Source organism: Aythya fuligula, chromosome 2 (genome assembly GCF_009819795.1).
Source record: "Aythya fuligula isolate bAytFul2 chromosome 2, bAytFul2.pri, whole genome shotgun sequence".
In the NCBI taxonomy this organism is placed as follows: Eukaryota; Metazoa; Chordata; class Aves; order Anseriformes; family Anatidae; genus Aythya; species Aythya fuligula.
The window spans coordinates 21,548,624-21,620,712 of NC_045560.1; the positions used below are offsets into that span (position 1 = coordinate 21,548,624).

The 72,089-nt window shown below is 39.2% G+C and overlaps 2 protein-coding genes across 4 annotated transcripts; one reads left to right on the top strand and one right to left on the bottom strand.

Moving 5' to 3' along the window:
- Nucleotides 1-658: 658 nt before the first annotated feature.
- STAM (signal transducing adaptor molecule) lies at nucleotides 659-32,990 on the bottom strand. Of its 2 annotated transcripts, none has more exons than XM_032181368.1 (14): nucleotides 32,897-32,990; nucleotides 22,136-22,220; nucleotides 14,685-14,760; nucleotides 14,495-14,590; nucleotides 13,821-13,967; nucleotides 13,455-13,545; nucleotides 11,405-11,597; nucleotides 11,012-11,106; nucleotides 9,678-9,766; nucleotides 7,949-8,036; nucleotides 6,142-6,196; nucleotides 5,649-5,802; nucleotides 3,534-3,709; nucleotides 659-2,726 (listed from the first exon to the last, which is right to left on the bottom strand). In XM_032181368.1, exons 1-14 carry the CDS (start codon nucleotides 32,934-32,936, stop codon nucleotides 2,477-2,479), a joined length of 1,635 nt encoding a protein of 544 aa, XP_032037259.1. In that variant the 5' UTR covers nucleotides 32,937-32,990; the 3' UTR covers nucleotides 659-2,476. The 2 variants fall into 2 exon arrangements, with proteins under 2 accessions (XP_032037259.1, XP_032037260.1); XM_032181369.1 differs by lacking the exon at nucleotides 32,897-32,990 and adding an exon at nucleotides 22,630-22,828.
- Nucleotides 32,991-42,429: 9,439 nt separating this feature from the next.
- On the top strand, nucleotides 42,430-60,265 carry HACD1 (3-hydroxyacyl-CoA dehydratase 1). 2 transcript variants are annotated; one of them, XM_032181398.1, is made up of 7 exons: nucleotides 42,430-42,748; nucleotides 46,859-46,976; nucleotides 48,068-48,086; nucleotides 48,167-48,255; nucleotides 50,856-50,977; nucleotides 53,241-53,419; nucleotides 54,893-60,265. In XM_032181398.1, exons 1-7 carry the CDS (start codon nucleotides 42,621-42,623, stop codon nucleotides 54,973-54,975), a joined length of 738 nt encoding a protein of 245 aa, XP_032037289.1. In that variant the 5' UTR covers nucleotides 42,430-42,620; the 3' UTR covers nucleotides 54,976-60,265. The 2 variants fall into 2 exon arrangements, with proteins under 2 accessions (XP_032037289.1, XP_032037287.1); XM_032181396.1 differs by having other exon boundaries at nucleotides 42,562-42,748; nucleotides 48,173-48,255.
- Nucleotides 60,266-72,089: the final 11,824 nt, after the last annotated feature.

Genomic DNA, 72,089 nt, shown 5'->3' on the forward strand with positions numbered 1-72,089 from the left:
ATTTAGATGGCATTGCATTTTCAAGTGTTTTTTGGTCATGATGAACACAAATAAAAGTGGGTTTTAATTTCTTTAAGAAATGGATAAATGCCCCAAATCAGTAAGTTGGAAGGCAGAAAAAATGAAGATACATGTAAGTTTTCAGTGTTAAAAGAAAAAAACGGGAACAAGCATTTCTGTATTAAGGTAAAAAGACTTGAAAATTTTTTAAAACAATGACAAATTAGCAATATAAAGAATTTTTGCTGTATATTATACAACATGTGAAAAACTAATACAAGTCATCAAACTCAGCTGGACTATTTTGATGCTTCAAGCTCCTTCTTGCATCAGGATGTAAGAAGTATGGAGCACTTATTTTCATTTTTGTGTAGAAATTATACACTTCTATAGACTGTTTCTCTGCTTTTGGAATACCTAAAGCATATAGAAGACACTAGCTAAATGATACTGTATGTGCTTTCTACAGAAAACCACCTCTGATCACTTTGATCTATTAAAAATCATCTATGACAGAATGGATTGGAATTATTTTTCTTTTGGTAGCATTTTCTTTCAAATTCCACAGACTCTTGTGGTAACACCAAGTACTGATGTACTGACAGTTTGTGAGGGTGCTTAACAATTCCGGAAAAAGGAGAAAAAAAAAAAAAAAAAAAAAAGAAAATACCAATAATAAAAACAACCAGTTGTCCTGGCTAGAACATCACCAACTGGGAAACATCAGGTATGGGCCTGTTTTGTAACCACCCTGGCTACAAAGTTATGCAAATGAAAACATCATCAGGCAGAACACACCACTGTTGATTAAAATAGTGAAACAAAGGCTTGTTAGGTAACTGCTTGTAGGCAGACAAAGCAGGTAACTGAGGTTAACTTACAGTATAATTACAAGGGCAACATTTAATTCCAGAAGCATCACACTAAAATACAGTACACAAAAGCGAACGATTTCTGGCATACACACTAACAAGACTGAGCAAACAGCTTTGATGTTGAAGCCACAAGTTCTTTTGCTCTAACCGGAATTAGAGTCACCAGAAAAGGTAGAGGAAATCAGGATGCATTAGTAGATTGAATACAAATGCAAAGTAACACCAGTCTTTGTACAAGAAACTCTGATCAGGCATATCAGAATTCTGCCTCCCATAACCGTATTCCTTTTGCAGAACCTTGGCTGTAGAAAGAAAATATTATGCCTTGAAGAGCCACCTGGCTCAGTTTCTGAGAAATGCAAGGGTTAAAATAGGCTAATGCATGTTGCTGCAAAAGAAAATTCAAAGTAATCTGAAAGTCAATGAAATCACGAGGCCTCATAAAACTACTTATACTACTAAATAAACTCAAGTGGTAGAACAACTGGAAATTGAAAAATTAACAGATGTTTAAGGCAGAAGTGTTTGTGTTAGAACAGTAAACAGAACAAATTGCTAAGCAAGGCCACAAGAGATAAAGCCCTGATAGTTTGTTCAGCAAAGAGATTTAAAAGTCCATCATTCTCCATTAATTCTCTAATTAAGAAGACTTGAATAAAGTAGTGTTATTCATGTTGTGTGTTCCAGTTTACAGCTCCGTCATTTCTCCTCCAACTCAATTTCTCTGTCTTTGGTGTACTCTCTACCAACACATACAGAATACAGTTCTTGTTCTCATCGTTAAAAAAAAAAAAAAAAAAAAAAAAATTGGAAAAAATAAATTATGTGCTTCTCATGATAAAATGCAAAATCCTGATCTGTTGTGTGGTCCCAAGATATGTTTAGCAGCCTCTGAATAGTAGTTTTAGTTATATGTGAAGCAGAATCATAATTTGCTGTTATCCTCCCAGATCACTTACTAGTTAACTTTGGTAGATAAAGCCATCTAATAGTCATGACACATTTGTGTTCAGTTCAAGAAGTAATGAAACCTAGATCCAGTAAGTTTGGAAATTCATATATAGACCTTAGCTCGTGAGTGTAAGTATGATACGCAGAATTACCATTTTCCCTGCGTTGGAAAAAGACATCACATCTGTCATAAAACTAGATAAAACTATGAAACATGGTTGTCAGTTCATGATTAAAATAAAATAGTAATGTAAATTATTTTTAACATTGTGTTAAATATATTCACATGATCACCATAGCTATACGAAATGACCACTACTGCAATCACACACTATATGTACATAACACGTATGCCACAACAGTTTGCAAGTGTTGAGCTTTCACAGACTAGCCAATTCTACCAGACATAAATAATCTTGTACCAATTTTTAGGCATTTTAAAAGGAATTATATGTCCTAAATATATCTGTTCCTCTGCAAAATTAAAAAAAAATCCTAAAAAGTCAGTGCAAATTGAACTTGTTCACCAAGATAGATTCTTATTAAGCTGGGGATAAACAAAGTTTAAGAGATTAAAGGAAGAAACTCAAAGCATTGTCAACTGCCTTTAGCAGAGGTTAAAGGAGATGAGGAATCCGAAGTCCTGGATCCTATAGCAGAGCCTTCTGTGAATAAGTATGCTGTGGCTGTTGAGGTGGCGGAGGCTGTGGCTGTTGTGGAGGTGCTTGTTGACTGCCTGTTGTCTGTGGCAGAGACGTAGAAGCTAAGTTATAGTTTGGCACCTGGGACATATTAGTTCCAGCATTCTGATAAGCAGCAACATCAACAGTAGCAGGTGGTGGACTGTACACTGAAGCTTGGTTAGAGTAAGTGTTTCCAGCAACAGAGCCAACCATTGCACTGAAAAATAAAATAAAATATTTAAATTAAAAAAAAAAAAATTACCAACAGAACAGCAAGACAACTTTTATTGTTCCTTTAACTGTTCTATATACACACACAGGAAAAGCTACCTCCTGGCTCCGGACACCTTGCATACATAAAGCTGTAGCCAGTGAATATTCCAACTAAAATTTAAACATACTACTCAGATTTAAACACACCTAACACATTTCTAATAGTTTTAAAACTAAAATAAAACAGATTCAGTCTAATGTGCAATACAGAACCCCATCCATTTTCTGTTCTGGTCATGAAAAAAAAAACAAAAACAAGTGTTTCATACGGCAAAACAAGTTTGGTGAAGTGTGCAGAAACTTGGTTTATCTGTTTATTTGGCATGTCTGACCACCCTAAATTTGGAATAATTTGCAATATTTGAAACAAGTGTGACATAATATACACTATCTCAAAAATTACGCAAAGCTAGACAGAGCAGCAGATAACTTTTTTAAAATAAATTTCAATAGACGTTTAATGATGAAAATTATGAATACAGCATTTTCTCTAATTTTACATATACACATGTATGTACATATGCATGTATGTGTATATATATGCACACACAAAGAAATGTTTGAAAATTGTCAGGAATTTTTACCAAATACACAACACCAATAAAAAAGCACCACTGGAAGTAATTGCACTTAAATATATTTCAGTTGTCATTAAAACTATATTTCTAGAAGACAAATTTTCTCCTTCAAATATGTAGTCCTTTATGTTTAAATTGATTTAGGTTTAAATAGGAAAGTAACTTAAAATTACTTTGTGTAAGACGTTTGTGCAGGCTGGCCAGGCAGTACCGAGCTGGCAGATGGAGTAACTGTGCCTTGGCTGAGGGAGGAGAGCTGTTCAGGAGGAAGATTATAGCCTTGAATATGGCCCATCTGTGCACTGCCTGCCACCAAATATGCATTACCTTGAGGTTGCCCCGGATAAACCTAGGAAGTTAAATAAAAGAATATTAAGAATAAAATAAAATAAAATTTTGGTAGTTAATTTTGGTGAAGAACTTAAAGACAGTCTCTCAAAACTTTTATTACAGGTATTTTAAATAAAAAGTGACTGATTGTCTTCTATTGGGTGCTGCAGTACAAAAAAATACTGGATTTGTAAGGACACTATTTGCATTTATAACCTCAGGCTCTAGTACCAAAAAGGTCAGACAGTTCACTGGACAACTTGTATTCCTCATTTTATTTCAATTACTATCATTCATGTTAGTTAGTTTCATTCCTCTTCTGAATGAAAATACTGCTTATGTTGTATAATAAATAGCAGTCTAAAGCAGAGGTTTTTGATGCCCAGAAAACAGCTCTACTTAGTGAAAGTTAAAATGGATGGCGAATCACACATCATTTTCCTACCTTTAGCTAACCTATAATTTCTTGTAACACCTGAGACTGCCATTGTGAAATTGTTTGAGGGGGGCAGAATGAAAAAAGAGGTTTTAAGAAAAGTTTCAATTGAAAATGAAGTTTTACAATTAGCTGGAGGGAAAGCTTGCCAGTAGATGTTTCAACTAGATTCCAAATGAAGACTAAATTTCTAAAACCTATGCTTTTGTTCAGTCTGAATTATCTGGCTTAACAAAAATTAAGAGAAGAAATTATCAGGTCTCATGCATAATTGAGTTCATATAAATTAACATCATACAGCCCTTCTATCTTAAGATCCATGAATCTCTTATAACATTTAAAAAGTGTAGATCAATATCGCAAAATAATTTTAGAGGCCAGAAAAGGCAGGAGACCTTCTAACTTTTCAGGACTTTATAGTGGTTCATGTTCAACCCCAAAAATCCAGTTTTTCCTTTTGAGAATCCCCAGAAACATACCCGTTAATAAAATATTGAGATTACTTTAAAAGAGTTGTGACATGATTGCTTGTATAATATGCATGGTACACAATGTTTTCCTTAATGACACTGGGAAAATATACATTTTTTTTAAGAAGACACTGAAAGCAGGGGCATATTTGTAGGAAGCTAAAAACTAAATCTGCTCCAATGATTTTATAATACTGCATGAGCATTAATAAGCTGAAATTTGTTTTTTTTTTTTTTTACTTACTAAAAAACAAAGTAAACTATTGAAATAACAACCTGAAATACATATTCCTACAAAGAAGAAATAAAGCAAATATACATTAGACTATGGAATTAAAAGCAAAATAAAAGACAATGCTCACTTTAGGGTGGAGTGTAACTTTTAGGTGTAATTGTAATTTAAGAATTACAATTCTTAAACAGGAATTTTACTCCTTTGATTCTGTACTTTCTTTGACCCACTATGCAAAGGCCTAGTGAGTTTCTACTTTCCAGCTGTTTATGTGTGACTCAAAACAGGACACACTTTTTCCTTGATCAAAATAAACTGAGCAGAAAAGAACTAGAATTGTTAAAACTAGCAAATAGAAAATCTCTAAAGCTTGCAGCTGAAAACACAATATTCTGTTTTCATACTGTGCTAAGAAAGATTTGCTAGTTCATTTTAGAATATTTCTGAAGGAGCAAGATGATTTTTAACCAAGTGTTAAGGCAATGAATTTTCCTAAATAGAGGTTTCCAACTTCTAGGGTGGAGGAGTCAGCAGCAGCAGGGCAGAAACACGAAATACATAACTACTTGCCATCAACATGCCCCACACTATAGAACTTGCACTTTCTTACAAAATCAATACTTTATTTCAGTACTGTACAGAAGTACATTGTAAAAAAAAAAAAATAATAATAAATAAATAAATAAAACAGAAGTACATTGTAAAAAAAAATAATAATAATAAATAAATAAATAAAACATTTCAGCCAAATTTGAGCAAATCACCTCTAATCTAGTACATACTTGATAACGTCAATGGCTCTTAAAGCTTACATACGTACCTGAGAGCCAGAAACGCCAGATGACGGCATATAATACTGTTGGTTTTGTAGCTTTGCATACATGGAATACATTGGGTCCTCATTCATCAACTTGTTATACAAAGAAAGAGCCTCCATTGCTTTAACATTGAGCTCTGAGAGTTCTGAGTGCTTCCTAGAAAATACATTATATAGCTTATTCTACAGTCTAGATAACTTCCGTACAGAACAGACAAAAGAGAGGAACTTTCACAAGGGGTGATAATCAAAATTCTCCTACTGCCTGTCAAGCGATGCCCATTAAGTGCCATAATGTCAAATGGTAGAATACTATAAAATGCTATACGACCTTGAAAAAAAATAATCCTTCAAGACCTCCTCCCAGATGAGAAGATACTAATAAATACACCTGTCTTCTTTACCAGTATTGACAGAAATGGCTGCGTATATTTAAGTAGCAACTCTATTATTTCTAAAAACGTGTCTTAATTGAGTCAAAACACCTATGTTTTACCTGTCTATATCTTCCAACTTTTCATCTATGAGGGGTCCCATCTGGTGGCACATTGCTAGAAAAGAACATTAAAATATTATCAGAGTAATAAATATTTCTATATAGCAAGTCAGAAAATAGCTTTAAAATGAGTTATCAGATAGAAATGTGTAGATGCAAAAATAAAGAAAAATGTTTAAAAAGAAAAATTATGATTAGTCCTATAAACTATATGCTAAAGAATTACAGTAAGAGATGCAGTTTCATGAACAATTTAATAATGAGATCCAGTTGAAGTTTTCAATAATAGCACAGAGAAAGAATCCCAGTTTAAATAGAACAAAACAACACATTTAACATCCAGGGAGTGTAAATTAACATCCAGGGAGTGTAAAGCAGTATCAGCTGTAGACACTTGTGGCACATAAAAAAGGTAAATAGAATGATGAAACTATTTTGCATTAAAAAAAGTTCAGGTAATCTGAAAGGTGATCTTTCTTCAAGGAAGAAAATTTGCCACTGGAACCTTGATTGTGTGCTCCATCAACATTACTACCAAAAAAATTGCCTATTAAAACAATGAAGGGGGAAATAGACTGAAATTATTCAAATTATCTGCACAACAAAGACACTAACAACTAACAGCACATTGTGATTTCACTGGAATCCTAACTGTGTGAGGGTGATCCTGTCAGGTAAGGCTTTTTCAAACCACTAAGATATTACATGCAAAAGCCAACACAAAGAAAAACCTAGCAGAAGTAGAATGGAAGAACATTAAAATAAAAGTGCACCTCCTCACCCCAACTTCCAGCATAAGGACATAGGGCTCATGTAACTGCAAAGCAAACAACAATTAACTAACAGAAAGTCTGATTTTGTCACATGTAAAATAAAGAGGAAGGAAAGCTAAAATGGGATACTACAGCTTAACCCTACTTCAGAATGCAAAATGTGCCTACTTCTCCAAGCAATGAATTATTTACCAATTTAAGGTAACCTGCTCTAGGGGACCTGCTTTGGCAGGGGGGTTGGACCCAATGATCTCTTGAGGTTCTTTCTAACCCCTACAATTCTGTGATTCTCTGAAAAGACTGGAGATATCCAACACTTTACAGGCTCAAGCATCTTTTCTTGCTCAACTTCTACATAGATTCAGAATCCCCCATTTTCTTAAAGTCTGATCCTATCTGGATTGTAAATTAAAGCCAATATTCTGTTCCATAACACGTAGTTTCTTTACTTCCTTCTCCAAGGTTCCCTTCTAAAACCTTCGCTGCATCTATTGACCCAGATAGAATGGCCTATAATGCCTCTTTGAAGAGGTATTCTGAATAACTTTGAGTCTAAAGGACAAGTCTTTGTAGTTCTCTGGAAGGTATTCCCTAATTCTAAAATCCTAATAGGAAAATGCATGCAAGTGAAAAGCAAGTGGCTTTAGGATGGGCCCACAGACCCATCCTAAGTCACAGAAATATTTTTATTCTTCTCATGGAATTCTCTTCACATTGCTTTTTCAACTTATGCTGTGCTACTCCGTGAAGGAAAAAAAAATGGAGAAAATTGAATTAAGTATTTCTGGGTCTTGAAAAGTAAATGAAAATGTAATATAAGGTAATTGAGAGAAGAGGATAATTTCTTCAAATTAAAATACTGCATTTTGGTCTCTTAGATATGGGAAACAAGAAGTGAAAAGACAGTTAAGGCTTAAGCACTTTCCTCAGGCATATTTGCAGCATGTGAAACAAGCTGAAGTAGTTTCAATTCGTTTTGACATAAGTAATTACTGGAAAGCAAAACAACAACAACAAAACTGAGATTTTCTTACCCTCAAGATGAAGCAATTCTGGGAGGTCAGGTTGGTCATCGGATGGATCTGCACTTTGTAACATCTGCAGAAGTTGGTCCATTTTATCCTAGAAGAAAAATTGTGTAATTAGTGTGGAAGAAGTGGGGGAAGAATCAGCAGTTTCAGAACAGTAACTTAAAACAGCTATTTACAACATCCATTTGGGTCTCCTGGAACTGGGAAATCATCTAGACTAGCTTTAACAAATGAAGATATTTCAACAAGGAAAAGCCAAATGATAAAAAATTGATTAGTAGCAGCAAGTGGAATATGCAGTATATCCCTTTAATTTTAGAAGTCATTCTAAACAGTATTTCCTGAGCAGTTTCCATTTTTCCATTCTGCTTATTACATATGCAACACTACCACCTAGTGGGATTAGTGCAAATGTTTTGACAGAATACCCTGAGTAAAGAAATAGGTACTTAAAACTAAATTCACTGAAGAACCAACCCACATTTTGTACACACATGATGCCTATCAGCACACTAGCAATGTCATAACTAATACATAGGAAAGAGTTTTTAAGATGATGTTCGGAGGGGTTGTATGGTTTACTTCAGAATCTCACATCCTCGATTAACAAGGTTAAATGTAAACTATTTAAAAAAAATACCAAGGGAAAAAAATGAACATTCATAAGCTCTTCAGAAATTATGCCTTGCTGTAAATTATACTGCTTAACTAAACAATACATGTAAATGATTAAGAATCACTTTTTAGCTGAGTGGCATCAAACAGTCTTAACAGGGCAGAGTTACATAGGCAGTATAAGACATGATTTTTCTTCCTCAACCCCAGGAAAGTGTGGATAGAAGCCAAATGAACTACTTCCTAAAAAAATATTCCATGGGAAGTTTAACAACAAAACAAAATGCTTATATGCAAACTAACATGAACTCATCACAGAAGACAAAGCTGAAAGGCACCTCAACACAGGCCTGAGATAAGTCATTTCTGCAGATTACAAACTAAAAAAAACCTCTCTGGAGGAAGACTACCTGAGAAAGGGACAGATGAGGCAGGAGATATACAGGATTTTAGGAAGGCAGTAACTCATTTTTTTCATTTCACAAAACAATGAAATAACCCTAGTTGAGAAACATATAGAAGCTCATGAGAGAGAAAGGAAAAAAAAAATCTTATGACAATAGCACCCTTGGAAAAAGAAAAGGACAGGGGAAAACAGCTTTGGCTGAGAGCTCCTGGGAACCTTGCAGTATCACCAAGGTGAGATTGTGTGAATCTTAATGGATACGTTTTAGAGCAACAAAAAGCTCACAGTTTTCACAGAAGGAAGTGCGGGAGAAGACAGCACTGGTTATACTAGAGATAAATCTAAGGGAGTATTTATAATTGGTACATCTGAGGGGTCTTGAGGTCTTTAAAGCACAGCTTTAGAACAAACATGACTCCACACCAAGCATCTAGATGGGAGGTAAACAGTCGTGGAGTAGGGCCCTAAATTGAATGCAGCCTCCAAATTCAGTTTCAGAAATTCCTGAGAACTTCAAGGCAAATGAACAAATTAGAGCACTGTAGATGCTCATTTAAAAAAAAAAGTTCAACTTTTCCTTCCCGTTTCTCTTTTGGTTACGCTCTCTTGATATTTCAAACTGATTACTTTGGAGGTAAAGTTTGAAAGGGTTAAACATCGCATGTTTAAGCATACCACTAGTTGAAAAATCAGTGGCTGTATCACACTTACTTCATCAATATAAACTGGTTCGGGCTCAGGTTCTATTGTCTCTACTTGAACTTCATCACTGAACTGCACTGTTTTCTTCTCGGTTTTCACTGTAAGGTAAAGGCAGATCTTTATTTTATAAAATAGAAATAAACAAAGCAATGACAACGTTTCACAGCTAGCATGTTACCTAAGATCTTTGGATCTGAAAAATCTACTGTGAAAATTTTTAAAATTATTTTGTTGACATTATTTTGTCCATTGAAGGACAAAAGCATCTCCACAGACAAGAAATTTTCAGAAATAAATCAATAAATTGCACTAGAAAAAGACATCTGTTCACACAAGGTCAATAGAAACACACGTTTTAACAACTAAATGTCTTTATTATAGTCTCCCTCTACATAACACTGCCTAATAATAAATCATCAGGAAAGCAGACTAAGAGTGATTGGAAGAAACAGGGCTAGTGAGTAAACCTTACAATAAAAATGGTAAAATCATCCATGACAAACTGGAGTCTTCTTTTCCCCAAAGTAAAATACAGAATGGAAAATTGTCAAGTTTTGCTATTCCTTCTCCATCAAATATTGTCTGCAAAAGCATCTCACTCCTCTGTTGCAGAGGACCCACCAAAAAAGCTGCCATATACTACTCTTACCAATTAGCCTTAATACAGAACATACAACCCCAACAGGGTCTAATTCTGCTGACCTGCTCACACCCTTGACACACAGATATTGAGAACACAAGAAATTCATCTTTCAAACCCATCCAGTTTACAGAAATTAGATTTAGCGTCTTAAAACTTTGCCTAATATTATTTTATTACATGCTTAGAGTATGTTAGACTGATAATAAGTTGATACAGAGAGATAAATCAATATGCAGCAAAAAATTCCTTCCACATATATACTGATATAATTTAGATTTCTTACACCATTCGAGCAATGGAAATCTGTTTCTGTCTCCTACCTTCAGTTTTTCCTTGATTAAATATGTACTTTTGCAACCAAGTAAAAAGACAGTTTGGAAAAAAAGCTGCTGTTGCCTACAAAATTTATCTATCTGTCTATGAAATTGTTAAATGAGTCTCAAGGAAGCTAATGACAAAGCCAGCAGCAGGTAGCATCCTATTTTTCAAGAGATGCCAGCTTAGGTAACCTTGGTCTGCCACACAGAGACATGACTGTGAAAGCACAGTAAGGGCTCAGTTTTACTTCAAGCTTTACATTAAATTGCAATTGAACCTTTCCCATTCAGGGATCACAGAGATAATACCTGACTACAGAAGCATCCCTTGAGCCAAGGCAAAGCTTAACTTATAACTTATAAGTAAACATAAAGTTACTTACTCATTTCTGGCTCAGCAGAAAGATCAGCTGTTACAAAATTAGATGGAAACAATCCTATACCCTGTTGAGTTTCACCCTTCCACCAGTTTGGATCACTAAAAGATAAATACATATTTAAAACCCCATACTGACATGAATTTTTTCCAAGAATTGCACTGTACAAGGCATTTTTATTACTTGTACATAAACACAATTTGCATATATGCAGAAATCTTTATATATTAATCTTTATACCATTACATTTCTGTGTCAAAAATCAGAGATAAAATATTTAACGTATAAACGTATTTAACTGCAATGGTATTCCGATATGCTTCTACATACCAGACACCATTATTCCTGATCGATTATTAGAGTCTAAACCACTTCTAGAAAGCATTCTGTACAAGGTACCTGTCATCGAGGATAGTTATAAGTTCTCCAGCTTTAAAGGTTAATTCGTTGTCTTCAGCAGCCTCAAAATCATAGATTGCACGAACCTTTCGGCCCTCATGTTTGTGATTTGTTAAAAGACTTGAGGTGCTTGGATACAAGCTGGAAAGTGTTGTTTGCTGTTGCCTTTGTTCTTTTAGTGACAATTCAATAGCTACAAAAAAAAAAAGTTATTCAGATAGGTTATGAAAAGTTCTTAATCTGAAAAAGTTATCCAGATGAACATTTGCTTTATAAATGCGTTGAATGATTTGAAAATTTATCTCTATGAAAACTTGTAGTATAATTCCATTTTTTTGCATCATAACCAACTTCTGACTTTCATTTATAAATAACAGTAAAAAGATGAAAAGACGTTTTACAACTATGGAGCATAATTCCACTCCTAGTTACTGAGACTTTCAACATGGACAGGAGGAATGAGTAGTACTTAAGCACAATCAGGATAACTCAGTGAAGTGATCCATTTATTATTATTACTATTACTGTTAGCGTCTTAAACAGATATGCAGATCTACATTCTAACTAGCATACACGAGGTTCAACTCTTCCAGACTGCTTAAAATGCTAAAAAGATACAGCTGTTTAGCTGCACACTATTTGTCTTTTAGATCAGTAGGCTTTAGCCTAAATCAGACAATCACACAGATTAATTAAGGTTGAAAATTAAGGTTGGAGGTCATTTGTTCCAAATCCCCATTCAAGCAGGGTCATTTAGGGCCAGCTGTCCAGGACCACGTCCAGATGGCTTTTGAATATTTTCAAGAAAGGAGACTACCACCTCTCTGCAACCTACACCAGTGCTCAATCACCCTAACTGTAAAAAAAGTCTGTCCTTAAATCATAATTTATAGAAAGCCTTTTGCTTGTCTATCCTTTTTTCTCTCCCTATCTCTCCTGGAATAATTTTATAAATTGCTTTATCATTGTCAACTAAACTTCACTAAGCAGAAAGGTTTCGGTCATAATAAACTCCTCCAAATTTGTAAATAGATGACCATGTATAAAATGGGACAGACTGAGACACAAAAGAATTGGACAAACGTTAAAGAACCCATGCAGAATCTGAACCTTGAGACAGAAAACCCTTGAAAACCAGACCTTGGTGGATCAACTACTGAAGAAGCCACAAGTAACATTTACAGATGGGCTAATGGTGATTTAAATAGGTCAAAGTTATATTAGACAATAGCTAAATGAAGAATTTTTCTATCAAAGATGAGAAACTGCAAATATCCACCATCTACTAGCACAAGGTCTTCATTCATATAATGAAGAGTCATTAACTTTAAGCCAAAAGCCATACTACATACAAGGTCTAATTGATGCCTTTATGTTGCTGAAATCTGAACACTCTGTAAGCCATACGGATCAGTCTAGTCTAAGAATAACTCTTTGCACACGGTATAGGATCATTAAATTATCTTTAAATATACCTTGGTACAACAGTAAATAAATAAATAAATAAAACACATCCTAGCTTTGTTTACTGGGACTGCACTGAGACATTTAACAGTCTGCTTACAGCAGTCAAAGGCTTAAAGTCATGTTAAGTACATTAAGGAAGCATTATTCAAAGAAATACAAAGTTTAAAGTAGCACACCCAACCTACTGAATCCAACTTCGCATACCACTTATACTATAATCCTCATGGTCTGCTTCAATCAAATGTTTAAATTGCAAGTGAATATGCTTCATTGGCCCCTGAGAGAGGGAAAATTCAAGTGCAGAACTTGTATCAAACATTTACATTATGGAAAACATTCTTAACACAAGGTTTTACAGATTTTTACGTTGTTTTAGTCTGGCAAGGGTTAAGAAAATCTGGCATTATTCAATTTTGTTTTATACATAGAATAAGTTTTGATCTCTAACCCTCCAGAAAGGAAGGAATAGAAATCATATCTACAATCCATAAATACACTGCACACAGTGAGGAAGGAAGCAAAGTTCCTGCCTCACTAGATACTTACCAACAAATTATTTGGGTCAGCAAGTAAACGTACTCACCTTTAGCTAAATCCTCCTCTTCCTTTTTGTTAGCTACTGCACCAGGATCTTTGGCAACTAGTGCTGGACTTGCTTTTGCCTGTTCAGCAGCCTAACCAAAAAAAATAAAAATGTAAAAGTAAATTAATTGAAAAACTGTGACAATGCAGTAAGTTCACCGTTTTGATTTGTATTCATCTGCAATATAAAAATAAAAGGAAAACAGGGCAGTTCAACTCACATATGAATGTTTTATTTAGAAAAGAAAGATTTTGTTTTGTTTGCTAAATGCATTATAGAATTCAAGATTACAAATTTTAAAATACAGAACTGAGGATAAAAAGAATTTTTCATTCCTTTTAAGAACCACCACAAAACGTATTGTACCTGTGAACCAATAGCTGGGAAGGTAACTCCTTGCTCTTTAAGATTTTTTATCATAGCAGATATTAAACTAAGCTGCGGGTCATTCTTGAATTCATCAGTCCATTCCACCATAAGGGCTTTCAGCTTTTCACAAACTTTTGGATGACCCTGCAGAAAAACAAGCTAGTTAAATAATGTAGGAATCTATTCTTAATTCTTAAATTTCATGTAATTTCATATTGTTGTCAACATAAACTGTATAGACACTTTAAAGTCACATATATTACTAAGTGATGTTCTTATTAGAAAAGGGACACCCTTTAAGCACCCTTTTCAGTACTGTGTTTGATGGCCTTCACGAATATCACTTAAACAATAAGGACTAGCCCCAAAACAGAGTAAAATACGGTTATAGAAGGTCCTGTGTTATGTCCATTTGTATACTTATAAAGTAGTCCCACTACCCACGTGAACAGAATACGTAAGTCTCAGTATTGTGAAGTGATATTCCGGAAGCTTTTTCTCACAGTCTTCACAGTCATCTTGTATCCTTCTGCCCAAATCCCCCCCTTCTCCTTTGTATCCCCTCCCAAAATTTCCAATCTTGCAGAAGTAGATTCCACTCCAATTTCAGGTTACCCCAACTCTCTGATTTAGCTTTTATACGAAACATATAAATCAATGCAATACATTACCTTATTCAATACATTGCTGACTTCACTGGCAAAATCTCTTGAACAGACTTCTAAATGAAAGATTTTACCACAGTTTGATACACATGCTCCTAGAAGCTAAAGAAAGAAGGATCAGATAGAAAAGTCAGATAAGAGTTTTTGCAATATAGCTTTCTAGGAAGGAAAAAGACTACATTAAAAAGTAACCTACTGTTAACGCCTGCATAGCAACATGGGGATCTTTATGGTTCACTCTCTTCATAATAGAACGGAGACAATCCTTAGGCCTAAAGAAACACAAGACAGCTTTAAAATAATGTACTGCAATGAACATTTCCTACTGCACATATGACAACACCAACAGAGTGCAAGCTCTCCTGAATACAAACAGTAAATTATTTAGTAGCTTTAAAGTGCAACATTCAATTAAAAAAAAAAAAAAAAATCAACACCATTAGCTGTTCTAGCCATTTTTATCTGTATGATTGCTAGTCTTAGTTATCAAAACCTCTCAATAAGCTACATATCCTTTTTTTAGTTGGAGAGAATTACAGTAAGTACTGCAGAAATGCATAAAATTCCTGACAATTAGAGTACTGTAGCTCTCTGTAGTCTGTACACCTTCATTAAATACTTCTTTTTCACTCTAAGAAAAACTCTTATCAGAGAAATCATTATATAAAATATTTGTATATGATTGCAATGTATTTCAAAACTCCATAACAGGATTTTAATGAAAATACTTTTTTGCTACATCAAATTCATATTGTTGCTTTAATTTCTTTTTAACACAGATCTCTTAAATAATCTGGTATCAAAACAAAATCTTTCAGCATCTAAGACATGCAAGTGAATTTACAGTCATCACTTCAACCACCACATGATTTCTTGTGCTTCTCTCCTACCTGCTCCCCAGAGTGTCTTTCCCTGTATGGGTTACTCTCTTTTCCCACTCCAACCTTCTCACACAACAAACACATTGAACTCCTTCAGATATCAGAACTCTGTGTTACTTCCCCCTTCTCCAAGTGAGCTCTACAAAGTGCCCAAGGACACTGAACACTTGCTGCAAGGATTCAGAACTCATACCCCATTGATGACAATACAGCTCAAGAAAGGAATGCTTGCATTTCACTTAAGAAGGAGCAGGGCAGAAGTTGTCACTTTTACATGAACATAACCAAGTTTTTGTACTGTAAATCCCTTCCTTTTCTCCCTCATTTAACATCTCTCTAATTCCCATGTGTCCATTCAAATCACAATGAAAAAAATCTGACTTTTTAAAGTTAGGTTACAATCTCTACTTACATCAGTCTTGTAAGCCTAAATCAATGTAAAATCTTCTCTGGAAATACATATACAATATCATAACTGTCAGCGTTAGTCACTAACACGTAAAACTTCATAAGCAAAAAAGCTGAAATTAAGACTTAAGTGCTGTAGAAGCCTCCTCGGATATTCAATGTTTTAATGTCACAATATAATTTTTATTAGTAACTGAAGTTAAGCAGAGAGCAGTTTCCTACATTTAACTTGTGTCATGCTCATCAATCACCTTCAAGAAAAGTGCTCGGTAAGCTTAGCTTCACTTTCAATTCATCCCAGTCCATACTTAAAAATTAGTCTGAATATTCTATCCCTTTTAGTAGATATACAATCACCTTATGCAATTAATATTTATTTAACGAATTAGGGTGATAATTACCTCCACATACGTTCCCTTAAGATCTACTCCTCCTCCATATTCCACACACGTATCTAAGAATATTTGCTTACATACTGATTACCAACACGCCCTTCCTGCATTGTTTTTAATTACCACCGCTATGCTCCTCAGAGTCCGCTTTAATCTACAGGATAACATTTATAAAGAAAATACATAGCAAATAAACAAGTGGGGGGGGGGGGGGGGGGGGGGGGAAGTGTTAGACAAACTGCACAAAAGTTTTAAAGCAGATAAATATAGAATTCATGTTTTACTTTTGTCATCCTAAATAGACATAAAGGGAAAAGGAAATTTAACAATTTGAATGGGATTTTCAGACAGTTTAATGTATTTAAATCCGTGTGTGTCTCAGTTATTTTGTCTCTGGAGATGGTAGAAGGCTGAGCAAGTGTAGGGTATAATTACCATGAGCATACAAGTATTACCTATTGAATAGCCCTAAAAAGATAGCCTTGAAATAGGCAACAGTAGGGAAATAGAAAAAGAGAAGGGTATATTTAAAAGTAAGAGATTTTATGTTTTTCTGAGCATTTATAGCAACTTTGTGTTTTTGTGTTTTTTTTTTTTTTCTTGGAAGCAAAGTCAGTTCTATTGAATTGATATCCAAGAACTAATATGAAACTCAGGTATAAGTTACACCACTGCTTGGCTATACTATATTTGGCAGTGTCTACATTTTACAGAAGTGTCTCTCTCATGTTCAGTAGTACTAATTATAGAAAATGCTGTCACATTGAAAGACTACATATTACTCAGTGTATACCTTCATACAACCAATTATTACTGCAAATGAAGGCTGTAAGATAAGTACTGTCCATTACCTATTAATTATCTGAGACTTCTGCTATGTTCATTTTACCTGAGAAAGAATACATGATAAAACTTTCAGAAATAACTGTGTTTTTAATGTATACATTATTATATAAATAACTGCGTTCATTTATGAGTAGGATAAACAATGTGTTAGAACTGCAAGCAACAAAAATCATGAACAATGGACATTAATTGCTAAGCCAGTATTTATAAAAGTAGGCTACATGTTCAGGAGCTTAGTAGTCCAGGACCAGGACCATTAGTCTACAATGATTTTGTTACGGTAACTCCTTCTGAAAACTAATAAAGTAACAGGAAATCTTCAAAATCAAATGATCTTTCATATATGTCAAATACAACTTCAAAATATATATATATAAAAAAAAAAAACACCTTTCTCATTAATTCATAAAAACTTACAAATACATCCGCAAAGATTTTTGGACTGACCACATTCCCTGTTCCCCTGCGCTGCTCAGGGGAAGGAGGTGGAAGAGGGTGGTTGGGGCGAAGATGTTTTTAGTTTGTATTTAGTTTTTCGCTGCTCTAGCTTGTTAGTAATAGGCAATACATTTCTTTAATGCTGAGTCTGTTCTGCCCACGATGATAACTGTTGAGTGATCTCGCTGTCCTTATCTCAATCCCTGAACCCTTTCCATCAAATTTTCTCCCCCATTCCCTTTGAGGAGTGAGATCAGTTGTGGTGGAGCTCAGCTACTCAGCAAGGTAGAACCACCACACCACGTGTCTCCATTTTCCTCCTTGCTCCATGAGAAACAAGCTAGTCCAAGAGCTTCCTGGTTTCTGTATGACACATACACTGGATGACTAGGGATGACTACGTAAAATGCTACTTACATTGGGTAACTTGAGGGGGTAGGAAAAAAGATAAGAACTGGTTTAGAAGACTATCAAGCATGCAATTTTACTGTTTTCTCTTGTACAAACAGGCATGGAAACAACAAAAGGATAACGAGCTAACCAGAACACAGACTCACAGAGGCAGTGATTAAGCCATAAGGACTCAGGACAAAGTTAAACAAGTAGCAACACAGAGAAGCCATTTCTGAATGACAGGTTTTCAATACCCAAATCCCTCTCGATGAACAGACAGCACTGCAAAATGTTTCTATTTTCTTAACCATTGCTATCTTCACCCAGTCACCAACTTCCTATTTTTTCCATTGCCTCATTGTTATTAACTACCATTCCTAGAGAAAAACTGCAGTAGTTATAGTTTCAAACATAAGTACTGATATGTCTCATTAAGTCAAAACAAAAGGTACAAACTTCTCAAGGCCAAATGCAAACAGATTTGGACTCAAGAACTAGTTAGCAATGAACTAAAACTCACTGAGGAATTAACAGAGAGCAAGCAAGACGGGTGCACCTCAAACTAAAACATATTACATTTTTTAAGTTTCCTTTTCTTTCTGTTTAATGAGTAATTCCAGTGTCATAACATTATTTTACTAGGAGCTGATAAACTATAGATTAAGTTGTGTAAGCACTTTGATTGCAAGCCAACAATATGCAGAATGTATAACTTTCCTGTAGTGAGTTGATTTAAAATGCAAGTCAAACACAATCAACAGTTCTAAAATAAACAATTTTCCAAAAACACTGTGTTTTAATCATCTTTTCATGTTGAAAAGGCAGCTTGCTCACTGAACCATTTTGGATACTACCAATGTTCCTAAAAAACGTAACACAAAAATGCAATATGCAACTGCAGAACTGGACAACTTACTAAAAAAAATAAATATATACATATATATATATATGTATATATTTATTATATATATATATATATTTATTATATATATATATATTTATTTATTTATTATATATATCTCTGATATATATATATATCAGAGATTTAAAAAGCTGTTTTGATTGACTCCAAGTGAGACAAATTCTAGATCACTGTAAGAACCTGATACACAAAACATGCAGAAAGTATCAAGTTAATTCCAATTAAAAAGAGGGAGCTGTGGAGGGGTTCTAACTTGCTAAAGCAGTATTATTTTTTTTTTTGGTTGAATTAAGGGAAGAAAGATAAAAGTGGTTGCTATTTGTGATTTGCTGTACCCAAGGTATGGCAATATAAAAAGTAACAGTAGCACAATTGTATGCATGCAGTTAGCCATTCTGTTACTGGACTGTAACTAATTTATCTTAGGAGAAAATGAAACTTCTTTGCAGCACAACAGGTATCCAGCAACTACCTTGGATGAAAACAAATTGTTAGCATTGTCTGGGACAATGTGCCAGATAACACTATGCAACAAAAAATGCCACTTAATAAATAATACAATCCTTCTAGTCTATTTTGGCTTTTGGTATAAGGTGATTTCTATCTACAGTGTTGCAGGGCATGCAATTTAAAGACTAGTACAAAAGAAAATCCATAAAATAGAGGCTACATACTCTAAACTTCTGCCAAGACCAGACAGTTTGCATCAGACCAGAACCGGTGAAGAAATTAAAACAGATGCCAGTTCTGATGACCAGTATCCCTGCCATAGGAACTTAAATTGCAGAAGAGTTACAAACAGTGTAGCATATCTGCCTTAAACTTAATGGGGAATTCTGCCTTGCTTTACCTTGCTGTAGCATGACATAATCCATCAAAACAAAGAAAACACACTATCAGCAAGTTTTAACAGAATCTGATGTTAAGCAATGAGTCAGCTGGCAGCTTATTACAAGCAGGGTAAGTATTACAAAGGTTAAAGTCACAGCCAGTATAAAACTACTGTTGTTTCGTTCTGTTTTTAAAATCACTGCAGAAATTCCAGCTGTCGTGGAGACATCTAGCTGTATGTTGCCAGAAGATTTGTCTGTACTCCCAAGCAGCTGTCTCTTGCAGCCAAACACATTTGAGCACTGCTCAGGGTAAGTCACTGTGAGGCTAAATCTTGCCTATGCAAAAGCTTTCAGTGATGAACTAGAGTACTGAAACCTTCAATAATAATATTATTGTTACAGGCTCAGCAGCAACACACACACAGCAGAAATACAGTTTTACATATAGGGACTAACAGCATTATTAATAACTTACCAGCTGTTTGTTATCCTAACCGGAGTGATACACAACAGCACAGCAGTCTCAATACACCATGCTATTTATAAACACTCCTCTAGAGACCATCTCTAATCCCAAGGAATAAGCTTATTTTCGAACCTGTCCTTCGGAACAAAAATCCCAGGTGGGAATTTGCTGTCTGACATCCTGTACTGTTTCCCACAGTCTTACAAGGCAGTCCGAGTCCTCCTGAAAGAAGCCTTTCTCTAAACAGCAGCAACGGCACCACTCTCTTTTTGATGCCATTCCTTATGTGAATTATTTCAGAGAATGCTTGGGGGGGATGTATTTAATACATGTCCAAAATCTGAATACAGCGTAAAAACAATATTTCAGTGTATCTATCACGTTTTTATTCAGTGTTGTATTTTTATTTGCTATCTCAACTCACATTTTAGCTTTTCGTGTCCAAGAAATGAGGCCACACATAAAGTCTATGAGAAAGTTCATTAAATAATTAATAATGGAAGCATTAATGGCCTGTATCAAGGTGGGTTTCATTCAATAGCACATTTTCAAAATGAACAGTTAATAAAGCCCTGATGTCATAAAACGGCTTCTCAAAACAAAAACACAGCCTCATTTCTGTGACAAAGAGGGGGCAGCAGATGCTTTCTATTTTGGTTCTAGCAAAGCTTCTACACTGTCTTATAGTCTCCTTATCACTCAACTGGTGAAATATTGGTTGGATGGAAGGGTGATAAGGTGGGCGGAAAGCTGGCTGGACTGCTAAGATCAAAGAGCTATCACCAGTAGTGCAAATTCCAGCTCTTGGGACCAGTACTGCTAAATGTACTGCTCTAATGACCTAGATAATGGGAGGCAGCGCACTCTCAGCAACTTTGCTGACCAGTTGGAAGAAGCAGTCAATACACTGGAGAGCTGCGGGCTAACTACAGGGATCTTACTGTCTAGTAAGAGTCTCCTTACTGTCTAGTAAGGAGAAACTGTCTGGAGAAATGAGGTCTGCCCATTAAATTCAGCAAGACAAAAGCAAGGTGTTACATTTGGGGTAGGCAGCACTAGCCTGCCACCAAGAAAGCAGCTCCACAGGAAAGGATTGGCAGGTCCTAGTTGGTGACAGCAGTCAGCAGAGCAGCCTGACTGAAAAGATGACCAGCCACATCCTGGGCCACAGTATAACATCATAGCCAGCAGGCCAGGGAAGAGATCCATCCCCTCGTTCAGCACTTGTGAGACTGCAGCTGGAGTTTGCCTGGTTTGGGGTTCTCCAGCACAAGGAGGATATTGACACGCCACAGCAAGTCCAGTGGAGTGCTGCCAAGACAGTTAGAGGAGAGTCACGTACAAGGAGACATGGAGATCTGGGCTTAGTTTTGAGAAGGGCAGGCTAAAAGGGGACCTTATTGCTTTCTTCAACTCCTTAAACAGAGAACACAGAGAAGATGAAGCCTGAGTCTTCTCAGAGCTGTGGTCACAGGGCACGATGCAGCAAACAAGTAGGAACAAGGAAAATTGCAATCAGATGGCAGGTTTATTTATTCACTTGCTTACTATGAGGATAGTTAAATACTGAAATGGGTTGCCCATATAGGTTGTGGAAACTCTGTCCCTGGAAGCATTCAAGGCTCGGCACGGTCCAGAGCAACCTGATCTAATTAGACTTGTTTCAAGCAGGGGGGTGGACTAGATGACCTCTGGAGGTCACTTCCAAGCCAGATTATGGTTCTACACGAAAACCCCTAATGATGTCTCCTGGATTTACACTGACACTGCTAAAACATATCAGCTTGGTTATTCTGTTACACCAATGAAAAACTGCTGTATGTAATTCCTAATTTTAACAGATCAGTTAGTATCTCCAAAGGAAGAACTGTAATTATTTGGGCAGAAAATCTCTATGTTTTCCTCTTCCTTGTAGTACTTACTTACCAGAGTAGATTTAAATTAAGTTAAACCGAGATGTTTCAAAAGTCTTTACAAGATAACTAAGTTTTCATTCCTCTCATCTGAATGTAAGAAAGACTGATACAACAAAATTAAAGTCTATGAGATAATTTCTGAACTCACTTACCCTGTGCGCGACTGTCCAACTTTATCACAAATGTCTAAAATGAGGCCCCAGTCCTCCGCAGTGTTCATCTCACTGGTTGCTTTCTCTGATAAATAAAGCATAAGTAAATCAAAATACAATTCTTATTATATTTAAAAATATAACAATTTAACAAAATTGGCAATAAAGATGTTGCAACATTATCTCTGTATACTGCTAAATGCATTAATATATTTAATAAATTCATACATTAAAACTGTCATACCTAATTCTGTTTACTTTTCAAATGCTCGCTTGCAACCCTAAAGTTATATGAATAAGCAAATTAATATACATATTTTGTCCACACAATAAATATATACCCAGAATATATATACAAAAGGGTATCAGCTATCAACAGATTTACTTGGGGGGTGGGAGAGGGAAGTGAGCATTTGGAAATGTTAAGTTTAATACGACAGGAATACTCCAAGTATTAATTCATTGTTAGCAGAGTCAGACATAACAGCATTTACCCCATTGTCAGACACTAAGTTGCTGTGTCTTGCATTTGCTTCATACGTATTTTCTCCTTTCTCCTCAATAAGGAGGCTTCAACAATTCATTAATAGTCACTAAACTTTTATCTCCCCATTCTCGTCTCTGCTTTGGTGATATATTCCACCTTCGCTTTTCAGCTACAGACTGCTAAACTAAAGCTGATTTGACAGAAGCCACTGGGACTCCTTCTTCCAAACCTTCTGAACAGGACAAGAACAGTCCCTGCTGAAAAGTTAAGAAATAAAGAGGGTAGGTAGAAAGAAAAATCAAATAACAAAAATAAGAAAAACCCTGAGCAGACAACATGCTAACATATGGCACTAAGAAACACCAGCAGATCAACTGACAACTTCTTTTTTTTTTTTGGTCTGCTGATGTTCTAAATCACACTTAGGGCTAGCACAACTAACAGAGAAATTCTTGGGTTTTAAATCTTAGTCATAAAGAAGACAGAATGGTGGAACCCAGACATCAAGCGAAATAAGAATGCCAAAACATGACCACAGAGCAATGAGGCTGCACCCCGTTTATATCAATGAGCATTGTTCCATTACCTGAGAATTTCAATTCTGGTTTTGAGGATACCTTATAACATACAAGTAAATGAGATACTAAATAAAGCCGAGGAGAAAAACAGACTGCAGACAGCTGGTCAGCACAGTCCGGAGCCAAGCTAGACAAACCGCACGGAGGCAGTTTAGTTCCAGGATTCCCCTGTTGAAGTTCGTTGCCAGTTTTGCTGGAGCTGGACCAGCTCCATTCAAAGTGTGTCTACACAGCGCCCTGCAGAGCCCTAACGTGCAGCCAGGCTTAGAGCTCACGTGCAGCCTCGCACACCCACACAGTTCACCCCTGCCCCATGCTGTCCTTCAGCCAGGGCATCCTTCAACAGTCAGAGGGCTGAGAAATCCCATGGAACTGAAATTTGGGGCTCTTTCCTTGTTGCCAGAAGTACTGTCTGTTATGAAGATTAATGTAATTCATCTTTCTTCACAACATCAGAGAGAATCAGCGTGGCAAACTAAGATGTAAAGAAATGGATGCTGTAAGGTCTCCCTGGAGCCTTCTATTCCACAGGCTGAACACCCCCAGCTCCCTCAGCCTGTCTTCACCAGAGAGGTGCTCCAGCCTCTTGATAATCCTCATGGCTTCTTCTGGACTCACTCCAACAGCTCCATGCCTTTCTTGTGCTGGGGCATGAGAGCTGAATGCAGGGCTCCAGGTGGGGTCTCACAAGAGCAGAGCAGAGGGGCAGAATCCCCTCCCTCTCCCTGGCCACACTGCTTCTGATGCAGCCCAGGACACAGTTGGCTTTCTGGGCTGCAAGCACACATTGCCAGCTCACGTTGAGCTTCTCATCAACCAACACCCCCAGGTCCTTCTCCTCAGGGCTGCTCTCAATCCATTCTCCACCCAGCCTGTATTTGAGCCGGGGATTGCCCCAGCCCAGGTGCAGAGCCTTGCACTTGGCCTTGTTGAACCCCATGAGGTTCGCACAGGCCCACCTCTCAGGCCTGCCCAGCTCCCTCTGGATGCCATCCCTTCCCTCCTGCGTGTCAACCCCACCACACAGCTTGGTGCCATTGGCAAACGTGCTGAGGGTGCAGTCGATCCCACTGTCCACCACACTGACAAAGATGCTGTACAGCGCTGGTCCCAGTCCCAACCCCTGAGAAACACCACTCATTACTGACCTCCACCTGGGCATCGAGCCACTGACTGTAATTGTTTGAATGCAACCACCCAGCCAATTCCTTGCCCACCAAGCGGTCCACCCATCAAGTCCACATCTCTCCAACTTAGAGACAAGGATATCACGTGGGACAGTGTCAAATGCTTTGCACAAGTCCAGGTAGATGATGTCAGTCTCCCTTCCCCTATCCGCCAGTGCTGTAACCCCATCGCAGAAGGCCACCAGATCTGTCAGGCATGGTCTGCCCTTAGTGAAGCCGTGTTGGCTGTCACCAGTCCCCTCCTTGTTTTCCATGTGCCTTAGCAAAGCTTCTAGGAGGATCTGTTCCATGATCTTGCTGGGCACAGAGGTGAGACTGACTGGCCTGGAGTTCCCCAGGTCCCCCTTTTTTCCCCTTTTTGAAAATGGGGATTACGCTTCCCCTCTTCCAGTCAGTGGGAACTTCACCAGACTGCCACGACTTCTCCAATATGATGGGCAGTGGCTTAACAGCTACATCCACCAGTTCCTTTAGGACCTACAGATGTATCTCGTCAGGTCCCAGGGATTTGTGCACCTTCAGGTTCCTTAGATGGTCAAATACCACCAAACCGTGTTTTATGCCAATTTAAATAGCTTGGCTAAAACTAGAGATAAGATGGTGGTTAATGAAAACCCTAATCCACATCCACCTCACCAATTACAACCTTCACTTTAATTCTCAAATGGAATATTTTGCAGCTTTACCCATGAATACAATTACAAGTGTTCTACCACAGCTACATTTCTTCTTGAAAGTTGAACTTAGTCCTGTCTAAAAACTGCCATTTGCTTGCAAGTCCTCCCCACCTCCTGGTATTAGACAGACATTTCCTCCATCACCAAACACTGAGTAGTTTCTTACCTTATTTCAGTCTGAAACCCGGTTTCTGTGTGCTCTCTGTCTTCTCTAGTAATAAGCACCTCTTACTTCCCTTGGATAAAAATCAATCGTAGGACATGAGCAAAGTTTTCTGCCTCTAAAGGTTCAGTTAAATTCTGACTCCAAGGAGGGCAGTCAGAAGTTACTGGCACAGCGTGAGCGTTAGCAGTACAGTAGCTGACAGGGACTGCCCACAAAAAAGGCCAGTGCCTCTGTCAGAGCATTAGCGAGCAGCTATCACCTTTCACCACGCTGGCAGCAGGAGCAACAGAGACGCTTTGACGAAATTGCTATGTTGCATCAGTGTTTTGTAGGCAAAATTACAACTCAGGGCTACTTAAGTTAAATTACTTACATTATCATCACTTTAAATCCACGAACACTCTCTCCTTCAACACGAGGCAGGCATTTGCAGCCAAAAAATCCTTCACGTTCGTTCATTCAGCATTTCCTTACTCTGACTACCAGCTGGCACCCCACCCGTCTTCAGGTACAGCTGGCACGTCACTATCTTAGCACCAAAATGGACTAAAATGGAGGTGAAAACACAGATCTCAAGTCTTAAGGTAGCTTAATACAGGAGACAAAAGATAACCTCAAGTTAAACTTTGAAATGTTCTTCATCCTCCATCTCTGATCAAAAGTAATTCTGTTACAGCGATATTAATGTTTACCTCCGACTCCCTGAGTGCACCTCATCACTGCTACAAAATCTTATTTGGCTTGCTGAGTACCAACACGAGATCAGGGAACATTTCAGGCTTTACTAAACAACTTTTAAAGGCAGCACTGGCTCCTGCATGGAATCAGTGCTCTTTTAGACTTATTCATGCTATTTCAAATGCAAAGGAAAACAGAACTACAAGACACAGAGGCATGCCTTACCAGGCTTTGTCTCTAGTTTTCCAGCACAGCTCTCTCCCACAAAGTTGTCTCACTAATGACGGAAACGCTCAAGGTTTTGTGTGTTTTGTTTTTTGTTTTTTTTTTCTAGCATAAGCAAGGCCTACAAATTAATGTACCAACTTCAACCTCTGCAACACTGCACCATCCTTTGTTGCCTCAGATTTTAATTGTTAGTTTCTAAATTTTACAGCATTGCTTTCTTTATCTGTCTCCATTGCAAGCTCTCAACTTTCACCTCTAAAAAGTGGCAAAAGTTGCTGTTTCAGAGGAAAGGGATACTTAGACCTATGGCTTCTTTGGACAATAACCAAAATTCTGCATAATATAAGAATGCCTTTCTACATAGCTTCTAATAAAACAAAAGAAACACATACAAAAGTACCATCACAATTTTCAGCCAGTTGGAAAGACACTGGGCGTGAAATCAGTAGTCTTCTCCCTTTGCATTTCATCTGTCCTCATACAACCTATCACACCAAGTAAGACCAATTCCATCTTGCCCCAAATTCAGTCTCTAATATACAATACAACTAAAGAAAGAGAAGCCTAGGAAAACACAGAAAAAGACTAAGGTAAGCATTAGTTGTACTTCCCTAAAACACACCTGGAAAGAACCCCCCAGAAAGGTGACAGGATTGCTGACGTGCATCTACACCAACACACACAGCATGGACAAGAAGCTGGAGGAGCTGGAAGCTGTTGTGCAGCAGGAAAACTACGACAGCTCCATCACCAGCACATGGTGGGATAGCTCGCACAGCTGGAGCACGGCACTGGGAGGCTACAAACTCCTCAGAAGGGACAGGCTAGGAAGGAGAGGTGGGAGGTGGCCTTTTTGGATTGACTAGAGCTTAGTAATGGCAACAAGAAGGTTGAGTGTTCATGTATAGGAATCAGGGAGGAGACCAGATGTCATTGTGGGAGTCTGTTAGAGACCACCCAACCTGGGTGGGACTTTTGCTCATAAACGAGAACACAGGCTAGTGATTGTGAGAGTTCTCCCAGCTGCTGATGAATATTTCATCTGCAATTTATCAGCAGTCCAGGCTATCAGGGAGGTCCCCGTCAACTGGTAGCTAGCAAACGTGACAGCCATATACAAGAAGGGCTGGAAGGAGGACCCAGGGAACTACGGGCCTGTCAGGCTGACCTCAGTGCTGGGGAAGCTTGTGGAGCAGATTATCCTGAGTGCCATCACGCAGCACTTGCGGGACAACCAGGTGATCAGGCCCAGTCAGCACGGGTTTACGAAAGGCAGGTCCTGCTTGACAAACTGGACGAGGAACCTGTCCTTCTATGACAAGGTGGCACGCTTAGTAGATGAGGGAAAGGCTGTGGATGTTCCCTACCTACACTACAGCAAGGCTTTTGACAGAAAAGGACCTGAAGGTACTGGTCAACAGCCAGCTGAATATGAGCCAGCAGTGTGTCCGGCATCCTGGCTTGTACCAGGAATAGTGCAGCCAGCAGGAGCAGGGAGGTGATCGTCCCCCTGTGCTCTGCTCTGGTGAGGCTGCACCTCGAGTGCTGTTTTCAGCTTTGGGCCCCTCGCTACAAGGAGGACATGGAGGTGCTCAAATGTGTCCAGAGAAGGGCTACAAAGCTGGTGAGGGGTCTGGAACACAAGTTCTGTGAGGAGTGGTTGAGGGAACTGGGGTTATTTAGCCTGGAAAAAAGGAGGCTCAGGGGAGATCTTACGGCTCTCTACACCTGCTGCAAATGAGGTTGTAACAGAGCAGGGGTCAGTCTCTTCTCCCAGACAACTATCAAAAGGAAATGCCATGTTGTGCCATGTGAGGTTTAGGCTGGATATGAGGAAACATTTCGTCACTGAGAAGTTGATGAGGCATTGGAGCAGGCTGCCCCGTGAGGTTGTTGAGTCACCATCCCTGGAATTATTCAGAAGACATGTAGGTGTGGTGCTTAGGGACATGGTTTAGTGGCAGTCTTGGCAGTGCTAGGCTGGACTTGACAATCCTGGAGGTCTTTTCCAACCTGAATGATTTTATGGTTGTATAATCTCACCATGTCTGAGGCAGCCTCATCAACACAAACACCACTCAGCTCAGCGAGCTGCACAGAACGAAGACAGAAGGATTAAAGATCTGGTAAGAACGCTGAAAACAAAGTAAGACAAGCTGGGCAAAAATAGAGATTTTATGCAAACCATAACAAATCCACAGAACTTAAACAACCTTTCACCCAGAACTACCACAACAGAGCAGGAAGGTGAGCACATCAGAGAGAGATGGTAACGATGGCGACGACTCCACAACCAGGGTGCATCACAGGGAAGTAACACAAACAAATGGTGCCAGGAACTATTTGCAGAGCCCCACAAATCAAGCCATAGTAGAAGTGGCATTTCAGAAAGATCAGCACGAGACATTACTATCCACAGCAAATATATAGTGTTATTTTTATCAGCTAGAGGAACAGATTTTACATACTACTTTGATTATTTGCATGTTGATGTTATAATGTATGTTGCCACACCTGAAATGAAGGGAAGCACTTAAAGTGACAGCTCTTCCCTGGGAGGAAATAAAAAGAATTGCCAGTAAAGTACAGCTACAACAACTCCTTTGCCTAGGGAATGTGAGTTGTTGGCTTCAAATTTGCCTAGCTCAACTCAGAGTCTGGTGATTCATTTGCAAAAAGTGTGACACTAAAAAAAAAAATTTTGGCTATTCTACAGAAGAAATATTTATTTCACTCATCTGGAGCCTGTCAGCATTGCCATTTTTCATTGAGAATGTACACCAAAGTGAGAAATCCTTGTTCTTTAGAAACATTTATAAATAACTGGAGAGGGGCTGGCTACACCTCCTTTCCCACACATTTTCTGCTCAGCTCACAGTTAATATCCTTCTCCCTAAAACAATGCTGAGAAAAGCAGTAGGCCAACTTGAGCAGAACAAGTGCCAGTCTCCTGACAATCTGAACCACTCCTTGGAAAGTCATCCTTCCTTGCAGCCAGAGGTAAGTTGCCTCACTCTGCATTCTCCAGAATTCTTCAGGGTCAAGAGTCTCCTCGGCAACAATTTGCCCTCCTTTTGGCAAACAGAAAAGCCCAGCTTACAGAAAGGCACAGTTGGGTGGTTTTGAAGACTACGAAATGGGATAAATCTAAAGACTATCCAGATTAAAGAACAACAGTATTTTATTATGAGAAATTGCACAATGCGACTTGAGGTCAAAGCAGTTCTTACACCCTAATGTAAGAAACTGTATGCAGTGGTAATTTAACTTACTTACTGTACCTACATATGACTGAACACAGTCATACGCAATCCATGCATATTATTACATTTCTAAGAGTTGTAATAGTAAAATGGTCAATAAATACCATAGTTGATGAAAATGTAGGAAAAACAATGACATCAGTTTGACAGTACATTACTAAACTACCTGCTTAATTTTCTATTGGTGTAAATATTAAGCCTGAATCCTTCCTTTGTTCCCACTCCTGTGATGCCTCAAACCAGTACACCAGCTACAAGGCGAACAAGAATGACATGCAAAGCAAATGCAGGACATGCCTCCATTCCTTGCTGTGGGTAAGGGAGAAAAATCATTCAGAAGAGTTGCATCATTTGGCATTCTGGACATTGCTGAATGACGGATCAACTTCAAAAAGTTTTTATTTTAATTCCTTTCAAAATTAAAAGTAAACATCTCCCCTTTAAATTGGGTGATTTTTAACAACTCATACCAGAATTTGTATTTATTATAGCCTATAAAATTTCAGAAATATATTGAAATAGTAAGTTTATGCCACAGAGTAAAAAACTCTTCCAATTCTCTGCTTACAACATAGATTAAGTTTACAATGCTTAATGCCAAGTTAGAGTTAAATATGCACAGCATTAAGTCCAGCGTTACCGACTGTATTCTCAAGACAGCATCTAAATAACACTTGAGAACTGCTTCAGCAGTGAGTTCTTCATCACACCCAGCCTAACCACTGCTACCTTACCAATGAGCCTGGCATGACAGACTAGCAGACAGTCTTTTGGTTCATCAAGCACGTTACATCGTTACCTTGCCTGCAAACTTACAGATAAACCCACACTTCTCAGGAACAATTCTCTGCAAAAGATGTTATGACTGAGGTTATGAAACATGGCAGAAATGGACTTCATGTTAAACTACAAGTACATCATCAATTCGAAACCATCATTTGGAGAATTAACTATATCTTAACTCTTAACTATATCCTCAACAGTTCAGTATCTTGAAGGATTTTCTTATTTCGTATTTCAGCATTATGTTCCTTACATGGACACACTGTCAAAGTTTTCCACAGCTGATTGTGAAAACCCACACCAACTTACGTCACCATTGATTAGCATCCCTTCATGTTGAAATATTCCTAAATACGGTAAAAAGAGGATTGAGAAAACAGAAGTATTGGGACTCCTTGAGGATGACAATGACCTATCTCCTGAAATCTAGAGGCAGCTTAAACTAATATTTTAAAATGTTTAACAGTAGTCATTAACATTGTTTTGACTAAAGAAGTGCACCCCTCAAAATCTGTGTACAAAGCTGACTCCAAGTGGTACACTATTCCAGATGACCAAGCTGCACAGCATGAGCACGCTAACAGGATTAGGCAGATGCTGATGACCAGAGAGAAAAACTGAGAAATTTCTCCTCCTGAGCTTAGAGACGCTTATGCTCCTCAAAATAATGGCAAACAAGTTAGTCCCAGATGCATTCACTGCAATCCATCATCCAAAATGATTCCGAAGTCATTTCCAACCATTACACAGCACTAATTAGCTGTCCAGGAGGCAAGAATTCACAGCTACCCCAGCAACACTATCAACTAGACCGATGCCCAGCTTTGTATGAAACTAAGACCAGCTTTTGACTGCTTTCCTACTTCGGGAATCTGATTTTCAAAATAAAACGTTCTTGCTGAGCAGGAGCAAAAGCAGAGCACTCAACTTTCCTTCTGAGAAAAGAACTGTAAAGTAACACTACTGCTTGACAACTTTGGGAAGTTTCCCGAGAACACGAGAGCTTACTCTCCAGCTGACGTTATCTTACGAAGCCTGCCAAGAAGTTCATCCAGATAATAGCGCATTCCCAAGAGGCCTCAGGGAAGAAGGGCCTGGGGACACTTTCCTGGAGACTTCACCATTGCTGCCTCCATGGCACAAATCCAGTTAAGCGATGGATAAAGGCAGCAAGTAGCTCTGCCACCAACTCCACTGTCTGCTGCTTCTTTGCTCTCCCTCAGGGCACTATGAAAGGGGGCCCACACAAAGAAGCTGGATTTATTGCCTGGGGAAAAGCAGCCCATAGCCTTCTACCTGCTTTTCCAAGAACAATTTGAAAGTAAGCGGTTATTTACTAGTGTTCATACGATACACGGAATAAAGCTTTTGAAAAATATCTACTGGAGTCTGTACTAGGCTGTCACAGCAGGTAAGGTGTTGGTGGCATCCCCTGTCCTCAAAAATAGCAAATAGCCCACTGAAGTACCAGTTGGGCACTACTACTCCACATTGTTAAACCTACAGTGCTGACAAACGTATCTACCAGCCTCAGCTCTCTATAAACTCCCTCAAGCAGCCTGATCTTCACCACTGCTAGACAGCTGCCTTAAGAAGAAAACAAGCACTTTCCAGAACCTCGGCTATCAGTTTTTAATCGTATTAGTTCAAATAATTCTCACAGATATCACCGATGTTTCAGTCCTCTAACAGTCCACAGAAAATTGGCAAGCAGTGCAATGTCTTCTTTGTTTTCAGCTGCCAAATTATGCTACAGGACAGTGAAACAATGAGGAAAAGATATTTACTGCTCTTCAGAATATAGAATTGTTGGCTTTGCCATCAAGAAAATTACAAATTAAAGGGCAGCCTTCACCAGAAAAGACCGTGGCACACTTAATTATTCAACATGGGAAGAAACGGAGCTACGCCTCATTAAGATGCAACAGATTAACGAATCCTGATAACACACACACCGAGTCCGGGTAACACTCGCTTGTTTATGCGCTAACCCCTTCCCCCAGAGAAAAATACCTACTTTCCAAGCAGTTTTGAGTTGTTTTTTTTTTTTTTTTTTTTTTTTTTGAAGGCCTGAAGTAACCGAATCAGAGCCCTGGCTTCTGCAGTTGGGTAAACCGTCAGAAACAAACGGTGCATTTGTAGCTGAGAGGGGCAGCAAATGTAAGGTTAATGAAGAGAGGTGTTCCCAGAAACATCGGCCGTGTCACTCTGCTGTGGGGAGGTAACAGGGGAGCTGGGTGCTGGTCCAAATAGGAGAAGAAGTCAGCCCGTATCCTGCTGTATCACTCGGAATTACACCGATGGCAGCAGGTACGAGCGGAGCCTTCTTACACAACCAGCCGTGCCAATTTTCGGGCTGCCTACGTGTGTTGTTTTGCCTCGGGTTGGGCCACACGAGCAGGCAGCGGGATTTCACCCCACCACCACCCCCCCAAACCGTGCAGCCTGGCCCTGAAACCAGCCAGGTGGGGCTGAGACCTGCCCACAGCCCAGGCTGCACCCACCCAGAGGGGGCTTCGCGTTCAGGCAGCGGAGCCCAACCCGGGGCAGGGCGAGCTCCAGCCTCGGCCCCGCACCCCCCCCCAGGAGCCTCCCGAGGCCGGGCAGGGCCCGCAGCCACCGGGGCCAGGCCGCAGCGGGAGGGCCGGGGAGGCGGAGAGGAAGCAGGAGGGGAGAGCCCCGGCGGGGAGGGGGCTCCCGGGGCCGCCACTCACCCACATCCTGGTCGAAGGGGTTGGTGGCGAAGAGCGGCATGGCGGGGCGCGGCGACCGAGCCACGGGCCCGCGGCTCCTTCCTCCTCCTCCTCCTCCTCCTCCTCCTCCTCGTCCCGCCCTGGGTCGCCCCGGCCGCCGCCGCCTCCTCCCCGCAGGCCCGGCCCCGCTCCCTCCCCGCTCAGCACGCCGGGAAAGCGGGGCCGGCCCCGCCGCCACCGCCACCGCCCGGCCCCGGGCTCCCCCCGCCCCGCCCCGCCGAGCCCGGCCCGGCCCCGGGGCCCCGTCACACGCCAAGGGGTGGCCCCAAGGGGCTCGCAGGGAGCTCGTTGTCCCGGGCTGGCGGTGGTTTAAGGGCTCGGGGGTGACTGGGGAGCAGGCTGAGGTCGAAAAAGAAAAGGGCTGACGGCCGAGCTGGAGGCATCAGAAAGTGATGGAGGGGATGTGGGGGGCGCTGAGGTGGGCTGGAGCAGCTCTCCCTAAAGACAGGCTGAGGGAGGTGGGGGTGCTGGAGAAAAGAAGGCTCTGGGAGACCTTATAGCGGCCTTCCAGTGCTTAATGGGGTCTTATAAAAAGGATGGAGGAGGACTCTTTACTTGGGTAGATAAAGATAGGAAAAGGAGGAATAATCTTAAACTAAAAGAGGTTAGATTTAGACTCGATGTTATGAGGAAATTCTTCACTCAGGGGGTGGTGAGGCCCTGGCACAGGCTGCCCAGAGAAGCTGTGGATGCCCCATCCCTGGAGGTGTTCAAGGCCAGGCTGGATGGGGCTTTGGGCAACCTGGTCTGGTAGGAGGTGTCCGTGCCCATGGCAGGGGGTTGGAACTGGGTGATCTTTAAGGTCCCTTCCAACCCAAACCATTCGATGATTCTAATATTGTCACGTGACAAAAAATGGCAAAGGTACGGCTAATGTTCGCAGCGCAGAAACACTAGACGAAATCAATAGCCCTAACTATGCTCAATAATGAATGTAATTGCATGCATTAGGCAGGCTTTTGCCACATTAGATGAAAACTCCACACCAAGCCTTTTCCCATAGGGTTTTACATTCATCAGGCGCTACTTGTTTTCATTTTTCCAGGACCTCAAGTTCAGTTCCTTTCGCTATCCACAAAGCCTGATGCAGGTCAGCATTGATCTACTGCTCAGGACAGACTCCTTTTAAGGAATCTAGTATTCTCTTTTTAGATTCTGCCTCAATTTAATGACATCTGCTAGGTATTCCCAGAGGATGCTTTACCTCCTCGCTATTCATCATCCCCCACTATGTTCACAAAAGACATATGGCAGATGTTCTCGGAGCCTGCTTTATCCCCTCCTTTTTCATCCCTTCCTTCTGATGGGTTTCAAAATGAATTGTAAGAATCCTTTTAAAACAGGCAGAGCCTTTATACCTTTTTTTTTTTTCTTTAGTAAGAGCAAACACGAGATGTGGGGAATTTGGCTTTTAGACCCTCTTCAGCCTGAATGGATTCCAGCCCAGCATTACTTCCCAGGCAACATCCCATTCAACGTTATTAAAAAGGTAGCCCATACTCAGGGAGCATCTTAAGGCTTTATAACCATGGCTAGTATTTTGTTTCTGTAATTATTATTTTTTTCTGTTGGACACAGTGTAAAGTACAAGACTCCTCTGAATGCTCAATGCTACACTGAATCTCCCTCTTCTCCCCATCCCATGGCTCTAGCACTCCTATTGCACAACACTGGACGATGGTTAGAGCACTCTCCCATGAAGCGTGGGTTTTGCCCTCTCAGACAGAGATGGTTATGGAAACCAGATTTACCACTTTATGTGTGAGTAGTGTAAGGAACATGCTATTAAAAGGGTGTGTTAAGCTTCCCTTATTTTATGTAGTTCAAAATGTGTGTATTATTTCCTACTGTATTTGAAATGGGACTCGTGCTGCCCAAGCTAGCTATCTAAAAGTAAGGAATCTTGTCCAAGGGTACAGTGTCAAATTGCATCTAATTTCAGGGTAACTACAGCTGATATAGACTGCAGCAACACTGCACTCCCCATGCCCACAGCTATGTGCTGCCATCACATTTCTTGCTTTAGATATGGAATTTGATCCAATTCATTTGTGGCTGCACAATCAGCTGATCCAACTGAAAACTACCTCACTGCAGAAAAGTTCCCTGTTGGATCATGTCACTCATCTTCCTCACCTTGTAATTAGATCCCGTGCAAGGGAAGAGCTGGGAAGGAGTTGCTGGGGACTGTACACAAGCTTCACCAAACTGGATCAAGAAAAACAGGCACGTCCAGGGGATTATTCATCTATTTCTATTTCAGACCTCCTTCCAAAGATGCCTTCTGCAAAGGTCTGACTATTAATTTCATAGAGGAGCCTATCTGCCCAACACTTCTCTGATGCAGAACTTGTCTTCTGACAGCCTTATAGCAAGTTCTTTTTTTTTTTTAGATATATGCTACTTTTGTCCAAATAGAACAATCTCCAGACATTGGTACAGGCATCTGCTGTTTGGGCACATTTCAACTTTTATATATCGCACGGTTGTTCATGTACTGCTGTGTGATCAAGGTTTGCATTCAGTTAATTGCCACTGCAACTCACTTCCTGAGTTTTAAAGATGTAAAATACTTCTAAATTTAGTTATGAGTCACTATCAAATAACTTGCCCTGATATATATTCAAGTCATACCACTATCTATATCTAAACAGTGAGAGTACCAGCAGTATTAGAAAACACTGCGTAAGAACTGATGAGTATATGCAAAGATGTTGCTATAGAAAAATGTTATGATATGTAGGACGTTCACTAGAGTTACATTTTCTATTTAAAATAGAAAAAGCTGCAAAGTAATGCGACTTAATTATTTTCTGAACTTACTATAGAATGTACTTAGGAAATGCACCGTAGTTATTTATCTACTAGCTAACACAGAGAGTGATTCTATAAAAGACCACTGTAAACACATTAATTTTGTAATTTAAGAAAAGTAAAGTGTTAAAACCTGCTACTTGTTGTCACTGACAACATTGTAAAATCTGAAGCAGCCAGTGTAGTCCAGTTTCTTCACATTCTATAACAAAACTGACAGCATGCGCTAACAGACTATTTTTTGAAGATGAACACCTGCCCACTAAGAAACTTACCAAATCCAATCATGTTTTACTGCTTGACCACTCTGTATTCATCTAATCCTGATGAAGAAAACTACACACAGGTACAAGTGCAGACATAACTCTTTATTGTTACATGTTAAACCATGTAGAATGTTGATGTCTAAGTAGCTGTGTGTTTTGTTTCCTGTTGTTGTTGGTTGGTTATATAAAATATTGCTTATTTTTAAAACGTCGATAAGGTTTTTTTCTGTACCAAGCTCAGTGCCAGATTCTGACGATACACAGTGAATCATTTCCCTATAGTCTTTTGCTTGGAAAGGATACTTGGAAACAGTAACTTACCTGCTAGGAAATTTCTGATACTTTTAGCAGTCCCTCAGTTGATACACAGTTGCACAAGAAGTGTATTTTTTAGAGGAAAACAAAAACATTGTGTCCATTGGAGGGAAGGTTCACTGCAGTTCCTGTTCACTGGAGGAGAATTTTACTTGGCATCCCCATTTATTTTAGCACATATTACTTTGCTCGCTGCTGCACTGTCAAGATAAGGTGTATAACTCCAGGAAAATGTCAGTTCAGTACACTGTTAACAAGGAGACAGATATGAAGACCAGTGGTTGTCTCTGGGATCAGTCTCACTGACCTTGGTTTTAACTGCATTTTCACTGCAGTCTATTGCGTACATTGCTTTCTGAACTGGAAGCTGGGCAGAAAAGAAAATCAAAGGAAGAGAGGAAAGTTCAGGATGGAGAAAGTGCCAGGAGTCCATTTAATCACAGCTTTTGTTTTTGACAGGGCAAGTACAAGATGTTTTGGATGGCACACAAGATGCTGTAATGCATAACAATGCAATGATATGACTAAGACAAAATTTATCCTGGTCACAAGCCACATGTAGGCATTCCAAACACTGGACTGCAATGATTCAGTTCCCATCCATAAGTTTATTGTGCACCTTAATATTTTGCAAGTTCCCAAATTGCATGGCTTGCTTATGGTATTCTTACACATTGCCTTATATAAAGAGTATTCATGAAACATATCAAAACTGTAAGTCTGGTGTCCTGTGTTAGACAACAAGTCAGGCCACAATTGTTTAATTGTCCTTTTTGGCCTCAAGATTTTGAAGTATGCAAACGGAATTACATGAAGCATATACCTGGAGTTTCTTCAAACATTAGGACTAGGCAAGTAATCAAATAATAAACTTAATAGAACAATCCCATTTGCCCTGACCATGTTAGAAATCACTCTGCAAATTTCTAGTTAATATTTGCATATATTTGTGCCAGAAACTAGAATTTGTCTTCCTATTTTTTTCCTCACTCAAAGCAGTACTTGCAGCTCACAATAAGTAATACTTAGTATGTTTACATTGCAGTTTTGTTAAATGATTTTGGATAACAAGTTCACCAAAGATAAACATACAGATGTGCTTATACTATTTGCTTTAGTAATCTTACAGTGATGCTTTGTGATATAGCTGTAAGAAGCAGATAATTGGTGAGGTGCTGGAACTTCTGGGTGCCTAGGCTTCCTGGGGTGCTGGCAGGAGCATCACTCTGTGCCAGGTTCCTGACACAGCCACAGGGAGCCGCTTGTCCTAATGCTTTTTTTGGCACCAGCACCTGTTCTCAGTGTGGCCAAACTGACTACACCCAATATCTTTTCCTTGCTGATAACTTGGACCAGATTTCCACCAATGATGAGGTTAAAATTAATCTTTATGTTCTCTACCACTCTTCTAACAAAGAAGATAGAGATATTTCCACCAACCCTAATGGAATTTAGATTGGAACACTATTCCCTTGATAAAGAGCCCTTTTGAACTCAAGTCCTTGAAATAAAACTAAATGTCAAGCAAAGACTGTGTGTGCTACACAACTAGTAATGGAAGCAGTCTCCTCTATAGAGATTGTAGTACTCACGTAAGCAAGTTACTGTAGAAATATACTGAAAATCAAAAGGTTTTTTAATATTACTTAAGTGTGCATTTTGTAAGGCTGCATGACACATGTTGACAAGGTAGCAAAGCTTCTTTATTTTAGAAAACTATTACATGCTACAGGGAAGGGAACTTAAACTAACAGTTGATTTTAAACATGTACTCTAACTCACATGAACAGTACCATTGAATTTAATGGTAATAACTTTAAGCTTTAAGCATTTTGTATGTGCTTCTGTATAATTAGGACATTATAGCAGAGTTAACTTCTTGATACAGCCAGTCTGCATGCTGTGCAGAGAAGCCAATTGCACAGGCTACAGGCTGTGGGACAGGTCTATCCATCAATCTATCCAAGCCTAGCAGTGCAACAAAATGTCAGGCTACTTAAACAGCAGTACAGTCCGAAATATCCCATAAGGAAAATAATTATTTTACAGAGTCCAATTAGTCTGTTATAACAAAAAGCACACCGAGTGCTAAACCAATCTCACATAAGGGGGATATTCATCTCCTAACATGTGTGCATCCTTCAACACTGCAGTTTGAATTATACTTTTGTTTCTGAAGAGGATTAAATAGGACAATACACAATGGCATCTCAAACCAGTTTATTTTCAGATATATAGAATCAACAGTTTTCATGTTCAGATTTCTAAATGTTCACACCAAAATTTTTATATTTTCATATATAGTTTCAGCCTGTGTTCATGACACATTTTTCTTCTCTGACTGCTAAACTATATAGTCAGAGGCTTAATATGAGTCATTTATCTTGTGATAACAGCACAAAACCCCAGCTGTTTCAGACGTACCAAACAGAGATATCTTCTAGTTCTTTCCAGACGACGTGCAATCCATTCTACACTATGTCTTTTGAAAGCATTTTCTATCCTATTCCTGCAGCAGTAAAAAAAAATCATAGACATATGTGCCTGGATGAACTCAACACACTAAAAGTGCATAAACACTGTGTTGTTCAATCTAAACATAACTAAATCTAAACATAACTAAATTCTGTTTACTCACCCTTGAACACCTCACTGATAACTCAGAAAATCCCAGAAAGCCAAAAGCAATACGCAAGTCCTATACATAAGTCTGTTGTCTCAACAGCTTGTTCTAGCAAGGTATATTAGGAACGTTAAGAGAAGAGAGGGCAGGGGGACAAACAGAATTTAAGCTGTTATCTTTTTAACAATTTCTCCTTCCTTGGGATATAGTTATCATCTGGCATTCAGCTACTCTGAAGTGTAAAAGGTGATCTCATGATGAGATCGGGGCTCATTCTAAGTAATTTCTGCAGCATTTCATGGTAGGTGACCTTCCCCTGTGATAGTGGAGCTGATAAGTCATTACATTATTTTCAGAGTACCGCTACTTTTCACTTTATAGGAATATTCCCATATTGGATAGGTAAATTTTGTAACAACAAGAACAAAAAATGTTGTAGAACACGACAGGAGAAAATAGTTCTCATAAAAGCATCACCTTATGTTCCTGAAAATAATTTGGAAATAAAAGCCATTCAATTTTATAAGGTGTTGAGAATCTATTTGTGAAAAAGGGAAGGTATAAAAGAAATGTACATTGATAATATCAATAATAAAGTAAGCTGGGGAAAATGTTAATTTTTGTAATAACAGTGTAGCTGTTTATGGTTGGAAACTAGAGCAAGTAAAGGAGAACAGCCTGTGAAAGTTATGAATGAATATCAAATGTAATGGTGTGCTCACCTACCATACATAAGACCAACTATCTTAAAATTTATTCAGAAATTTGATTTCAGACCATACTTGAAAAAGAGCCTAGTTGAGATAGATGGGTGTGTCAGTCATTATAGGAGTTTAAAAACTCTGCTTGTTTAAATAATGCAATTAATATATAAATTGATTCAGTTCCATTGGTTAAGTTTCTGTGTGTAGACAAAATTTGTGTTAAAAATCATTCAGAGATTTTGGGGGCCAAAAGGTGCTAGACAAAGTTTAAATATTAGAGGAAGACATTGCACTCTGAAAGAATTTGATGATGAAACAATTTTGAAAGCACAGTATTTCTAATTAAACACAGAGATTGTACTTAATGCTTTGAAAATAGCTGACATTTTAACAAAGTATCTTGTAGTGATTCAGAAACTGCACACTAGTAAACCCAAAATATATATTGGAACACTGACAGAAAATATAATTAAAAAGAGAACAATAGAAAGCTTATGAAAAGGAAATTATGTTTTAACTAATTTATTTTAATTCCTGGAACACGTCATCACAAGAATGGTTAATATATATATATATATATACACATTAACATAGCAAACACATTTGAAAAAGGCTACTGAAAAAATTTTCACAGAACGACCAAACGTATGAAATAGTTAGAGGCTAAAGAACAAATAGCTCCATGGATCAAAACACGGGAGAGAAAAACAAAGAGCAAGCATTCTTTGTCATGGGAAAAAGAAATCAGTGGGGTGTTTATGAACACTCTGCAATAAGTCATGCTTAATATATTTATAATAAGTGATTGGGAAACATGGGCAAAACATTGAATGGCAAAACTTGTAAATGACACAAAATGTTTAGTTAATTCAAATCCAGAAAGGATTATACGGATCTTCAGAAATTTCTCATCATTTGGGTGAATGGGTAATGTGGTAGCAAAAGAAATTGTACTTTCACAAATAAAAAATATAATACTAGAGCAAAAACAGTGAGATACTTATCCTTGCTAATAAGTTCTTAATTAACTAAATCAATTAAAGACAGAACTAGTTATAGTAAAAATAAATTGTTTATCCAAAATCAATGATTTTGAGCAAACAAATAACAAGAAGGAAAATAATACAGAATTTTAATGAAAATATTTATATATCGTTGCTTATCAAATTTCAAAAGCTTCTGTGCACAAGTATGGAAAGCATCAAAGGAAGGATTTAAAAACTGAAATTCCCTATTTCAGAAAGCACATATGACTTGTTCTCTCAAATCTGCTGCGGAAAAATCTTGAAAGAGAAATGGCAAGCTATAGTGCTAGTGGTATTTTAAAAATTACAATATTAAGAATTTGGGTCAGGCAATGACTTGTATCAAAATTTAAGATCAGAAAGACATTAATGAAGTCACAAGTAGGCAAATTCAAATGAGAGAACTTTTCACATACATGGTTAATTTGTGATACCCATTTCAACTCCACATTCTTAAAGCCAATAAAATGGGAATATAGAAATACAGAAAAAGTTTTTGAAAGCTTTGGAGTTTAAACCAACTTATAAGCATTACATTAAGATGAAATTTAGGCTCAGATAAACCATGTATTTGCCTACTATGCAGTTCTTTATGCTTCAGATAAATTGGCAAAAGTTTTTGAATTAGGTCGTTTAATCCTGTGTGTAAAATCCTCTATTTTTTTTTTTTATTTTTTTTTTTAAACTACAGGATTCCCAAATGGTGTTATACTTATGACTACTTGTACATGAAAAGTGCTTGTGTATGTGTGCATATATGTGTGTGTGTGTGTATGTATATATATATATAAACACTGGTACTATAGTTTTTCCTATAGTTTTAGTAGCACATACCTGGTGCCATTTGCCAAAGTTTTGCATTGCTGCATATGTTACATATTCGCTGTTGCCAGTGGTATGAAGCTGAAAGCTGAATATCTGTTTGTGTGCTTTGGTAAGAAGTGCGAGAGAAAGTTTCTGTGTGGCATATCTACTAATCCTTTAACCTAAGGCCCACGAACTGAGACCACCTAAGTGTTCAAACAGTGAGATGACTTACCGCATGCTAAAGAAGGTAGACTCGGATTCCTGAAATCTTTTGGGACTGACAAAGTAGGATTTCAAAGATAGGTCCTGTCTTGCTTTTGGAGTTCTGCTGTCTGTATGGCTGTGTTCAAGGGATTTGTCCCAAATGGCAATGCCTGCACCTCTGTAGGACCATGTCACACCAACACAGTGATGCTGCTTTGGGTCTGTAGCTAACAAAAGCTCTGTCCAGGCTCTGTTTTCATGTGCACAGGCTTCAGGCTTACAGTTTAGGACAACTTTTATGTTCATATCTCATCCTTCAGTCTGTCAGCTGGTCTCTCTCTCTTCAGGCCATAGGAAGGACTTTTCCCCCTTGTCAGGGGGCCTGCCTCACTCTGCCTCGTGTATGTAGGGTGACACCAAGACACACCACACTGGAAGGGATCCTCTCCCTTAGGGGGACCCCTGAGCCGGGGCCCCATGGACTTGGTCCAACAACTCCACCTCTCACCAACCAACCTCAAACCTCCTTGTGCTTTGATTTGTGGATGTGTTTGGTTTATATATACATTTTTTAAGACCGATATTATCTGTCAGTGGCGTTTGGAGCCGGGGACACGGCGCCAGCTTCCCGGTGTCGGGGGGCGCTGAGGGGCAGCGAGGGGCGGTGAGGGGAGGCGAGGGGCGGCCGCGGCCCCTTCCTCCCGCCCGCCCCCTGCCCGCCGCCGTGCCCGGGGAAGCCCGGAGTGGCGGAGGGAGGAGCGGGCAGCGCCATGGGAGCGGGTGGCGGCCCCCGGGGCAGCGGCCAGATGGGCTGAGGGACAGGGCGAGCTCCAGCTGTCAGCGCGGCCTCAGCCCCGCCGCGGCGGGAGCCCCTCCTCCCCGCGGGCGGGCGGCTTCGCTCGCTGCCCTGCCGCGGGGGGGGGAACCATGGCGTCCAGCGAGGAGGACGGAAGCGGTAACGGCTCGGTGGAGGAGAAGGAGAACGGCAAGAAGAGGAGCCTGGGCGCCCTGGCCACGGCCTGGCTCATCTTCTACAACGTCGCCATGACCGCGGGGTGAGCGCGGGCCGGCAGCGGGGAGCGGGGTCGGCTGCGCGGCGGGGACCGGGAGGGGGGAACCGGGACCGGGACCGGGACCGGAGCCGGGGCGGGAGCCGCCGTGGGGCAGGGGAAGAGCCGGGGGGCGGCGGGGGGCTGCCGGCAGCGGGGCTGCAGCCCCGGCGTGCCCGGCATTGCCTAATACGGTGCAGCGCTACCCGCGAGCGGGCGCGGCGAGGTTAAGTATAGCCGGGCCAGGAATGCCGGGCTGCCCGCTGCCCTCACAGCCCACTCTGCCCGCGGGTGAGGGCCCGGCCGGGGCCCCGAGCTGCTCTGGAGCCCCCCCGGGCTCTGGGGACGAGGCCGTGTGGGCGCCCGCTGTCCCCTCAGCCGCCGGCGGGGCGAGCGGTGGGGGAGAATGAATCGTTCAAACGGCTTCACCTCGGGTCCCGAAGGGCGAATTCCCCCTCATTGCAATACTGCAGAGGACTGGTGATGCTTTAGTTCTGTCAGGGTGGCCACACAGAAGGGCAGGAATGGGATTTAAATGGTTTTCTTCCCACTAGCATCCATGCGCACACTATTCGTATATCACAAGCCTTTGGGAAGTGCCTTTACTGGCGATTTTTGTAGCTTGCACGTTAATTTCCCCTCACGGAGTTCCCTGCCTCCTCCTCCAGGTGTGAATTTGGCAGTGAGCGCTGACTCTTGCCATTGACTTTCATCTGTCAATGCCATTGCCTGTCATCTTAGTCTGTGTAGAAAATTATTGAACCATTTTAGTTCTGACCCTAGGTGCTGATTCAGGCTCTCCCACTTCCTCCTCCCCATCTTCGGTTGTCATCCAGAGGGATTCAGACTTGCTGAACTGCGTATTTTATGTGGAAACAGAGAAAGAAGAGATAGGAACAAATTATTGTCATCTTTTCAAACAGATACAATTTAAGAGAAAAATAAAGGTTTGAAGTAGAGAAATATTTCACAGGGGTGCTACAGAGGACAGGTGAACACGAAGAACAGTGTGTTTGTCCAGATGGTGCAATAGGGCAAAACATTTCTAGAATTTTAACAACCTCTCTGATACATAAGCGCATGTGAACAACCAGCCCAATACCAAATTGCATTTTATCTTTTGTTCTAATGAAGATTTAAGGCACACATTCTGTGACTAAAATGGCAGGTCAGTACCCAATCTTACCAAAAGTCCCAGCTGGAAATCCTACCTTTATTACACGAATTGTTTTCCATTTCCTGCTGATTTTCAGTGTTCACTACTTCGAGAGTCGAAGCCACTGAAAGCTAAATAAAGTGATCGGCAGAAATTTCAAACGTCCAAACAATAATTTACTTAAGAAAAAACATATTTACAGTCTTTGGTTCTGGATGGAGTCCAAGACTACTTCTCTCTGCAATGCTTTTGTTAAGAATGAGATGCAGAAAATGCCTTGTGAGATTAGATGTAACGTGACTTCTCAGGCTAGGGTTAGCACAAAGCTGTGGCTGTCACCATTCGTGCTGCCAGCTGGATGCACACCCGCTGTCACCTTCCTCTTGTCCAACACGTCACTGTAAAACGGGGCAGCCTTGCTGTGAAGTACTACGAGTGAGATTCCAGCAATTCCTCATTTCCACTGTGGTAGGAGACAACCTCAAATTAATGCATTCATGTTTAACATCTGTTATAAAATCTAAATAATATTTGGGGAGGGGGGCAAATTTTGGAGCTCTGGCAGATCAGATTCATGGGCTTAAGGTAAAAGGATGGAGGGGAATCATTCCAACAGTGTGGGGAAGCCTGACTAACTTCATGTAGAGCTTGAAATGCCGTCATGAACTGTTGTTGGCATGGACAAAGCGAAATGACTGTGTCATGGTAGATGCTACACATGAGAGTTGTTGAGGGACTGATACTGAAGTGCATGTCACGCGTGGGGAGTACGGAGCTGTTATGATCCATGCAAATCTCATGCTGTTACAGCATAACATGTCCGATCAAATATCCATCTTTCCTGGTGTCTTGTTTCCAGTTTTAGTCAGTACATTATGTGTAGGGGACAGTGTAAAAGCTGGGAAAGAGTTAAATATTTATCCACATGTTTATATAAATAGAGAATCATAGAATCATTCAGGTTGGCAAAAGATCTCTAAGATCATATAGTCCAACCTTAAACCTTGTGCTGACAAGTCCCACTAAACCATGGTACCAAGTTCTACATCTACGCGTTTCCTGAAGACCTCCAGGGATGGTGACTCAACCACTTCCCCGGGCACAACCTTTTCAGTAATGAAATGTCTCCTAATATCCAACCTAAACTTCCCCTGGTGCAGCTTGAGGCCATTTCCCCTCCTCTTATCACTTGGTGCTTAGGAGAAGAACTTGATCCCCACCCCGCTACAACCTCCTTTAAGGTAACCGCAGAGCACAGTAAGGTCGCCCCTGAGCCTCGTTTTCTCCAAGCTAAACAACCCCAGCTCCCTCAGTGGCTCCTCATGAGACTTCTTCTCCAGGCCCTTCACCAGCTTCATAGCCCTTCTCTGGACATGCTCGAGCACCTCAATGTCCTTGTAGTGTGGGGCCCAAAGCTGAACACAGCACTCGAGATGCGGCCTCACCAGAGCCGAGTACAGGGGGACGATCAACTCCCTGCTCCTGCTGGCCACGCTATTCCTGGTACAAGCCAGGATGCTGCTGGCCTTCTTGGCCACCTGAGCACTCTGCTGGCTCATGTTCAGGCGAGCATTGACCAACACCCCCAGATCCCTTTCTGCTGAGCAGCTTTCCAGCCACTCTGCCGCCTGCCTGTAGCGTTGTGTGGGGTTGTGCCCCAAGTGCAGGACCCGCCACTTAGCCTTGTAACATTTCATTTATTTCCCTGAATATTTCTATACTCTCCTGGTATGCCTCTGAATATTTCTCAGACCTCACCACTTTTTGTTTTGGGGCTGCCTCAGCCAGAGTTCGTGTTGCTGCACAATGCGCTTGTGACGGCTTTGCGGAGGATGAAAGGATTGAATGATTGTTCTCAAATATAGTCAGACAAGAAGTTAAACTAATGTTATTACAATTCGTATATTTTCATTTTTAACAATCAAAATAGCCGCTTGCAGCTCTGGCTGTGCCTATGAATTTATATTAAAGAAATTTTGTACGTAGCCCTTGTGGTTTTAAGCCTGAAGTTTCGAGGAATCTTGCTAGTGTGATGTTTGTAAGAGTGCAGGAATGCATTAACAATGGAACATGTGGTATATTATTTTGAAAAATTTAATTTCATAAACATGGATTAATTATGTGGAAGCAATTGCTCATACCTTCTTCGGTTATTGTACTTGATGTTGGCTGGGATGGTGGGGTTCAATCCACCATGGTTATGAAGTGGGTTTTTTTGGTGTTTGCTTTGTTTTTATCTCAGTTTCCATTTGAGATCACAAATTTCAGTTTGGTTCAAAGATATCATTACTTTCTTTCATTTACATTGAAAGGATGATCAGTTAAGAGCATCACTCAATTTCATTAAATAATTTTTAAAAAATTAGCCATCAAATCTGCAAGTTAAATGTTCTTGCCTCTGGAAGCCAGGAACTTAGAGCACCAACCTGACAGCACATCAGACTTTGATTTCCAAGATGACTTCGCAGCACTTCTGAATTGTAGAACAGAAGCTCTGATCCCTAGTCAGTTCTGAAAATAACAAGTTAAGGTGCCGTAAAAAATGTACAAATGATGTGCATCGGTTCCAACCTGAGACCAAAATGGTAGCATCAGTGCTGAGTTCATCAGATGTTTTCCAATAATGGTAATTCACAGTAAAGACACATGAGGATTTAACAGTAAAAATATAGAGTGACTTCTGGTCTGATGGGCTCTTAATTTAGGTAATTCAGATCAGTCCTCTGAAGGTAAACAAGTCATTCTCTATCCCTTTCCAGGTAAAGAGATAGAAGAGTGTAGTGCTGATGTAGCACTACATAATATTTCTGTCTAAAGACTTTTTTAACAATCTCCTAAGAACACCGACAAGTAAAGAAGCAAAGATATTCTGTGAGGAAAATATTCTACTAAATTATTTACAGCGGATGGATATTTTTAGAATTCTTATTTGAAATGTATCCATTCTCTTTCTTTTGTAGGTGGCTGGTGTTGGGTATTGCCATGGTGCGCTTTTATATACAGAAAGGAACACACAGAGGCTTATTCAGAAGCGTGCAAAAGACGCTTAAATTTTTCCAGACATTTGCTTTGCTTGAGGTAAATTTCAAAGTTTGCAGTAAGTTTGCTTTACTGGATGCTGCGTATCATAGGCAAACCACATTATTAGCCTGAATTTAATATCAAAATGTTATATTAGTGCTGAAAGTTGTTTTACCTTCCTTATTTGATTATTTTTTTTTTTTTTTTTGTGGGGGAAAGGAGATTAGTTGAAAGAAATGAGCATATTTTTTAAAAGTTAACTCTTAATATTGCCGTAAATCAAATATTCTCTGGGAACTGGTGTGCTTCTAGTTATTTCCAGACTGGATTCACACGCCCCATATAAATCCTTACAACAAGGTCTGTGCAAGTTGTGCAAAGCATTCTTGAAATAATATGACTTTGCCAAGCATGCGCTCATGGTCTCAATTTATGGTACACCCGTGAAATAAAACTGTTGGGTATACTGAGCAGTTACGGTTCTTTCCCAAGCTCAGCAAAGAGTGTCTGTCTGCATTTTTACTCTTTCTCTCGGTCTGCCCCTAACATCTGTGGTTCAAGCAGCTGTTTAAAATTATGTGGCCAGCTCTCTATTGGCTTTTTTGCTATTAACCTTTCCCAACAGGTAATTCCACTTGGATCTATCAAAACAATGAAAAACACTCCATTTGCTAACCATTACTGACCAGAAGATAAATCTGAAGATTCATAGCTAACATTGGCAAAATGATAATAGTGATATTAGTCCATAGTAAATACAGAACATTTTAAAATTTCTATTAATTTAGCGTACACTGTATGACTCCTTCCACATTGTCCTGTGAAATTATTCTTTGGGTAAGATAATGGAAGGGAAGTTTACCAGTTCAAAAAAGAAGTACTTTGTAAGTATTTAAATGTTCAATATATCCAATTAGGAAAATAAATCTCTTTCATTTAGTGTTTACACAGATCAGATAATGAGCCCATCACTGGTTGCTAGAGCTCCAACATGTACTTATTTTAAAGATGCTGAAATATTAGTTGGAGAAAAAAAAACAGCAGAAATAAACCTAGGTTTAGATTAATATCAAAAAGCCCATGTTAGTTACTATGGCAGATAGTAACATACTGTAAATTAGTAACCTTTAACTTATTTTTATTTACAGGTAGTCCACTGTGCAGTTGGTGAGTTCTTTCTTTAGTTTCTGCTGTAACTAATTAAAATATGAGTAGTGGAGCAGAGATAACATGTTTCTCTTTTCAAGGAATAGTTCGCACATCTGTGCTTGTGACAGGGGTCCAAGTGAGCTCAAGAATCTTCATGGTGTGGTTCATTGCACATAGTATAAAACAGGTATGTGTGTGAGCAAATTGTGTTTCAATTGTTAATAAGAAGGAATTATTAATACAGTTCTCATTTCATCAGGAAGACAAATTTAAAAATTAGTAAGATTCATACAGAGAAGACTGACATACTCAAGTGCAGTTTCTGAAATAGGGGTTACAGGACTGAATTTACGTACTTCTGCCCAAGTGGCTGGGTCTGGGTCTCAGGTGTGAATCAGCACTGTCTTCAGCATCATGTCAGCTATGGTCTGCCTAAGTGAAATCAACAACTAGTGCTTTCATTTACCTGCATATGTACCATAATGCTACCTATTCCTTTTGAAGAACTTAAGTTAGCATTTACTGAATGAATCTGAATGAAAATGTGTCTTAAATTGAACTTACCTGGTTTAAATGGTTGTGATTTTGCAATTCCTTTTAGGAACCTTCTCAAAATGTTATTGTTATGGGAATATCAGCATTTGATGGCATGCATACTGCATTGTTTTCATTAAAAGTATATCAAGTTTTCCAGCATGTCACAGGAACACTTAGGTTCCTGAATAAATGATAATAACTTCTTTGCCTGGCTGTAGGTGGTTATTGTAAGTCTAGTGATTTTTTTAGCAGAATGAAACAAGCAGACTGCTTACAGCTAGTAGATAGGATATTTATTCTGCTTTCTGTAAAGGGTACGTAAGAATTCAGTGATAGATTTTGAGCCTGTGCTCCTGAATTTCTTTAAAAAGCTGAGCCATTAAACTGTCTCACCAGCAGATGGCATATGCCCTTCTGCCGATGGGATATCATAGCTCCTGCCTCAGTTGACAAATCCTTTAATTTCAGTTCACAGAGAACTTTTTCTCAACTCTTCATCTTTTCCTTTACTGTGCCTTTTTTTAAACATGAAATAAGCCTTTCATAGTTGGTTTTTTTTTTTGCAAGTTAAGTGTATTCAGTGTTTTCTTTTTCCCTTATGTGAAAAAGTCTCAAAGAGTCACACGTTTTTTAAATATTGAATATTTACATGAATGCTGGAACTTAGCACTTTTTCTTTTTATTATTATTATCTGCAGTGGATTAAATCTTTAGCATAACCAGTCATTTCTCTTGTTTCCTCTATCTTCAGTACATCTGTGTCCAAGCAAAATACATCTAAATGTATGTCTGATTGTATTTCACGCTGTTACTGCTTAGCAGGCATGAATGTTCAGGGTCACGTAGGTGGTGAGAGGCATGTTAGTGATAACAGCCAGACCCAGATCTCTGTACTTGACTGGAGATTTGCAAGGCAACAAATAGGAATTCTCTGCATACTTACTTAGAGCACTTCTGCTTGGCTTTAGCACTGTGACAGGAATCCAAGTTTGGGTTATCGATGTTTGTCTCTAATCGCATGAGGCTAAGAACAGCCTAATTCTGTCTTTTCCTTTGCTTATCTGTTTGGATGTCTTAGCACTGCCATTGTTGCTGTTTCTTTGTGAGTTTGGTGGGATTTTTATATCTTATTTTGTTTGTGAGATCCTTTCACTAAAATTGCACCTTCTTTGACACATTGAGGGCGCGATTTTATGAGAAGATGATCAATTAAAATTCTTCTTGACTTTTGATAGAGTTGTGCATTTTCAGCATCTTTGTGATGTATTAAGCTTTGTCATCATGTTGCATTCTATTAAAAAAAGTCACTTCCCTTTTTTTTTGTCATTTTAACAAAATTTATGTTGCTTTATTTTATTTCACAGACATCCCTGGAGCTTTTCAGCCTTCAGGCATGGAATTGTATTACAAAATTCCCTCCCTTTTAAAGAACAGAAAATTACTTGCGTGTAATTCTTCTTCAGAAGGTAGTGTTTGCAATAGATCCCCACATGCCTTCTTTGTATTTGGGGTCTTCTGTTTATTCGTTCACTTAAGGAGAAAAAGAACTGATTTGAAATAGCAGATAGATGTGCTACCTACTGATGAGGCAGTTTAATGACTCAGAACTTAAATCTTAGACACGACAGTCGAGTAAGTTTACACAAACCTCCTGATCTGCCAACTACTCTTAATTTAGTGTTCATCCATGTTCCAACTCCTTAACCATCTTGCACCCAGATTTGATCTGCAGCTAAGTTCCAGTCAGTATACGGTACTGAACAATTCATCTCATCTAAAGTTTCATGGAGACATGCATTGTATGGGGGGGAAGAAGCAATATAAAAAGTAAAAGAAAGTCTAGATAGAGGGAGTACTGAAATATGGAATAGGTAAAAGCTGGTTATGAAAGGAGTGTATTTAGTGTTTTCTTTTTTCTGTTTTGAGGAGCAAAAAAATAAACAAGCAAATCAACCACAAATAAAGAGGGAAACAGCATAGTGAAAGTGCAGATAAAGAGGAGGAATAAGCTCAAATATAGTTTTATGGGTTTGTATTTGCATAATGGATAAAGATTGCTGAGTTTGCAAAATGTTTCTATGTTAGTAAATATATATATGATAGTAACGGTTTCAGCATGGTTTCAAAGAAATTTTTTTCCTTTACAAGATGTTAGTTCTGTTCCATATATCTTAAACAGAAGACTGTTGCAGTTTGCACAGAAAAGAAGCTTAAGGATGAAGAAAGTGTTGGTTCTTTATACTTCTGCAGATCCAGAATGAGGAGAGCGTTATTCTTTTTCTGGTTGTATGGACTGTGACAGAGATTACTCGATATTCCTTCTACACATTCAACCTGCTCAACCATTTGCCATACTTCATTAAATGGGCCAGGTGGAGATGTCTTGCATTTCAGTTTCTCATGGTTCTGTGCATGTTAGTTTCATGCATGCAGAGCTAACACACGGGAGAGCTTTGGTTATGTGCCAGCAGAGTGCAAGTTGGTTGCTTTCTCTACTTGTGATTATCATTACGTGGTTTAAAATATGAAAAATATTTTAGCTGAGATTTTGGGGTGTGATTTGTTCCATGCTTTCTGTGTCTCATGGCTTGAACTGTGTTTTAATTCACTTTAATATTTTTTCCTTATCTTTGGAGTCATCTTTTAACTTACAGTATGATTCCTTAAAATGCTTTTGAATACAGTGCCTAAAATTAAGCACCCGTACTAGTGTTTGTAGATTTAAGGTCTTTGAAATTATTAGAGCTGTTGTCTTTTTCTGTATGTGTAGTACTGCTTTGTGAGAAGTTCTGCTTTATCAGAGCTTTTGTAGTTACATTAATGTAGTGAAGCTAAATATTGGCATAGTTTAGCCAACATAAAAAGTGTGTTCTGTATCAAAACTGCTTTGATTTTGAAACACACTTTAAGGTCTGTCACTATATCAGATATACTACAGAGACTGCGTGTTTATCAGGAGATTTAACTGGAAGAGTAACATTCTCTCTAGTTATCGTTTGACAAATATATGCCAAGACAGACAGACTTCCCCTGTTAGAAAGGAAATACCTACATTCAGCACAGGTGACTATTGAAACACGTTTGTGTGTTTGTTTATTCTGCTTTATTTGTGTGCTGTAGATAATGCAGTTCTGATGCTTCTAATGCACTTCTTTGAGGTGTCTGATAATTATGTCCATTATTAAACGTTATTTTTTTGCTAATACCTGAGGTTGTAGGTTTGGTCATGTTTAAGCACTAAACTTGCAAATAATCAGGTCCAGTTTTCGTAATGATTTTTATGTAGTCTTCAGAAAGAGAAATGCATTAAGAAAGTAGTACACTGACAGGCTTTTTGCCATCAAATCAGTGTATGTTGAATGATAGAATTTTTGTTTCTTCATAATAGGCAAGCTGCCATTCTCACAGCAGAGATGTATGGTGAAATATGATATAAACAAAACATTCAAAAATATGTTATCTTTCCAGGAGTTCAAAATATCCTATCAAGATTTTTAAAGGATCAAATAGCACAACTGAGCATAAATCCAGGATTCCTATGGAGCTGGACCTTTCTGGTCTTTAAGATATCTGCCTGTCCATAGTTAATGGTATAGGTGTGATCTAAATTTTAGCTCAGAGTTTTTACGTTATTTCTTTTACGCTGCATAGAGCCAATCTGTGTATAGGTCATGGCATCAGTTCCTTCTTATACCTCACGTAATCTGTTCTCTGACCTATGAGTCCTCTAAGCCCATTGGCTCCTGAGAGGGTTTCATGTTCAGTTGCTACCATTTTGGATCTCATCTCTTTTGGTCATGGAATGCACGCTGTACACTTCTCTCAGACCCTGTGTGACAGCTCTCATTGCTCTTCCCCTGCGTCAGCTCAAGAGAGCTGTTCCTTAGGAGAGACTGCAGCTACATGATGCACTGTGCATAAGGACTGCACAAACCCCATTGATTACATTTTTCATTTTGTCTACATGTCTGTAGCCTGTGGCACTCAAACCATAATTTCTTTAAACTCAGTGTCTTTGCCCTTTATTTGAATGTGTTCTGCCTATTTTTAAATGGATTTGATGATTTTCTGGAGTTGTTTTCTTTAATTTTTAATTTGTATTAGTTGTAAACGTAGTATTACTTAGATTTCCCTTGTGGCAGTGGGTAAAACAAGTTTCTGATATTTCTCAACTTTTCCATTGTCTTCAAAGAAATTATAGTACATAGAATTGACCTAGCGTGCATGCACTGTGACAGGGATGTGCAGGATCATCTGAATTTGGGATCCAGTTCTGGTTTTAGTCCTATCAGTGACAACAGACGTAAGATCAGTAATAAATAAATTAATTAAAAAGACATTACTGGAGACTACAAATTTACAGAATAATTTTTGACTCTTTAGTATTAGAAAGGCATACATGCATTCCAATATTTCTCTGTTTTTAAATAACGTGATTGAGGAATTCATTCTCTGTAAACAAAAACGACCCAATCTAAAGTAATTGAAACTGATATTCTGTGCCAACTGAGGAGGTGGTCCTTGACTTTGGTGCAGGAACTACTCCAATATATTGCTGTGCCACTAATAATAGCAAAAGGAAATTTTAAATTCATTGGGCATTTCTCACATTTTTTAATTTATTTTTTAATGCAGATACAACTTTTTTATAATTTTGTATCCCGCTGGAGTTGCTGGTGAACTGCTGACTATATATGCTGCTTTACCCTATGTGAAGAAAACAGGAATGTTTTCATTGAGACTTCCCAACAAATACAATGTCTCCTTCGACTACTATTACTTCCTTATTATTGTCATGTTCTCCTATATACCATGTAAGTATTATTTAACTTCAGTAACATTAGCAATATAATAACCAATTATCAGCAATGCTGGCAACAGTGCCTGTAGTTAAATTTCCTGACACTTTCCACTCTTAACATCTGATTTCTGTTGTTTCAAGCTTTGCTGTGCTTTAATTATTTAAACTGAAATGTTCTGTTCTGTTATTTGCATCAGAACATAAGCTATCTTAATTTCTGTGAAAATGCTAAGAAGACCAGCAATAAGTAAAAATATTTACATACAGAAATGTCTGTCTGTAGTTGTAGCTCTGTAAATTTCTAGTGCCTCTGCTGCTTTGAAGCAATGACTTTAAAATTCTCCTGCAATATCCAAAGATATGCCTTCTCTCTTTTTTTATTTTTTATTTTTTTTTAATTGCTGTTAGTATCCTCTTACCTGAAACCATTTGAGCAAGCATGCTTAGGAAAAACTTGAAGCAAAATTTCAGCTTCACAGAAATCCACCCCCTGCCTCCAAAACCTCTCTGAGTGTACTTCAGTTTAACCAGATTTTCCTTGTGCTTCTGGATACCAGGAGCCACAGATCAGTTAGCTAACCAGAACTAAGACTAAAGAGACTATCTGTCTTGAACTTCCATTGTTATTTCCACTGTAGTCTAAACAGTGCAGCCAAGGGGAAAGCAACCTGATTTAGATACAGCACATTGACAACTGAAATGGAGCTAGAGCAAACTGGGCAAGTAGTTTATGTTAGATACTCTGGACAGTGAGGTTAGAAAAAAAGCAAGAGACGAGGGAGAGAACTGAGAAGCAGGAAAACTGAAGTTGAAAGGAGCTGTGATGTATACCCATAAAATGTATTCCTTCAAGAAACTGACTTAAAGTGTGGACTTTGTATGTAAACACACTTTGAATTTTCTTGTTGTAAGAAATCATGGAGACCAATGAGAGAGATTTATATGAGTAAACTGATGTTTGAAGTTATCACAACTTACTAACAGTTTAAGAATTGTTTGCATAACTTTATGTTTCAGGAATAAATCCAATTTTCTTTGCATTAAAAATAATGATCAAATGCATCAGAACCGTAATATAATAGGACCAAGAGAAAGAGAGAGCTCTTCATTTCAGACTTGGACAAGTAGGGTAAATTTGGATCCTCAAGGTCTCAATTCATACATGCTTACCTTAGCATAGGTTTAAAGACTTAGGTACTGCTAAGTCCTGTTAAGTGGTTAAGTCTTTTCCATACAAATAAAATGTTGAAGGGAAGATCCATAAAAGCAGAGTATACATTCAGAGGGCTTTGTCTGACTTTTGAGTAATTATTGTTTTGTAACTCACTGCGAAGTTCATGACTCACTGTTATTTGCCTTAACCAGCTGTGGCACTGTGTGCCATAATTTTTCCTCAGTTCATCATTCTGCAAAAGTGTACTTTGCCGTAATGTGATCTGTTGATTTTTTTTTAATCTAATTTGCTTTCTTCTATGCTTTGATCAAGTATTTCCACAACTCTACTTCCACATGCTGCGGCAGAGAAGAAAGGTGCTTCATGGAGAAGTGATTGTAGAAAAGGACGATTGAATTGAGCCGTGTAATTATGGTGCTTTTAACGGAAAAACAAGGGTAAAAAAACAAAACTTCCTGTGATTTTTCTGAGTCCAAGTTTTAAAACATGGAACAAGAATAAATGTGTATAAAGTAACATGGACTGTATTATTTATACAGATAATATGTCATCAGAATTAACTTTTCATCTTTGGTTTCACTTTGATTTTTAATTGTTCATTTCTTCAAACGTTTTCATATTTTCAATAGGCTGACAAATAGCTTTAACAAACTGAGTGGTTGGCTAATGTGCTTTCTATTGTGAAAGGCCTTGATGATCTGTAGTCATGCTGAAGAACAGAAGGAGAGTTGATGAGTTGTGTTGAAAATGAGTCTTCTGGAAAACAGAGCATGAACTAGATAATGATGTTTTTCATAGAGTAGGTGGGTTAAATGTTATTTAAGTTGTATGTTAAATTATACCTTTACAGTTATAAGTACTGTTGGTGTGTTGTTGAACATTCTTTGAATTACAGGATCACACTGTAGAATTCTAGAAGGATTTTTGAAAGGAGCAGAATTCTTGATTGTCAGTGCGAGTTTAGATTTCTCTATATTTTTGCATTTAATTTAAAAGAAATGTTGATTAATAGATATAATATTAACTGGTTAGAAGTTTGTGCTGAGGAGTAGTCTTGATGTTCTTACCTTTCTCTGGTCAGTGGCTGGAACAGGACTCTTGTGGAGGAAGACTAATCGTCAGCATGTTTCTTATTCTACATTTAATTATGTATGCAGAAAAATTATGGTGTTGCATTTAGAAACTGTAGCTACAGTGAGATATTTTTATTCCCATAATTAGGTAAGAGGGATAAAATATACTTGAAATAATGTCTTAAAATATAGATTGTGCTTTGAATCATCCCATTGTGCAATTTTAATTGCTCCCTCCCCATTAATTGTTTGTAATGTGATTATGTAATTCTAATTAACATCTTCAATAATATGCAAGGGGGATCTACAGTGTATTAATAAAAGTTACAGCTGGTACTGCACTATATGATACCTGAGGGAAAGAAGTCCAATAGATGGATTAAATATGGGCAAGAGTTGGGCACAGAGATCCAAAGACAAGGTAATGCATTTGAGGATACTTTGATAGTTAGTGAGAGGGAGAGAAGATTGAAAAGTAATAATGTAGCAGGAAGTCTTGATAATATAGGCAACAAAGTTGCTTCCAGAATCACTAATATAAAAATAAGAGAATATATGCGGAAGAGCTGCATCAGGCAGCTGGAAATCAGAATACTCCCTGTGATCACTGAGGTAATTTCTAGAGTACTGTCTTATATTTTGGGTACCTCGGGAGCGCAGAGTTGAGTCGTTCTTCAGAAAGGTCAGAAAACATTAAAAAATAGTTAAAGTAAGAAGGAAGTTGGATAGGTTGAGTCATTAAGTATGTACAAATTTTGGTTATGTGACAAATACATGTAGAGGAAGAGGCTTTATTAACATGAAGGTGTAACTAGAACTGGTTATATATCTAGTGAATATCAGGAGAAAGATCCTACCAGTGAGATCAGAATCATAGAACCATAGAAACACAAGGTGGGAAAGGACCTACAGGATCATCTAGTCCAACCATCCAGAATGATACAGTAAAGCTTATCAATGCATATAATTTCTTGAAAGGTTTTAAGTTGGATGTAATACAGTACTGGAAAACAATCTTTCTTTGGAAGGAGTTTGAACTTCATACTCAAATAGGCAGTTTCCACTTTTAGCTTCAATGATTTGATGATAGTACAACTTCTTTTGAAAATTGTAGATGCATCTTTTTCAGGTGTATCAGGTACTTTGATGAAAAAGCAAGGATTTACTGTACCCCTAACTTTTAAATTCCATTTTGTGCCTTACGGTTTTGATATTTACATTGTCTTTATTACATGTAAATGAGATTCCTTTTAAATGGTAGGTGCATAGTGGACTTGAGATAGAATAGCTGTATTCCTTGAAATTTTAAAAGGTATAATCTTTTTATTTTTTAGAACAAATGTATGCAAGGTGCTATAAGTTAACTTATTACTTTTCTGTTTTATATGCAGCTAAAAGTATTTAAAGTTTAAAATATAAACCACATTTACAATTCTGATTCACAAAATACTTGTGTTACACGTTCAGACTAGCAGTTGTATTTGTCCAAAGTTCTTAGAATACACTTTTATAAACTTTGCTTGCATTTTGATGCATGAGGAGCAAGCATCATGGCAGTTCTTAGAAATATTTCTCAGTAAGCAGAAGAGTATGATGAAACATGAGTAAATAAGATTAGATTAAGTTCTGTGTCTTTTTTTTTTCTTTCTTTTTTTCTTTTTTTTTACTGTCAGGGCAGCTCACCAAAGACCATAGCTATCAATTTATTGAAAATGCATTGAATACTTGCAGTATGTGATTTTGAAATCCTTTATTGGAGTGTATCCCACAGATACTATTCTTGTAATAAAAGAAATACCCGAGCTCTAATACTGTATTACATTTGTTTTCATTGTGGCTTAAGGCTCTTATCATATGACAATCCAGGAGCTATTTTTATATCCTTTTGTCAATGTGACATAAAAAAATACAGCACAGCTTGTTAAAATCTTGTTTTTCATAAAACATCATACAAGATATTGATACAATTGTAAAAGTAAGTTTATTCTCTTCCTCTTCTTTTCTTCCTCTTCTTTTTTGTTTAAAGTCTTTCACTGAAGCCTCAATGTATACCTTTTGTTTTAATATCTTCTCTAGAGTAGTGAAAATTTTGGGTAAAATGGGCCAGGACTTTATCCTTTGTAGCTTAACTAAACTTCAGTATAACACCGTGAAACATTTAATTAATTTGTTAAATGGACATAAAAAGTTAAGTATGATTTTCTTATGGTGCTCTCTTTCCAACTTATTTTTGACACCTCTCTTTTTTGTATTCCTCTCTGCAATATTCCTGGTTTGCATTGAAATCCTCCAGTTTATGAGAGATTAGAATGTAGTCAGGCATCAGTGTCTGTAATGTTTTGATGTAGTCTTTAACAAATTGTTTGTATGAATATGTTTTCTTACTTGTGCTGTATTTGCTTTCTGACATGGATTAATACAAAGTATGACCTTATGAAGGTTTTTTGTTTGTTTGTTTGATTTTTTTTTATGCTAATATGTAGGAACAGGCATTTGGAATGAGATTTCTAATCACGAAGTGACATTTCTTACTATTGCTAGTAATGTAAACACGAGGTCCTTTTTGTAAACTCCAGTTGAAAGCAGTTGGATTTGTTGAGGTTCCCCCCAACAGACACGCTGGGAAAGGCTGTTCGAGGACAGGTTGGGTGAATCACCTCCTTTCACAGCTCTGCCCACAATGTCTGGAGGCCAAATCCTGACATCGGGGTGAGGCCAGTACAATGGAATATAGTGCTGAGAAATTGCATCCTCCACATTAGCTGCCAGGAGGATCGCGGAGGCCATTGTGAACAGTAGCTGTTATGCATCATTTCCCTCACTTCTCTTTGCTTGGGATTTGAGAAGAGAGGCAGCTGAACATGCTCTCATACCCTCTGCATAAGGAACTAATGAGATCAGCTGAGAGGATCTCTCTGCACAAAGGGTGTGTTACAGAAAGAGGCTTTGTGCTTCACTCAGCTCTCTGTATCTGTATCTTGATCTATAAGCGTGTATTTCTTGAAATACTGGTATGACCTGTCAGCTGCTGTCAATAGTACAGCTCAAAATGAACAGCCCTGGAGAAATCATGCGGTGTGCTGCTTCTCCTAATTCCCATTGAACACAACACCCGGCCAAGTCCGCGTTAATGGGCAGATTGCAATGACTCGTTAATGAGGAATTGAATGGAGACCTTTCCTGTGACCTTTATTTATCCAGAAATATGTGCAGTTTAAATCTAGGTCTAGCTACTGCTCTGACTGTGGTACTTGCTCTCTTCATAATGGCTTACCTTATTTGTATATTTATGTGATTAGAAGGCAAATAAATTAGTAACATTGCAATAAACTATAATTTAGAATAACTGCTATGTTAACAGTTTCTGTGAACTGAGCTTTTGCTTAATCTGTTTTATTAAAAAAAAAAAAAAAGGAAAAATAATACAAGTAAATATTCTGCACTAGGCAGAAGGGCTTCATAAATCAAAATTTCCAGGCAGGCATGCAGTTCTTTACAAAACATTGGTTAAATGTATTTTTGAACAAAAAGATGGAAAACTTTTTCTGAAAACTAAATTTTATTTCACAATGTATATTTTAAAATGTGCTCAGAGAGACTGTATTGTTTATGATCAGTTTACAATTTAAATTCATGCTTATCACAGACTTTTATAGATGATTAACCGTAGCCCATTGAAATGTTTTAATATATGTTTGTTTTAATGACTGTTTAAGAAACAGACACCTTTTGTTTCTGCAACGCTCTTCTGTCTGTGCTCCCTTGCTCAAGTGAGTTCAATAATGTGAAGTTTTGCTAAGTTTTGCAAGGCCGTTAAAAGGGCAGGTTCACATTTGCCAAGGGTAGTCCCTTAATCTTGCTTTCGTGGTGGCACACCTTAACAGGGTATGGTACTTTTGTTTCAGTGTCTGACATTGTAAGCCACTGATGCCTTTCAAGGGGTCTTGAGTGCCTTTAGTAGGACAAGAAGCTTTACAGATGTTAACAAAGTTGTTCATCCTTATTAGCAGATCAGGGGACCTATCCAGTGAATTCTTAGGCCACAGTAGGAATAAGTTGAAAAAGTGAACTTAAGCCTGCACCAAGACAAACTATGGAGAACCTGAATGTTGGGTAACTCTAGCTCTCTTACAGGAGCTGGTTATCAAGATCAGGCCTGCAACTGCTAATGGTTTTGGAGTTCTAAAACGTAAATGTGTACTACTTTCCATGTCATGTTGTATCAACTGGAACATGTTGTCTTTTTGTTTGCAGTTCTCTTGCTTCTCTGTTCAGTCTTGACTGTATTTTATGTCCTTTCAGATGGCTTTGTAAAAGTGTAAGTACGGAAATATTTATGTAAGCATATCATGTATAGATTGTACTTAAAGATTCTTAAAAATGTAAATGCACTGCAGCTGTTCATTATTGTTACTTTTCCTGGAATGCGTTATTATCATTAGCAGTTTACACAGACAGGAAAACGCTCGCTATGATACTTTTAATAACTTATTTATTTGTAAAGATCATAAGATTTGATGAGCTAGAGATTCAGATATTTGTTTTAGAGATTGCTAAATTGCTGTAGCACTGTAGAAATTCATCATCAATTAAAAGCCATGTTTTAAACTGTGTTCTGTTTGATTTGATTTGATTTTTTTATTATTATTTTTCTGTGGTAGCATGTAGAAGTCAGTTCATACAGACATTATCATTCAGTACTGCTCATACTGTTCAGAGTATTACACCAGACTGGTATCTGTTTATAAGTACTGTGTGTATATATATATATTTTTTTTAATCTGGAATTATTTCACAAATCTTGAGGTTCCAACTTTAACGTATTTGCTAGTAGTCAGACTTCCTTTTTATATTCCACATAAAAAGAGGTAAGTGGGAATAGTAATATTGGTTTAACTTCTCTTTAACAAGACAGAACAATACAGGGCATAAAAAAAAAGACGTATAGCATCTGTCAACACGACAGATTCATGACAATATGAAGACAATTACATTACAATGATCCTGAAATAGGTATTACAATAGTGGATATTTCAATGTTTTGGAACAGGGCTTTTAGTGGTATTAACCTTTCAGGGGTGCAGGCAGCGAACATCCTCTGGCTGTCCTTTGCTGTATAACTAACAACGACATTGCAGCTATGAGGATTTTGTTGCCATGACAGTAAGATAAAGCAGTATGTGAACATTCACACCTACTTCTTTTGAATTAGGAATCAAGTGGTTGTAACCCCAAGGAGCTTAACTGCATATAGAGGCTAAATCCTGTTAGTCAGAGGTATTATAATGCAGACTAAGATCTCCTAATCTGAAAGTTGCAGAGGTGGACTTCTGATCTAAATTTATAAGAGAGGATTTATTTGTCCTGGCCCACTACCAAGGTTAAACCAGCGTGATTTCTATAGAAGTTAATTGAAGAATGTCCACTGATCTCAACAGGAGTCTGATGGGACATAACCATTCATATATTCTGTGTAAATCTGGATTTAGCAGGAAAAAAGTAAACTGTGGCCTCCTTGTTAGCACTATCTCATAGAAAGCCTGGGCTGTTGCATGGTGGCTTACCTGCCTCACAGCTTTGCAGTAGCTGCACCCATCTCTGCTCCTTGAGGAATGCACCAAAAGACCAGAAAATCTCAGCAGTACACTGCCGTTGCATTATACAAATCTGAATTCAGCAGAGTCATACAATCTCTCTTCACTTATCTGCAGAAGTATCTTTTATTTCTGGAATTAATCTAGGCCCAATGACACATCTCATTAAAAATAGGCAGGGTAGATCAGCCCTCACAGCTGCTTTGACATTCCTGGCCTGGAATGCTGCTGTCACTGAGTAACTTTGATTTTCGTATGTAGTCTCTTGGCGGTCTCTGTTCATACCACTCTCATAAAATGGCACTTTGCCTGCCCTTAAGTGGCTGTTCCAGGTTCACTAGAACAAATTGTAAATGACGAGCAAAAAAAGATTCACATGGGTATACTACTTCACACTCCAAGCCCTCTGAAGTGGTCTGTAGTCCGGGGTGTGTAGTCAAATGTATTTGTCTCTTAATCTATCTTGTCTGAAATTGCATTGTATAATGGAATGAGACCTTCATATCATGAGGGAAAGAAGGAAAATTGAGTACTAAAGGCAGTAAATTACAATATAGTCTAAATTAGTTCTGGGAAGACCATTAAGACTGAATTCACTCTGTGAGAAAACAGAGACTGAATTTCAACTGGTGGATCTCACAGCCAAGTGGAAGCCGGAACTGGAACATGGCTCCCGTTTGCATTCAAAGAGGTGATATTGCTGAAAGTAAACATCCAGTTGTTTTTTTTTTTTTTTTCAGAAGCAGTCTTTTATAGTGATCATCTGTGATGACCTCAGTTGATTTTACTGTCCAATCTCTTCATCGTAGCAAGTAACCTAGTGAAATGGCCTGAACAAAATGATCCTGAAAAAAAATCCTCTAAAATTCCTATACAGAAACTATGCAGAAACTTCCTATACAGAACCTTCACCTAACCATGAGCTGTGAACACCTTGGGACATTCTCAGTCTATCAACTCTAAGCAAAAATAATCATTTAATCAGATGTGGATTAATTAACTTATTTATTTGTTCTCTGTCCTTACTACTGTAATATCAAGCATATTTGTAGATTTGGGTATCTGAAGAAAGATGCCCAGTTACTAAATATGATGGTATTGAATCTTCAAAAAGTTGATAATATCTTAGGGCTAACAGCAAGAAAGCAGAGACACAAACCAACTTTTTTCAAGACAGAAAGAGTGGCTCGGATCTTGGGTCTGCCTGTACAGCTCTGTTTAATCCCTAGGCAGTGTTTGCTTTGTCTAATGTTATAATCTTCACTACGTTCATACATAGTATTGAAAGGGGTTTTTTTTGAAAAAATTAATAGACATAATTAGTGACTGAGAGAAATGCGTTACTACAGTGTGCAACTCAGCTCAGAAAAAAAAAATGGGAATGGTTTCTTCATTTCTCAACCCTTTTAAATGGAAAGGTTTGCTCATTGTAAAAGCCATATTAGACAGTGTTGACATGATATTTTTCTTTTGCCATGAAACTGAAGTTTTGAGTGATTATTTTTTATTTTCCCACTTCTTGCGTGTGTTTGTGTGGGGGGAGGAATGAATGTATGATTTAGAAGATTTTTGGTTCTCTTAGTGCCCTGCTTTGTTATGAGTCAGCAGTAGTCCACAGTGCACAGCTGGAAGAATGCTGCATTATGGTATGGCTCAATGGATGCAGCTGCTAGGTTCTGTAGAGGGATCTTCATTCTCCCAATGATGGCAGGTTGAAGATAAAATATTCAAGACTAATTCTTTAATGAGTGTGATTACCTTCTGAATAATGTCTGTTTTGTGTGAAGAGTTTTGAGGTTTTTGTTTGTCTGCTTTTTCCACCTGTACAGTTACTTAGATATTATCACGATATTATCTACAGACTATGAAGTCACTACACTTGTGTGGTTGGCATGTGGTTTGAGTTCCTTGAGTTTATGGCGGTTTTATTGTCCACTTTCTTGAACATTAGTTTTAACATTTAGCTGCAAATATTTATGGGAAAGATAACAGTGATTTCACCTCCTGTCTGAAGTGTGAATTATACTTCAGGGTTTCTTTCTCAATGCGTGCTATATTTAAGCATGCTTCTCTTTTTGTCTTGCATCCTTCGGATCTGTGCAGGCTGCTGACAGAAATTGAACAATCACAAGATCTCTTGTAAAAGGCAACCATTTCTTGTCAGTTCTGTTGTTTCACTCCCCCAGCTCCAATCCTTCAGCTGTTAAACAGCTCTAAGTTGGAGATAGCTCAATCGCCTTCTTATTGTTTGTAAAGTTTCCTTCTCACCTTAGAGCAAGACTGTGGCACATTTTATTTTCATGCTGCGAGATCTGGCAGTGCATCTTGCTCCTCAGCAAGGAGCTTGGGTGACCAGAAGCAGCCGGGGGCAGAGTGTCCTGCTTCCAGCCTGCAGAGGACAAAGCCAGCAGAGAACAATGGAGCTAACATTAAATTCTGCGTGAGGCGAAGAGTGGCCAGCTTTAGCCGTGTGCTGAGGACAGTATGTAGGGTGTATGTTTAGGGAACTGAAGAAGAGACAGCGTGTTTCTGAGTCAGAGTCACTCCTAGATGGCTGCTGTGCTTGTGACTGGAACAAGCTTGCTGTTTAGCACATGGTATTGAGAAGATACATGAGACATGCTTCACTGTATATCTGTTCTGTGTTTCATCTCTGGGCACATTACGTGTTTGCAGGTGCTGCTTTTTACATGTTAAAAAAATTAACACCTTCCTCTAGTGTTTTAACAAAGTTTACTTCCGAGGTGCCAGGGACTTCTTGGAAGAAGTAGCTCCTTAGACTGACCTGATTCCATCTTGAGAGCATGAACATTTCAAGCAGCAGAAGTAAAGCTACTCAGGGTTTCGGGTGCTATGTGTAAATAGTTCTGTCTCCTATCTTTCTTGTGACATCTTCTTCAGCATAGCCTGTATCTTCTTCTTTTTTTTTTTTTTTTTCCTTTTTCTTTTTCTGTGCTATGCAATATCACTACATGAACTATGTAGGAAGGAGAAATACTGGGTATGCAGGCAGAAAGCATGCTTAAAATATGGAAGCTATCCTTCCTCACTATGGTCTTCTGTGACATTCCTGGGAGAAATGTCAACCTGACAGTTCTGAGGACTAGCAAAAAGGTTGGTCTCTAACAGTGGCCTTAAAGTTTCCTGACTCAGTTTGAGAAGAATCTGCTCAGGATTTATTTACTTATTTGCTAAGTGCTTGATGAGAAGCCAGTTGCAAAGTCTCTTTTCCAGGGCTTGTTGGGGTGATCTTCCTGCCTTAAGATGACTGCTTCTTCTTCGCTTTGGAGGTGATGCTTAAACCTTCGGGGTGCCTTCTACTAAGATTAATACTAAGATTTCTACCTTTAAGGTGGCTTTAACCTTATTGTTATTCATTTATACTCTGCAGGTACATTGCGTCTATCCAGTGATAATCTTTCCTCAGTGTATTTCATATTTCTCTGTGTCGCTGTGACTGTTGTACTCAAGTGTTCAGAGTAGCGTTTCTGAGCATTTCCTCTGGTTGAGGTAGGGTATTACCCTTGTTTTGATAATGTTGAACGTTTATTTTTTTATTCATTTTGACCAAGGAATGCTTAGTTTCAGAGTTGTAGCATCCACAACAAAAGCAGGAAACCTCAAATTGCAGGAGGGGTTAAATTACTTTATTATTTACCAGAAACTCTAAGACTTGTAACAGGTGCACATTGAATGAGATAATTAGGCATGCTTTAAAGTCAGCTCCAACCAAGCTATTATTTCAGCATTTCTCTCTCAGAAACCACAGGAAGAGAATTATTGGTCTCATGATGATAGTAAATGCCCTCAGAGCTCTACTCAGGCTAACCAGTGTTGTTTCCCTTTGCAACTCCTCTTCCATGGGAAAGTGAGAAATAATTACTGTGCGAGTACACTGAGCTCCAAACAGCAGGTGTGCCGTGGTGCAGTCTTTACCAGGGGGTTTCATCTGCAAGTAATACGTTTTGAGCTGGTACATGGGGAGGATGGGACAGTTTAGAAAAACCTTTAAGAGATCAATTTTTAAAATTTCATAGCTGGGTGAGCTTGCAGTTCACAGTGGGTTTGGAGCTACAGATAATAGGAGCAGATCCACTGCTTCCTCGCCTTCAGTGGCATTACAATGACTTACACAAGCTTGAGGACTTGGCTCCTTTAAAAAGCTTTTTTTAAGGACATTTAGTTTGAAGTTAGAATGTGTAGTCCATGGGAAATGCTGATGTTTTTCCTTCCTGAATTTATGGAAACAGTGGAAACACCACCATTTCCTTCAGAACGAGAGTTTGAGAAAAACAAAGCTGGGAAGGTGTGGTTTTGTTCTGAACCAGTTCTAGATTAAAACTTTTTCTGAACCCTCCGTTTTTGTGAAAATGTAAAATTTGCTGTCCAAAACGCATTCTGTATATGGGAAAATCCTGACCAGCTCGGCCTCCAGATCCTGCGACTGAGGATGGAGGAACAGACAGACAGCAGAGCGGAAGAGGGTGAAGGAAAAGCGGTGCTACCTCCCCAGCTGTGAGCAGGCCAGCAGGAAGGCTCCCACGTGGAGAGCTGCTGGACGGGACCGCAGCCCCGGCAGAACGGGGTCAGTAGGTGGAGAGGCTGCTGGCTGCCAGGGGGAGGCTTTAGCGAGGCCAGCTGCAAGAAGCTGTGGAAGGAGCAACACGGAGCAAAGCCTGCCAAGTCGGGGAAGTGGGAAGTGGCCACAGGGAGCGAGGGACAGAAAGCAACAGCTCCGGGTTGCTTAGCACGCGGTCATTAAAACCAGATGAAAGATTTCCTGGGTCTTCTGCCCTGAGGGGAGAGAGGGGGTGGAAAGAGGTAATATAATATTGCTGGAGGAGGAGAAAGGGGAAAGGATTAATTAATCCCAGACTTGAGGTCTCAAAAATACGGTCTCTTTTTATGAGATTCCAACTGTATTAATTTTGCCCTCCTCTGACACTTAGACCACGCCGTCTTTTAGCCCAGATTAATTTGTTTCATCCCAAAATTAGCAACGGAGTGGAAACATCTTCTGACGTATGATGGCAGTGAAGAATGAGAGTCCGTCTGTTTTCTCTGCTGGTGCTTTTGACTTGGAATTCAGAGAACAGTGGCAGGAGCTGGATCCAGGAACCAGCCCACTCCTCCTGAAGGCAATCATGCCTGCATTTGTGCTGCCTGAGTCCAAAGGAGCATTTGTTTCATTCCGTGTATTAGGAGGTGAACCCTGATATACCTCAGCTCCATAGTGTGAAAATTCTCAAATTTTCAGTCTGAAACACCTAACAGCCGCTTCCGTGAAGCCTTTGGGTGTCAGAGTTTTGCTACCAATCCCGCAATTTGAGATCCACCTCTGCTGATCTGCAGGAGGGAGGAGACAGGAGGGTTTGGCTTCAGGCTCAGCAAGCCTCCAGCTCCCCTCTGCTGTGGGAAACCCTCGGAGGAAACCCAGCCACGGCCATGAGTCAAGAGTCTTGCACTGGTTCATCGCTTTCAGTCTGGCAGCATAGATGAGGTTAAAATAATCCCTGTTCTAACAGTTCACCCATCTCATTTTTCACCACTGTGTCCTTTGGGAAGTGTAATGAGCTGAAGGAGCTGTATTTTGAGGTTTAATGTTGTGACAGACAAGAAATTGGTTGAGAAAGGAAAGGATGAACAAAAAGTTTAGATGGTAGGAACGTGGGATTTGACAGCAGCATGCAGTAAAAAACAACTAGTTCCAAAGTCTAAATGCTGATCTTATATATTTGAGGTAAACTGAGAAGGTTTCCATGCTTCCTAGGTTTTTTCTGACACTGAAAGTGGACCAGCTGGTAATTCAGTGGGAACTGGCTTAGTGCCGTGAAAGTTGCTGGTTTACATCAACTGCTACGTGTCCCCATATGAGGATAAAGCAGAGCATATGTATTTTCCTGCTCTATATTGAATTAGGATTTCTAAATCACATTTCTCTAGATCGTTTTTCTTTTTTGAAAACTGAAAGAAGTTCAGCAGTTCCCTCACTTCGTTGTATTAGGCCTTACTTGGTTTAAGGCAAAGACAATTTTTTTCTGTGTGAGTCCCTTCTGACACTATCTCCACATTGCACTGTCTCCACAAAGAATTGATGCTCTTTATTGGACGTAAAACTAAAGGGTGCACTAAAACCAATGATAATAATATAGTATCTGCAGACAAACAGGTTTTCAGACACAAAACAACAAAATGAGCTATTGCCATAAGTATCAATTAATGCTTTAAAATGCTTTAATTGCACAGTATCTATTTCAGAATATTGAAATGCAGAGTTAATTTGAGCTAAAAGAAGATATGATTCACAGTCAAGATGTAAGCTGTGACTTGACAAGGGGTTTAATAGCTGCCTCAGGCAGATCAGAAAGTGTGATAATGAGAATCCAGCAGAAAAACATCACGGAGCGGAGCTGCAGAGTTTGCCAGGGTAAGCGGTGTCAGTGGCTGGATAGCAATGCTCCTTCTACAAGGTACAGAGACAGAAGTGGTCACTCTGGGTAACAGTGACTGCTCTAAGCTTTCAATCTAGTTACAGAATACTCCTTTCTGGAAGGAAATACATCCTTTCATGTGTAGCCATAGTCATATATGCAGGCATACTCACACATATATAAATATAGAATCTATTTTTTCGGAGTACAGTTTAGTGAAATGCATTTCAGTATGGCAGGGAAGTAGGTTGATTGCCTTCACCAATAGATTGTGCTTCGTTGTCCCCTGCCAAGTCCTTTCTGGGAAGCTGTAAAAAGAAAATTATTTGCTGGCTTAGGGTTGGACTTGTCTCTGTACCCTTCATTGCTACTGTACTCTTCTCTGCGGGGGATCATTTTACATTTTCTTAATTGCAGAGACAGCTCGTGGTGTTGGCAGTGGTTGTACCGAGAAGTGGATTTTAATGAAGTGCAGTTCTCTTAGTCCACTGGAGCTTCAGCAATCGCAAGCTGAATGATAGCATCCTGTCAGGCTAATGCAGACAACATTGTCACCACGAGGAAAGATTTACTCGAGACCCGTGCATTTTATAGCAAGATTATCCTGTAAAAATGACTTGTCGTGTTGCTTTATGTGTACTTGCATTTTTCAGTCTGAGAACGTTTTTATGTAGAAGTACAGTGAAAGGGAAGTTACTGCCTAGGTGAGATTCCTTCCACGTAGCTGGATGTCCATGGTGCAGATGTTTGCAGCTGCAGTGGGCACCCAAGGCTCCTTTCAAATCAGGAGAGAAAAGCGGGCACTCAGAGGGCTCATTCATTTAACCTATGGCAGACACTGGGTTAAACGTTGAGTTGAGGTGAATCACACTCCAGCCACTGTGCTGTAGCTGCTCTGCGAACAGCATTGCCACAGGTACAGTGGCAGAGGCCTCCTGCACCACACGGCCCGTAGGCTGCCCCACCAGGAGCAGGCAGGTCGTGTCACTGCTGCCGAACTCCTTTACCTTGAGAAACTCTCCAAAACAGGTCACTCTCCACGACTTCTGAGCCCTGTGTGGAACCAATGGAGGAAAGCATTGTAGATGATCTCTCAAAGTCAGAAATCGATCTCATATTTTTGAAGTTTTTGCCTACCAGAAGGTTCAAAGTGCTGCGTCTCTTAGCAGCTTCCCGAGGGATGATGCATATGGGACTACTTTCTGTTTGTGCCTGATCCTGCCCCCTCTCCAATGGCTTTTCCACCCAGTTGCAAATTTCAGCCACATTAAAAAGAGGTGGTAACATCTAAAAGACATATATATGAATATATTTAAATTGTTTTTTGGATAGATAAGGAAGGACCAACTGAGTTTTACCATAAAAGAAAGGCAGTGGCAGCAGCCAAGCAGTTACCTGCTGTGTTTGACTCGCTGAGGGGTGCACCCTTGGCTGCCCTGCCAGCACCAACAGGCTCTGAACCAGCCACTGCCCCACCGGCCTCTCTGGCTGGTACTTAGGGGATGCTAAAGAAAGCCAGGATTTCAGGGACGTGAGAGCAGGAACTGGGGCCGCTGAGGCAGGATCTGTAGGGAATACCTGGGGCTGTGGTGAAACGGGTGGGTTACAATCCATAGGAGTCCAGGCTGAGGGTGACTGGTAATCATAATGTAAATGCTGTGAACTTCTAAAAGTCAAAGGAGGACCAGGAGGATTTGAGAGGGTAAGAAGGGCGCCGTGTTCCAAAACTAGAGCAAACAATTGTCTTGCCTTCACCTGCAGCATCCTTTTCTGCAGTCCCCAGTCTCCTGCTGTGAAATCCTCTTAGCATCCCCCCGAAACACTTACAAGTCTAAAGAAAACTGCACTCTGTCGCCGGCTCTGTTTAGGTAGCAGGAAAGAGGTCACCTCTGCTGCCTGCTATTGTCCAAATGTTATACTTCCTTAGTCTGCTTAAACAACTTAATGAGAGAAAAAGGTGTAGCGAGGCTATTCCTCCAAGCAGTTTATCACAGGAGCTCTTAAAAGGTCAGCGGTGGAAAGGCTGTGAAATGTGCAATGCCTGTAGGAAATGGAAAAGCCTTTTCTGTTGAGGAAACAGTTTTCTGCCCTAAGCACAATTCGTTGCCTGCACAAAGCTTTCTGCTCAAGGCCTGGAGCATCCAAAAGCAGTCATCAAGTGGTGTTTGGAACAGGGAGATTCATTCTGGAAAGCAGCCCCTCGTGTTGCTTTTCAGTTTGTGTCTTAAACTGAAGAAAATCTAAGTTTTAATTGTATGTGCTGCAGTGTGTTGTGAGGATTGATCAAGGAGAACTCGGGGCTGGAGCACATACCTGAGCCACATCTCTGTTTTACCTGTATTAATCTTCCCTTGACCACAAGGGCTTTGGGTCACATGAGCTTTTTGATTATACATTTTCTTTTTGATCTGTTTTATTATTTTTTTATTGTGTTTTAAAGAAATTTTAGTGCTTTTAACTGCTTTTAACAGCAGTTGTTCCATGCTGAGGTGGTGTCTGTGTCAAACAGCAGACAGCAGTCCCAGTGCCCCTGGCAGTGCTGGTCTCACTCCTCTCCCCAAGCCTCCTGGCAGTTTCAACACTGCTTTCCAGCAAGGCTTTGGACTGTGCCTTACATGCTTCTTAAAAGCACCTGAAATTATCAAAATCACGTGTGAGCGTACTACTTACCATCACCATATGTGGAGGCCAGTAGATAAGATGCAATTTGGTGTCTTGCATTGTCACAGTGCTACTTCTAAGCAGTGCAAATAATAATCCAGATGTAGTATGTATTTATTTAGCACAAATAAGTTCATTTCACGCTATATTGAGTGCTGTGAATAAAACACGAGACTCTTCTTTATGTTGTTAATGGTAACAGTACCTTTTGTTATCTTATTTCTGCCCTTTTGTCTGCTTGCTCTGGATTATACTTCGTTTGCCATTTCTAGACCGCTGTTTTGTCCATTGTTCTTTTTATCTGTGTGTTTGCTTTCTGTCTTATCAGACTCTTTTACTTTTTAATGAGAATGGGTATTTGACCTCTTTTCCCCTTTACAACAGACGCAGTAGTCCATTGCATAGAAAGGAGGTTTTGAGATGTTATTTCCCGTGTGCATGAAGCCCTTGAACGCCCACCACAGCAGCCCACAGAGCAATCAGCAGTACCAGGTTTTCTCTTTGAGATCCCAGGTTAGCTCAAAAGGCAACGTCAAGTTGATACAAACTTCTACTTAATAGGGGCCCGAGTACTCTGGGTAATATTCTGATGGAATGATTCCCTTTCAAAACACTCTTTTTCACTATGTAGACTGAATGATTCACTGTTTCTTTACAGGTTGTTATAGGTACCTGATCTAAAAGCTCTTACAAAATGTATTTCCCTATAAATGTAACTATTCTTCTCAATGTTCGGATGCTGGCCTGCAAAAATCCTAAAATTCCTTATTTTTTCTTTGTCTCAGTGACTTTGGGTTTATCCCTCCATGCTGTAATACCATCTGCTCTTCCTTCTAACTCTTGCAATTCGATCTGGATCTGTTTTGCTAACACTGAATAATCCCAGCTTTTTCTCAGGTTACATCAAGACTGTTGATTATTTTTTCCCCCGATATTGATATCTGACCCCCTTTTACAATTTGTTCTGACCTAGCGATTATAATAACAGTATAAAATATATTTTGAGTGAAGACAAGTTCCAGATCTGCCATACTTGGCCCAGAAGTTTTTTTTCCCTCAGTTTGGTTCCTGTTGCAGCTGATATCTTTGATAAGAACTCTTTTTTTCTCCTAGATGTGTTGTACTCCTTCAGTATCTTACTGCTGACTGATCGTTGGCTCAGACGTCAACACTTGAACACTTACCTGGGTAAACCTGAACAGATGAAAACCTAGTGCCTCTCCCCTGACAATATTTTTTAAAATACCCACCCCTAAGGGCCATCTTTCAAGGGACTGTAATGGTCCCTTGAGTTTCTTCCACTTGTTTGAAACATTCCTGGAGAATTTCACCTTTCTTGCAGTTTTTAACTGTCTTCATGAAACATTTTATTCGCTACTCCTTTCTTTTCCTAAAACATTCTAATTTTGAATCAAATTTTGTTTATGCTCCCATGCCTTGCATCAAGGAGTATTCCTTGGTCTGGGAGCTTTTGGAGAATTCTGAGTTACAGCTTCTGAGTGCAGTGAGTCATTATTACAACAAAAGGTAAAAATTAAGACACCGTGAAGAAATAGCACACGAGGGAGGGAAAAGAATCCAAGTAGCCCCCTCTCAGCCTGCCTGCACATCACCTAACTAACAATATGGCTCCAAGTTGGCACGTTTCAGTCTCTTTCATGGCCCGTTGTCCTAATTCGTGTGACACCAATCTATAATCAAGTGCACTCTAGGACAAATGTTTCCCTTGATCTAGTAAGTCAGAAATGTA

What these genes read in the sequence shown, in the direction of transcription:
- STAM (XM_032181368.1), bottom strand. Translation starts at nt 32,936, where the DNA reads ATGCCGCTCTTCGCCACCAACCCCTTCGACCAGGATGTGG. An exon ending in TTCTGCTGAGCCAGAAATGA is followed by an intron (nt 9,767 to 11,011) that starts GTAAGTAACTTT and finishes TTTACCTTACAG; the next exon opens with TGAAAACCGAGAAGAAAACA. An exon ending in AAGTTGGAAGATATAGACAG is followed by an intron (nt 5,803 to 6,141) that starts GTAAAACATAGG and finishes TGTATTTTCTAG; the next exon opens with GAAGCACTCAGAACTCTCAG.
- HACD1 (XM_032181398.1), top strand. Translation starts at nt 42,621, where the DNA reads ATGGCGTCCAGCGAGGAGGACGGAAGCGGTAACGGCTCGGTGGAGGAG. An exon ending in TTGCACATAGTATAAAACAG is followed by an intron (nt 48,256 to 50,855) that starts GTATGTGTGTGA and finishes ATACTTCTGCAG; the next exon opens with ATCCAGAATGAGGAGAGCGT. An exon ending in TACTTCATTAAATGGGCCAG is followed by an intron (nt 50,978 to 53,240) that starts GTGGAGATGTCT and finishes TTTTTAATGCAG; the next exon opens with ATACAACTTTTTTATAATTT.